This window comes from Dipodomys merriami, unplaced genomic scaffold, assembly GCF_024711535.1.
Source record: "Dipodomys merriami isolate MVZ:Mamm:240054 unplaced genomic scaffold, mDipMer1.0.p SCAF_192, whole genome shotgun sequence".
Taxonomy (NCBI): Eukaryota; Metazoa; Chordata; class Mammalia; order Rodentia; family Heteromyidae; genus Dipodomys; species Dipodomys merriami.
Window position 1 is genome coordinate 72 of NW_027203293.1, and position 72,089 is coordinate 72,160.

General features: G+C 40.2%; 1 protein-coding gene across 1 annotated transcript; it reads left to right on the forward strand.

Moving 5' to 3' along the window:
* Positions 1-1,074: 1,074 nt before the first annotated feature.
* Positions 1,075-27,096, forward strand: LOC138831319 (zinc finger CCCH domain-containing protein 13-like; the record flags this gene model as incomplete). The annotated part of the gene is made up of 10 exons (XM_070028430.1): positions 1,075-1,312; positions 4,657-4,740; positions 5,087-5,648; positions 8,931-9,034; positions 9,607-10,809; positions 11,376-11,888; positions 14,916-15,065; positions 16,387-16,587; positions 20,719-20,882; positions 23,694-27,096. Coding segments are annotated over 10 exons (3,390 nt in total), but the record flags the coding sequence as incomplete, so codon positions are not given.
* Between the last annotated feature and the right edge of the window lie 44,993 nt (positions 27,097-72,089).

The following is a 72,089-nucleotide window of genomic DNA, read 5'->3' on the forward strand; positions in this document are numbered from 1 at the left end:
CTCTCTCTCTCTCTCCCTCTCTCTCTCTCTCTCTCTCTCCCTCTCTCTCTCCCTCCCTCTCCCTCTCTCTCTCCCTCTCTCCCTCTCTCTCTCTCCCTCTCCCTCTCTCTCCCTCCCTCTCCCTCTCCCTCTCCCTCTCTCTCTCTCTCTCTCTCTCTCTCTCCCTCTCTCTCCCTCCCTCCCTCTCCCTCTCCCTCTCCCTCTCTCTCTCTCTCTCTCTCTCTCTCTCCCTCCCTCTCTCTCTCTCTCTCTCTCTCTCTCTCTCTCTCCCTCTCTCTCCCTCCCTCCTCTCCTCTCCCCTCTCCCTCTCTCTCTCTCTCTCACTCTCTCTCTCCTCCCTCTCTCTCTCTCCCTCTCTCTCTCTCTCTCTCTCTCTCTCTCCCTCTCTCTCTCTCCCTCTCTCTCTCTCTCTCTCTCTCTCTCTCTCTCTCTCTCTCTCTCTCTCTCTCTCCTCTCTCTCTCTCTCTCTCTCTCCTCTCTCTCTCTCTCTGTGTCTGGTCATTGTCCTCTAGCATTTTTTGCTCAAAGCTGTTACTCTACCACTACTTCCTGCTTTTTTGTTAGTTAATTGGAGATAAGAGTCTCCCAGATTTTCCTGCTCAGGATGGCTACAAATTGAGATCCTCAAATTTCAGCCTCCTCCTTAGCTAGGATTACAGGCATGAACTATTAGCATGTGACTTACCTTGGTTTTATAATGAAATAGTTCACTATAAACTGTAATTAAAGCAGTAGATCATATCCATATTTTTCATTTTTTACTTTCTACTGTGAATAAATATTTTGTTACATTGTTTTGAGGGTTAGGTATTGCTTTATGTTGCCATTATGTGACTTTTTAATTTTCTTCATAGTTTTAGGGCTTGAACTCTGAGCCTCATGATTGCGAAGAAGGTACTACCACTTGAGTCATACTCCCAGGCTTTGACCTTATAGTTAGGAAAACTTGTTAGACAAGTTAGACAAATTTGCATATTCTGATCTAATACTTAATATTCTTTTTAGCAGTGATTACCACATTTGGGAATAAAAAAAATAAAGTGCTGTTTTGGGAGGAAAGAGTATGACTAGTGAAACTTGTTGAAGAAAGTATTATATTTGTTAAATGTTTGTGTGAATATCCTTTGTTTAGGAAGTCGAGGCACAAGAGGTTCTCAGATTGATAGTCACAGTAGTAGTAGCAACTATCATGACAGCTGGGAAACTCGAAGTAGCTATCCTGAAAGAGACAGATACCCAGAAAGAGACAACAGAGATTCTTCCTTTGAGAGAAGACATGGAGAGAGAGACCGTCGGGACAACAGAGAAAGAGGTTTGTCAACAGAATTTTATGAACTTCAGCCAAGTGAATTGTTTTTTTAACAGATATCGATGTACTTTGTAATGCCAAATATCATTTAAGATATTTAAAGCTATTGTGTCTATTGTGTTTATTCATATAGTCTTAGTCCATGTGGTGTATGAGTGATTATGTAAAATAGTTAGCTACCAATAGATAAAGCCGCAGAGTTCAAAACTGGGATGCCCTACTGTTCTCCCGTTGTAACCAAATAGGTCAAAACTCCTTAAAAAGCTGTGAGTAGTTTAATAGTTTAAAATCAAGAATTTTCTAAAGACTGCCAGAAAGGAGCCAGAGGAAAATGGTAATAGGTCTGGGGATTGTTGAGTGTAATGTTGTGTTATTTTGTTCTGAGAATATATAGTATTTGCTTTAGCTTATTTTGTACTCATATGTCTTAAGCTAAAGATATTTAGTTAATCTGTTATATGATCTCTTAATTTTTTTTTTTGGTTGGTCATGGGGCTTGAACTGAGGGCCTGGGTGCTGCCTCTGAGCGTCTTTGCTCAAGACTAGCGCTCTACCATTTTGAGCCACAGCTCCACTCCTGTTTTTTTTAGGGGATTAATTCGAGATGAATCTAACAGTCTTTGCTGCGTGGGCTAGCTTTGAACAGCAATCCTCAGATCTTAGCCTCCTGAATAGCTAGGATTATGGTGCCATCAGTAGTGCCTGTGGTCTTAAAGGAATTTTGAAGCAAGATTACAAGAAAACATTTAAGGGTTATATGTACTTTATATAGCAAGCTTTTATTGTCTGTATTTAGGTCTTTAAAAATCTAAAAATCTTAGGAAGGTCTCATTGTGTTTGGCTGATTTCTTAACACAAGATTTATTATAGTGCTGAGTTTGAAATATTTTTTCAGTTGATGAATATTGGTATGTTAATGTGGGTGAATCAAAGAAGTAATATTATTTCTTGAAATAAATAGTAATAAGAAGGGAACAAACTCTTTTAAGACACTATCTACTTTTGAGAGAATAGACAAGCCCAGACGGTTTGGTTGGAATGAGTTTGTGAAAGGTAAGCCTAAGGTGTATTAGGAGTTTCTCAGTTATAGGCAGGACTAGACTTTTTATGTTCCATATTTCTTAAATTATTTCTTCCCTTGTATTTTAACAACTTCTCTTTTATACTGTGTCCTGATACTTTTTTAAAATTTTCATATCCTAGCTCAGGTTTCCTCATCTTGGGCCTGAACTCAGCAGTAGGATTGATTTCAATCTTGTGTTTAGTTCAACCACACACTTCTACTGGGTGACAAGAATGCTGATAATATTGTTACATACATTGTTTTACTTAGTCTTTACAATAGTCCTAGAAACTTTACAGTATTTCTAAAGTTACATAATCGATATTTCACAATCTTGGAGGTTTTACTAAGAGACATTTTAATACTACAGAGAAGTTCCAGAACTGGAATCTAAACTCAGGTCTTTTGAATACCAGTCCGTTCTTGTCTTTGTATAATTCAGTGGTGAAGATTCTCCTTCTCACCCCCAAAAGGACTCATTGAGACTGTCAAAGAAACCAATATGGACTGAAACTAAAAGAATAAAAAAGAAAAAGAAATAAGAGAATCTGTTTTAGAGTGTTAACAAAAAATTTGAGGAAACATTATTTAGGTGCAAATGGGAGAAAGAAACTAGCTTTACTGAGGAAACTAGCATTTTAAGGATAAAAGTGATTTCATGGGCAGGAAAGAATAGGTACACATTTCTTGAGATAGGAAATAGCTTTCTATGACTCCGGATAGGAAAGAAGACTGCTGTGTCTAGGAGGATGGCATGCAGTAGAGAGACTGACAAACGTTGAGGGTAGAGACATGACCAAATATTTAAATCTGACTTCATAGTCTAGCCACAGAATAGACAGTTCAAGTATAGCAGTTGCTATATAAAGTTGTATGAGAAGACAGAGAAGCAAACATAATTCTGAGGAAGTTCAAGAAAGCTGCTTTAACTAAAAGACTTAACTTCTTTAGGTTTGAAAGATACATGCTTGCTAGAAGGAACAATGGAGGAAGCATTTTGCAGGTAAAGGTACAACATAAGCAGACATGTAGGACTAAAAGAACTATATGCTTTATTTAGAGTAGTATGTATTGTGTTATGAGGCTGTAGTGGTGATGTGCCATAATTGGTATGAAGAAAAGAAGACAAGGAAAAGTCTGATGAGAGGCTCATTAAGAACTTGCCAGCTTTCATGAGTGGGTATGTTGTTGATCAAGATAAGACAGCATTTGAATAGAGGCACATCTTTGAAGAACACATTCCAGGGGAATGATAGTAAGGAAGATAGTTTGGAGGTGTTAGTGTGGCATGCTCATATTCTTTTTATTTTCCTTGGGAAATAAAAGTCATTGTCTTCTTGGTTGAGAAAATTAAGGTTTTATATGTGACAGTATTTTATTGTCTGGTATTCATATATTCAGAAGTTTTAGTGTGAATTGCTATGAGATAGAGTATTGATTGGCATGGATATATAGCATTCTGGGATTCCATTTACTGTAGAACCATTTTTAAATTAAGTTGGTTTCTGCAAAAGTAAAAGTCTTTAAGAAAAACTAACATTTAGGCATAATTTCCATAGTGAGTTCTGGACCATAATTTCTGTACTTTTAAGAACTAAGAAAGGAAAAGATTGGTTAGATTTTAAATTCTCAAAACTTTTCTGTCTGGAAATAAAACCTCTACATAGTAAATATTGAGTATATCTTTCATCTGTGCTAAGGAAGGGAACTTCAAGTTACTTTATTATATACTTCCCTAGAAATATTCTAAAATTATTCTTCATAAAAATAAATGGATGTTAAGTATTCCACTTAACAAACTAAAATACAATTTCTTTGTCAATTAACCAATGTACATTATAGAGTGAAAATATAAGCAGCATAGTAGCATAGATCATACTAGAGTAGTTGCTATCAAAAATGGCTGCCTCTTAGAAAAGTTCATGGATTTTACACACTTTTTTCTTTATCTTAGCTTGATTTCTTGCACATCCAGGCATCTGGTCTTTTTCTCTGTGTTGGTGTGATTCTTATATAGACTGAAAAAAAAAGTTGCTGTTATTAATAGTTATTCATTATAACTTTATTACTAATACAGATACTTTTTACATTTGACTGTTCCACAGTTGTTAGACAACAGTGCCCTTAATTCTAATGTATGATAAGAGACTGATCATTGCAGTCACACTTTTGACGTATGTTTTGTTCCATATTTTTCACATATAATCACTGCACTTTAATGTGTATATGATTTGGCCTGAAATTAGAGGTGTGACTTACGAGGGAAATTTTTTTTTTCCTTCAGCTCCTATGTTCTACACCTCCTGCTGCCCCTATCCTTTGCCACCAGTGTTCTCAGGTCCTGCTGGGGGGACAGAGAAGATCAGAGGTGAAGGGTAGAGATGGCAGAAAGTGGGGTTGGAGCAGTGGGCTGGAGTAGGGTAGGGAGCATGCAGAGAAAGATCAAAGGTGGATCAGTGGGAGGGGGGAAGGGGGTTGATGGGGAGCAGAACACATGATAGTTAAGAGGGCAAAAGGAAATTGACTTTAAGCAAGCATTTTTTAAAGGTCTAGGGGTGATTATTACTTGATTATTACATTAAAATTAAATATAGATGCTGATTTATAATTTGTTGCCAATGTGACCCTGTATTCAGATAAATTTTTAAGATTTGCCATTTACCTATAGGTTATCTGCCAAATTAATCACTGACAAAACTTGATTTTCATTATAGATCAAAGACCAAGCTCACCAATACGCCATCAGGGGAGAAATGACGAGCTTGAGCGTGATGAAAGAAGAGAGGAACGAAGAGTAGACAGAGTGGACGATAGAAGAGACGACAGGGCTAGGGACAGAGATAGGGAGAGAGAGCGGGACAGAGAGCGGGAGAGAGAGAGGGAGCGTGAACGGGATCGGGAAAGAGAAAAGGAAAGAGAGCTAGAAAGGGAGCGGGCCAGAGAACGGGAGAGAGAAAGAGAAAGGGAAAAAGAGCGGGACCGTGAACGAGAGAGGGATCGTGACCATGATCGAGAGAGAGAAAGAGAGAGGGAACGAGATAGGGAAAAAGAAAGGGAGCGAGAGAGAGAAGAAAGGGAGAGGGAGAGAGAGCGAGAACGGGAGAGAGAGAGAGAACGAGAGCGGGAACGAGAAAGAGCGAGAGAAAGGGATAAGGAACGAGAACGTCAAAGGGAGTGGGAAGACAAAGACAAGGGACGGGATGACCGCAGGGATAAGCGAGAAGATATCCGAGAAGATAGGAATCCCAGAGATGGACATGATGAGAGAAAATCAAAGTAAGAATGATTCCCAGTCATTTTTTAAAAGTTATATTTGAGTAAGCATTCAAAAGCACTGCATGTATAAAGGGTTTTTCATTGCCTAGAAAAAATAATTTTAAAATTTTGTTGCTGAATCCAGGAGCTACAAATCATCAACAAGTTATTTTCTGTTGCCATAACAAAAATAACAAAGTCTAGGTAATATACAAAGAAAAAAGGTTGGGCAGAGGTGGTAATTAAACCTTGGTCATTCTGCATGCTAGGCATAACACTCTACCATGTGAAGTTTGCCCCTAATCCCTTTTTTGGGGTGGGGGGGGCGGTGTTGGTCATGGGGCTTGAATTCTGGGCCTGCAGCTCTTCAGCTCAAGGCTAGCTAGCGCTCTACCACTTGAGCCACAGCGCAGCACCACTTCCAGTTCTTTTTCTGGTAGTTTATTGAAGATAAGAGTCTCACAGACTTTACTGCCCGGCTGGCTTTGAACTGTGATCCTCAGATCTCAGCCTCCTGAGTGGCTAGGATTACAGTCATGAGCCACTGGCACCCTGCTAAAATTTGTTTCTGAGGCGCTACCTTATGTGAGCTAGCCTCCAACTTGGGATCCTTCTTCTCCCATCTTCCAAGTAGCTGGGATCACAGACATAAGCCACCACACCCAGCTTACTAGATATTTTCTATGACAGATGAGCTTTCTTGACTGTTGCAGTCAAGAAAGTAATCAAATGTAAAAGTGTGTGTGTGCCATCACATCCCCTTTAAACTAGTTGATATTGACTAGTCATTAAGTGTTACTGCTCTGTGGTTCCCATGTTTCCTATGCCTTTATATATGGTGTTACCACAGCAAGCACTCAGTGTTTTAGAAACTGAGAGAATCCTTAAAGTCAAAACATAGCTTGAAGAAAGTAAGAGTGTAGAAGTTACCTCTGTGGAGGTACAGTAGGTTATTAGGGCCAAAGGTAAGTTATTATGTAATACGTCTGATAGAATTTCTCTCTTTCTTAAGCCAAAATGACTGCTTTGCTGAACTATATGAGTTAGATTAGCTTTTGTTTGTTCTGATGTGATTATATCTTGATTTTTGAAAGAAAGAATTAGGGAAGGTATCGGTCTCCTATTTCCCTTGTATTAGTTCCAGTCTCAGAAAGGGTTGCTCCAAATGGTGAAATGGACTATCCAAGGTTCTACCTGTCAGCCTAGCAGTCCTCTTTGCTATGCTTTCCTAAGCCAGGTTTTTCACTACTGTTATGGATTATGGTTAGGAACAAACCATGTAGCACACAAGTGGAGCCTTCTTCCATTATGCATTGGACGCTCTGTAACCTCTGTCTTATTTCCTGCTTTCCTTACCCCACGTTTAAGAAAAGCTTTATTTTTTAGTATAAACCTCATATAGACACTTAATTCATGTAGGCAAACATGTCCTTCCTCTGCCCACTTGAAATCTGTACTTTTTAAAAAAATTCTGAAATCGTTATATCACATGTTTTATCTAGTTCAATGAGTTATTTTCTTTATGTTTCTAATTTCTGCTTGTAATAGTGAAAGTTTTTCTGGCTAGCAGACTCAAGAATTGACCCTAGAAACTTAGGAATCAGACAACTGTAACAAAAAGCAATTTAAATTAGATTAATAGTGTGATGTTTACATTAATTGGATTGTTGTCTCAGTGCTTTGAGTTATCCAGAAAACCACTGTTTTTCAAACCACCGCTGTGTAGAAGATTTGCTGAACTGCCATAGTATTTTTTTATTGTAGTTTTGTTTCTTTAGATATTTCCTTTGAAGAATTTTAATTTTTTATGTTTTTTATGTTTTTTAATTTTTTTATGACATATTCTAGTGTATCATTTATTTCTTGCTGTGTTTACAAACTACCCCAAAAGTTAGTTAAAAATAACCACCATCAACCTGACATTCCAGGTGGCTTAGATGACTCAAAGTGGGCTTTCTTACAGTTCTAGTAATTTTAATGCTTTATTTCTCCACCACATGACCTTGTCCTGTTGTGGCCCAAAGTCTGCTTCTTTTTTTTTTTTTGGTCTGGTCGTGGGGCCTGAACTCTGGGCCTGGGCACTGTCCCTCAGCTCTTCAGCTCAAGGCTAGTGCTCCACCACTTGAGCCACAGCGCCACTTCCAGCTTTTTTCTTTTTGCTTATGTGGTGCTGAGGAATCGAACCCAGGGCCTCATGCATGCAAGGCAAGCACTCTACCACTGAGCCACCTTCCCAGCCCCCAAAGTCTGCTTTTGCATGTAGTAGTAGAACATATCTTGAGAGCAAAAGCAGAAGCAGCAAGGCCTTTCATTTCTCTCCAGATTTGTATAGTGTCACATTCATTAAATTCTCTCATCATATAAGGGGAGTCACTAAGCCAGCATAAATTAGAACATTGAAGAAATAGGCCACCTTACAATGGGAAGAGCTGTGCATAAGGAATTAAATAGACTGGCACCTGTGAGTAGTCATATTACTCCTGGGCCAGCTTTTCTACATGGTTACTCATCTGCAGATGGAGATGTGTACCATAGCATATTTCACAGCTTTTGACATGGTATTTATAAATACTTAAAATAGTGGTCAAGATTGAAGGAAAATACAAGAAAATACTAGAGTAATAAATATAAGTACCCAAAAGATATAAAGCATTCTTCATTTACAGTTCATCTAAAGAACAAGAAATTCAGTCAACATATGAATCATTTTATTAATTTTTCACTCAGCAAGTAACTTGGTTCTAGTTCTAGGAGGGGGAAGGAAAACTATCTACAGCCTTCCAGGCACTGGGTGTATGACGTAATTAATGTATTCCATACTGCAGTTTTATCAGAATGACTTTCATCTTCTCCTCCAGTTTTAGAGGTGAAAGCTAAAGTTCTGTGACTTTAAGGAACTTATTTAAAAGTTGTATAATAAGTAATGTGGCTGTAAGTAGAACTCACAACTGTTGGATTCCAAAAATAATGCCATATTTTCTCTTAGCCTCTGACACATTTGTTTATCATAAGAGTATAAAACTGAAGAATGTTTATATCAGAAGGCACATTAATATATTGATTTTTCTGCTACTTGTTTTCTCCTTGCAGTATTTAAATCTGGCAATTTCAACTTGAATAACTATGCACATATAATGAAATACATGTTACCTTGTATTTTAAAATCCACATCCCTAGCAAATTTTTATAAAGGACACTGCATGTCTTTTGTGTGATACAGCTGACAGTACAGTTACTGTAAAGAAATGCTAGTGAAAAACAACCATCAACATTTTGTAAATTGCATTTACTTGCCCAATTTAGGAAGCGCTATAGAAATGAAGGAAGTGCCAGCCCTCGGCAGTCACCTAAGCGCAGGCGTGAACATTCTCCTGACAGCGACACCTACAACAGTGGAGATGACAAAAGTAAGCACAGTCCCTCTTCTGTGTCTGTAGTTACACTGTTTAGTAACTGTGAGACTATGCAACTGGTAATTTACGATTTTTAATAGTTTCCTTGCTATACTGTTGCCATACATTTTCTATATGGCTAAAATATGTTACAAATGCATTTTAAGCTAGGTACTGATGGTACATACCTGTAATCCTTGCTACTCATGGGGCTGAAATCTGAGAATTACTGATTGAAGCCAGCCTAGCCTGTACAGACAGGTCCAAGAAATTCTTATCCCCAGTTAACCAACAAAAACAAGAGGTGGAGCTGTGGTTCAAGTGGTAGAGTTCCAGTCTTGAGTGAAAAAATAAATAAATAAAACAAGCAAAAGCATAAGGCCTTGTAACAAGCCCCAATGCTCAGCACAAAAAAAAGTCATTTTTATTACAATGCATTGTCTTTTCCCATTATTTGTAGTTAAAGCTATATTTTTATTTTTACTGAAATAATTAAAAAGGGAGAGACTATCGTAGTATTATTTCAGTGTCATGTGTTCTGTTGCTAATTTGGTAAAGATATGGTTACTTTTTATTTTTTGGTATAGATGAAAAGCACAGACTCTTGAGCCAGGTTGTACGACCTCAAGAATCTCGTTCTCTCAGCCCATCACACCTCACAGAAGATAGGCAGGGTAGATGGAAAGAAGAGGACCGTAAGCCAGAAAGAAAGGAGAGTTCGAGGCGCTATGATGAGCAAGAATTGAAAGAGAAAATTTCTTCTGTAGATAGACAGAGAGAACAGACAGAAGTCATGGAGAACTCAAGAGCACGTGCCCAGGACCTGGTAGGCCACCACCAGTCTGAAGATCGTGAGCTATCTGATCGAGCCCATGATGAAAGTAAGAAAAAAGCAAAACTTCAGAAGAAACCTATTAAGAAAAAGAAAGAGGATGATGTTGGAATAGAGAGGGGTAGTATCGAGACAACATCTGAAGATGGTCAAGTCTTCTCACCTAAAAAAGGACAGAAGAAGAAAAATATTGAGAAAAAACGCAAAAGATCCAAAGGTGATTCTGATATTTCGGATGAAGAAGCCACCCAGCAAAGTAAGAAGAAAAGAGGTCCACGGACTCCCCCTATGACAACCAAAGAGGACCTGGTTGAAATTTCTAGTGATAAGGATGGCCCGCTAGAGGACCCTCTGAAGAAGGAGGATACTGCCTTTAGTGACTGGTCTGATGAGGATGTGCCAGACCGGACAGAAGTGATGGAATCAGAACATGCAGTCACCACTACCACTTCAGCTAGTATCCCTTCCCCTCTGTCTTCCCTTCTCCCTCCTCCACCTCCTGTGGCCACTGCCACTGCTGCAGCTGCGGTGCTCACCTCCACCACTGTTACTGCTGCCACCTCTGCCACCCCCACGCCCACCTCTGCCACCCCCTCCACCGTCAATACTACTTTTGCCAGTGAAGACTCACATAGAAAGTGCCACAGAACACGTGTGGAAAAAGTAGAGGCCCCTCATGTGACTATAGAGGACACACCACACCGCAAACTGGTAGACCAAAAGAGGAGCAGCAGCTTGGGCAGCAACCGGAGTAACCGGAGTCACACCTCTGGCCGTCTGCGCTCCCCATCAAATGATTCTGCCCATCGAAGTGGGGACGACCAAGGTAGTCGAAAGAGGGTGCTGCATAGTGGCTCAAGAGATAGAGAAAAAACAAAGAGCCTGGAAGTCACGGGGGAGAGAAAATCTAGGATTGATCAGTTGAAACGTGGAGAACCCAGTCGAAGTACTTCTTCAGGTAATAAGTTGAATTATGTGTTTCCTATGTTATATATTTCACCCAGATGATAATTCTAAATGCCAGATTGATTATAAACTACCTTAAGTTTTATGAGACTTACAATGACATGTCTTGTTTAAAAGGGGTTATGAATTCATGTCCTATATCTGTGCCTGCCATTTTAACCTTCCCGAATTCAATACTAACTTGACAAGAGAAAATAAGGAAGAGATTTTTTTAAATTAACTAGTTAGTTCTACTAATGCCTAATACATTTATATGTTTACAAAGATATTTTGGGCCTGTAGTAGAACTAGACAAGACTTATAAAATTTGCTTTAACATTTTGAGAGCCATAACATTTTTCTCAAAGTTATACATAGTTAGAAGTAGAGAAATGGAGGGGAGGGGAGGAAAGGAGAGGAAATGTAGAATATGCACATATGCAGGGTAATATATGAAGAGATTGTTGAAACTATATGTAAAACACAAAATAAATTGTAACTTGTAAAGAACCCTAAAAACAAAGCATTCTGTTCCTATTTTATTATATGTTAACTTTGGGTGTGGCATATTTATTTTAGATCGTCAAGATTCAAGAAGCCATAGTTCAAGAAGAAGTTCTCCTGAGTCAGATCGGCAAGTCCATTCAAGATCTGGGTCATTTGACAGCAGAGACAGGCTTCAAGAACGGGATCGATATGAGCATGATAGAGAGCGGGAGAGAGAGAGGAGAGATACACGGCAGAGAGAATGGGACCGAGAAGCTGATAAAGATTGGTCAAGGAACCGAGATCGGGAGAGACTGCGGGAACGGGAGAGAGAACGGGACAAAAGGAGAGACTTGGACAGGGAAAGAGAAAGATTAATTCCTGATTCTATGGAAAGGGACCGAGACAGAGATAGGACTTTTGAGAATTCTCAAATAGAGTCTGTGAAACGCAGTGAAGCAAAACTGGAGAGTGAACATGAAAGAGACCTAGATGGTGGTTCCAGAGACTCTGTATCCTTGGATAAAGAAAGAATGGATAAAGATCTGGGGTCTGCACCAGGTTTCGATGATACTACTAAAGTTGAGCGAACAGAGAGTGTGGAAGGTGAGTACGTACCTTGTTATACAACTCTCTCCTTGTCCAGTTTCATGAGGAGCAAATACCTGTTTTGAAAGGCTATCCACTAATAGCAAATTGACAGTGTTCTTTCACAAAGGACATAGATTCATAAGGAAGAGGCTTATGATATTAAAAAAAAAGTGTTCCTTCAGCAGTACTTTCAGTGCAAAATTTGGTTCAGATAGGTCTAATGAAATATGAAAAGTACTGATGAAATAAAAGGTAGGAGAGTAGCAAGAAATAGAAGAATGCAATAGTTTTCTTAATGCCTTACCATTGAAATAAAAGATTGCTTAGTAGCAAAGACCATGGGTGTTAAATAATAATCATCACATCTTTTTTCTCACGTCTTTTTAAAAAATAAAGTCAGATAGATATGCTGGCAGTAACTGTAATCCTGACAGTGGGTAGGCTGAGGCAGGAGAATCTTGAGTTTGAGGCCAGCCTAAACTAGTGTCACTGTCTCAAAAGTAAAATCTTAAGTAAAAACTTCTTAGTTCAATGCAGTCTAATATTATTAGCTTCTGTTCAGTGATTTCTCTTTTGTAGGGCAATTAGAACAAACACAGAATAATACCATCCCTGAATCCATTTAATAGCAGATTGATTGAAATCCTGCTGATACTCCCCACTCTTTGAAAAAGAACACAGAGAGGCCCACTTCAGCCCTCAGGCCAGTCAGGGCCAGTCTGCTCTGTGGAGCCGCTCCCCCATTGCCTCTGCTTTCCATCCTTTATTCCCACTGGGCCAGACTGACTCTAGTTACCAGAGAACTATTACAATGATTAATTATGTTCAGTTATGCCCCCAAGGTTTCTTTTCCTTTAGAACCATGGCTCATGAGTTCATGCTATTTGTACTCAAATTGAGATAAAAATGTAATATGAAAGAAGCTGAGGTAGAATTGCCTTTCATCAAGTCAAATAGACATATATACACATACACACACCATTGGAGTATCTATCAAGAGATATAAGGGTCTGCTTTTTAATACAGTGGATTATTTGTCATCTGACAAATAAAAATACTGTTTATGTGCAACTGACCTGGCCTTTTCATTTTCTTGCCATCTTTATTCCTTTCATTTTTTTTCTTCCTTTTCATTTTTATCTCTTTCTTATTAATAAACTTTAGGTCCCAGTACATGTGTTGCTTGCTCTTGTGAAGCCTTCTCTGCTAAAGTCACTCCTTCAACTTCCCATAGCGTCCCCATACTGTATTAGGATTTTCTATTATTTTTCTACTCATTTTTAGGAACCATAGCTTTTCATCTTTTAGTCATCCAGGCTCCATAGTAAGGGTACCATCAGTGGTTGATAAATGAAGATGTGTTCTGTGATTATGTGTGTCCCCCACATCCTATTCCTTGGTGAATTATAGCCAAGATTAATAGGAAGAGTACCCTGAAAACCTTCCTGGAACTGGGAAGTCCCTCACTGTGACTGTGAAGTTCTTCTACCAGCACTTACAACATTGTTGGGACATAACCTCTCTAATTTGAACCTCCAAGATTTTTTTTTTTAATTTGCCACATAATAGTATTTGGCCTATAGTATAAATGTCCACCATTTTGAAAGTGGATCCTTATATCTCCTAGTCATGTGACTAGATAGCCTGGATGCCATCTGTTATATAGATTTTCCCATTTGACTTAACAAAGACATTACTACCTCAGCCTCTCACATTACATTTTCAGCTCAATGTAAAGAAAATCACTAGCCATGGTTACAATAGATGTAATGGAATGTAATTAGACTAATTATAATACTCTTGTTATTGGAGTCAGTGTTTCTTACCCCTAAGTGCATCCTTGGTTATTTGTGACTACAGATGGTATGGCCTAGAGATATAGAGATTAATCACCTGTTGTACCATTGAAGTATTTTATACACATGGAATAGGAAAATAGGTTGGATAAATTAAAAATCATTAAAATCCTATGATGTCCATTCATGTTTAGGATTATATTTGTATAGCAATAATATTAAAACCAATTACCTTAGAAGTTAATTTATAGGGGTATAAAGAGACTACTACAAGAATTTAATGAAAGAGAAAATTATTAGAATGATGACAAATATACCACAGCCATATATTGTTTTATCCTCCGATTTATACTATTACAATTTCAAAAAGTTTATAGACTTCATAATATAGATAGCTCATAATTAGAAATACTAGGCATATTCTATAGTTTGGGCATTAGATTGACAAAATTTAGTTAGGTAATAAGAAAAGTTGATTAAGAGGCAAAACAATATTAGAATCAAAAATCCTCTTTATTTTCTGCTGCTCCTGGAGCTGGGCTTTTCCCTGAACTTTTTGCTCAAGGCTAGCACTCTACCACTTGAGCCACAACTCCACTTTTGGCTTTTTTGGTAGTTAATTAAAGATAAGAGTCTCATGGAGTTTCCTGTTTGGGCTGGCTTTGAACATTGATCCTTTGAATGTGGATCCTCCGATCTCAGCCTCCTGAATAGCTAAGATTAAAAGGTAAGCCACTGGCACCCAGCTAAAAGTACTTTTTAAGTGTATTATAACATTTTTCTAACAATTGAATTCATCATTTAAAAGAAAATATGCCAGTGGAGAAGAGGAATTGGGAGGTAGGGGGAAAAGTAATGACATTTTTACATTTTACCTTATTCATAGGAAGTTCTTCATAAACTTAAGATTTAAGTTTAAAATACACTCAGAATAGATTTACAAGATTTGTATGTTTCAGTAAAGAAATTGTTGAAGCCTTGGAAGTTAGATTTTTCTGAATGTTAAAGTTTTATTGTCAACTATTAAAGTGTACTTTATCAACAAATATATTAAAAAAGAAATTTAGCAAATTAAATATGTTTTGAGGGTTTTTTCCTTAGAATGATCACATTTGACTAAATGTAATTTTCTGATGAAAATAATCATTTTTACATTGTTGTAATGTGCACAGCTTCTCTCTTTTGGTTTGACGTAGGCATCCATTGTAATGCTTTCTTTGACATGAAGTTAATGTCTCTTTAGCAGGAGATGACGATTCCAAGTTAGATGATGCACATTCATTAGGATCTGGTGCTGGAGAAGGGTATGAGCCAATCAGTGATGATGAACTAGATGAAATTCTGGCCGGTGATGCAGAAAAGAGAGAAGACCAGCAGGATGAGGAGAAGATGCCAGGTAATGGTTTCTAATGGTGGTTGAACATTCAGAATACCTGTAGCCTTTGTTCCCTCTTATGCTGTCAGTGTTGATATAGCATATGACCTGGAATCTGACCAAATACTGATTTCCTACTAGTGTTTGACATGTATGTAGATAGTAAGTAGGTGCAGTGCTTCACAACTGTGGTGCTACAAGCTAGCTTGCTTTTTTTTTTTTTTGAGCTGATTCTGTAGGGCTTGTCCTTGGGCCTGATCACTGTCCTGAGCTTATGTGCCACAAGCCAACTTTTTAAATAGCTATTCAGAAATTATGGTAGCTTATATCTAATTTCAACACTATTTCCCCTAATTCTGTAAATTCAGAAATTGTATTTGCTTCTGGTCACTTCTAGTACCACCCTTTGACATTTTACTGATTTAGTCTGATTGTTCAGGCATATTTTCTTTTTAGTGAGGATCTTTGCTTGGTCTGGATATGTAAAATATTACTAATTTTAAAAAAAATTCTCTTAGTTTTTACATTTTCTTCTAATGTACAAGTTATGTGTGATTTTTTTTCTTTGTCCTTTTCTGGTAGTAGGAATTTGTGAATAGAAATACATATTTAAGTATTCATTCTCAATGGATTATTTGCTCATGGTATCAAATTCTTAAAGGAAAATCATAATGAGTTACTTGTTTATATATATGTGTGCAGATATGCAAACCAGATAGTCTCCTAACCCTTAGGTTAGGATTAAAGTCGAATTCTGGTACCAAGTTTCAAAACATCACATTTAATTTTTGTGAAATAATGGAGACCTTCTGAGAGTCTTTCATGTAAGTTAAATGAGTTATTTTATAGGTATGGGTTAGCTTACCTGTTTTCCTTTAGTGGGAAGATTTTTTTATTTGTAAAGGTTTTTAGCTTCTAAATATTAGTTTTTATGGGAAAGCTTTTATGGTTTAATTGGGTTTTAATTAGCACAAAGTCACTCTGGGTAATAAAATCATGGGAGATTGGCTCCAGGATTCTTAGAGATAGCAAAGTATATATAAATATGAAGTGACTTACTATCAGAATATAGTGTATGCACAACCCTCAGAATACTTCACTTACTTATAATCCCCATTACACTATAAATTCTATGGAAAGAGTTGTCAAACTATATTATTTAGTAGAAAATGATGAGAAAAAAAAACTATACATGTTCACTACAAACTTCTTTTATTTTTAATCTGTGGTTGGTCAGATCCATGGACAGAGAATCCCTGAAACTGGAGGAACAACTATATTTGTCTAGAGATGAGACTACTATTTTTTGATGCAAAATATAATCCTATTTCACTTTTGACAGATCCCTTAGATGTGATAGATGTCGATTGGTCTGGTCTTATGCCAAAGCATCCAAAAGAACCACGAGAGCCTGGGGCTGCACTCTTAAAATTCACACCTGGAGCTGTTTTGCTGAGAGTTGGGATTTCTAAAAAGTTGGCAGGTTCTGAGCTGTTTACTAAAGTCAAAGAAACATGTCAGAGAGTTCTAGAGAAACCTAAAGGTAATTCCATTTTACGTTCTGTATTTTAAGAAGAGTTCTGTTTGGTTGTTATATAGTACTTTATACTATAGGAAGTGCTTTTTGAAGACTTTCATATTTATCATTTCTTACCCATGATCAGAATTTCTTAAGTTTATCTTGAGGAAGTTCTAATTGCACAGACAAGTTGCAAAAATGGTAAAATGGACTTTATATTGCAATTACTTTTTTTTTTTTTTTTTTTGCCAGTCTTGGGGCTTGAATTCTGCACCTGGGTGCGGTCCCTGGGCTCCTTTTGCTCAAAGCTAGTGCTCTACCACTTGAGCCAAGGCCTCACGTCAGCTTTATTTTTCTGTGATTAATTGGAGATAAAGAGTCTCACGGACTTTCCTGCCCAGGCTAGGTTTGAACCATGATCATCAGATCTCAGTCTCCTGAGTAGCTAGGATTATAGGCATGAACCACTGGTGCTCACCTACAGTTACTTTTGGAGCTGAGCGCAGGTACAGCTTTTCATAATAAAGCATGTGCTTTGTATGCACAGAACTCTGGGATCCACTCTAATACAAATAAAAAGGATAGAAAGATTCTGTTTAACACACAGGTCCAAATGTTAAAATACACAATGGTTTGCTCATTGCTAAACAAAGCAGAACTTAAGAAAATTAGGTATCTTGGTAGCCCTTTCATGTGGAAGTGGAGAATTCTTCCCAAATGTAGAAGTGTAGGTTGAGCTTTAATAATGTTCTTCAGGTTGGTCCATAGGGCCAAATGGTCAGGGTTCCAATAGGCATACCATACTACCTATTATCTGATCTCTTCATATGATCATCTGTAGTTGGGATGATTATACTTCTCACTTCCTGAAGTGTTGTAAGGAAGAGCATGACCAATAACTCACTTGAACACTAGAACAGCAGAGCAAATATTAACTGCTACTATTGAGTCTGAAAATACTTTATCACATTGGCTTTTCATCTTACTGTCTTCACTTCATTTGATTTTTGTTGTTTATCTTAGCTGTCATCTCCAATACTTTTATTAACAAGGAAAGGCCAAGTACATGGTAAAAACAAGGAAAGGAAGGTAAAAAGTAAAGACTACATTAATTTTATGTCATGTCCCTGAAAGTATAAAAGTTTATAGTTAAATGCAAATTAGGTTTGTTCAGGCATGGTGGCACATGCTATAATCCCAGGCTAAATTAGGAAAACACTGAGCCATCCCACTCTACAGAATGGAAACAAAAATAGATTTTTTACTAATGTAAAATTATTAATATAAAATCGAAAAATATATGACTTATGAATCCATATCCTTTCACCTGTCAACATAAGCAGCAAAATTTCAATGGGTCCAATAAACTATATATATGAAATATCTAAACAGAATAAGTGTGTGAACATTAAGTAACCCGAATAATGGCCAAAGACTTAGGTGCTTGCCCCATTCTTTCTACTTTGGTTTTATCAGTACACCTAAGGAAGTAATTCTCATGGACCTCAGTTTTATCTGTAAATTGAGGGAATGAAACCCTAAAGATGTTAACCAGCTCTAAAGCTATTTGGTTCTGCGACTTTTGCTAATGGCATTTCAAATTACAATCTGCTGTGATTTTGCTTATTATGAAATAAAATTTGACACTTGCTTAATGATGACATAAGTCTTAAGACATGAGGCAATCTAAGTAAAAAAAAGGATCTGTTGCTTAACAAACCTTTCCTATTTAAGGCTGTGGTGGCTGTATTAAAGAACTGATAAATGATGCTGAATATGAATCATCTAGAATAGTACTTTGTTTTGTTTATTTCCATATCCAATGTCTAATTATCTATTCATACAAATTATGCCATTGCCTACATCAGTGCCTGACAGATGGTAGATATTCAGTAAATGTGCATTGTTGATAACTGGTTTGTATTTCATTGATCTATGCTGGTGGCCCAATACTAATGACAGTATACCTTCATACCGTATGTAATTTTATTTTAAATTAAAAAAGCCAACTAAGCTTAAAATAAAACCATATGTATAGTAGGATTTAAATTGCTCTTCTCTAGGTTTTATTCATTGAACTACAGATATGTTCTTTTGAACTAAACTTTCCTGATTATAGTATATCCATTGTTTTACTTAATCTTATTTATTTATTTATTTATTTTATTTATTTATTTTTGTTGGTCGTGGGGCCTGAACTCTGGGCCTGGGCACTGTCCCTCAGCTCTTTAGCTCAAGGCTAGCGCTCTACCACTTGAGCCATAGCACTACTTCCAGCCTTTTCTGTTTATGTGGGAATGAAGAATCGAACCCAAGGCCTCATGTATGCAAGGCAAACACTACCAATGAGCCACCTTCCCAGCCCCTGTTTTACTTAATCTTAAGTATGTAATTAGTCTGTCTTTTGAGTAATTTGTTGCTGGTAAGCTCAAAACCATAAAAAGAATGTAAATTTATCGAGGCACTGGTAGCTTACGCCTGTAATACTAGCTAATCAAGAGGCTAAGATCTGAGGATCACAGTTCAAAGCCAGCCTAGGCAGGAAAGTCTGTGAAATTTCTATCTTCAATTAACCACCAGAAAACTGGAAGTGGTGCTGTGGTTCAAGTGGTAGTGTGCTCACCTTGAGCTGACGAGCTTAGGGACAGTGCCAGACCCAAAGTTCAAGCCCCACAACCAGGAGTGGGAGGACAGAATGAAAATTTAGTCATGTGCTCTCAGGAGTTTTAAAGGCTTCCTGAAAAAAGTAGTATTTTGTGTCCTGCTGCTATAAATACAGAAAGCCAGGATGCCAATAAAAAGAATATTTTCATAACAGTTTTCAAGGGCCAATGTTCAGTGTAAATTCTATGTACTGTATATATATTTTCAGTTATGTCTGTACTTAATGATGGTGCTCTCAAACAGTAGTGAATCACCTGAGGAGCAGCTGCCTTTTTTAAGGTATCCCAGTCCAACCGTGATGATTCTTATTCTGTAGGTGGGATGCATTCCTAAAAGTTCCTCAGATGATTCAAATGGCTTCAGAGTTTGGGGACTACTTTGGAATTACAGTTTATATTTACACTTGTTATATACCTATTGACTAGATGAATTGCATGAAACTAGTTTCTTGTTAAGTACCTATTCTCATTAATTATGCTTTATAGTCCAGAAAATTCAAATGAATTATGTAATGTAGCCTTGTTTCCTCTTAATCAAAAGTGTTTATTTTTAGATAGATGCTATTCACTAGTTTTATTGCTAACAGTAATCTGTTTGATCTCAGTGTATGAATAGAGACAGTGTTTGTGGCCTGTATTACTCTATAACTTGTAGTTATTTATTTGGATTACTGACTGGTACTGTGTTATTTTTACTTTCTTGGTATATTTTTTAACCCAGTTTACTTCAATTAATCAAATCTTTTCTCAGTTCATCTATTTTTTGCAACCTTGTAAATGTTTTTTCTAACTTAAAGATTGCCCAACAACTTAATCACTTTTCTATCTAACCAATTTGTAGAGGGCACTGTCTTGAGTTTTATTACATTATATTATATTTACCTATATGACATCATGTCTTTTTTGTTGTTGGTGGTGGTAGTTGTGGGTCTTGAACTCTGAGCCTGGGTGCTATCCCTGAGCTCTTTAGCTCAAGGCAAGCACTCTACCACTTGAGCCACAGCACCACTTCTAGTTTTCTGGTGCTTAATTGGACATTCCTGCCCAGCTGGCTTTGAACCACGATACTCAGATCTCAGCCTTCTGAGCAGCTAGGATTATAGGCATGAGCCACTGTCGCCGGGTGACATCATGTCTTTCTATATAATAAAGTTCTAAAATTTAGAACTTGTAGTAATAGATGGTAAAGAACATACTGAATTTAATTTCAGTAATTCTTCTGAAACTTCTCAGTAATCAATGTCTACATTCTATCTCCAAAGTCTGCTTTTCTTATATCTTAAAACTAAAGTTGCTATCAGAATATTTATTTAAAGCTAGCAACATAACTATATGTTGACAGCCTTTCACAGAGAATGTCACCTTAAATATAAAATAATTTTCACCAATATTGCTAACTTCAATAAAGGATAAAATCATGAAATATTCATTTGAGTTGTTGATAACACTTTCCATTTTAAGAAAACTTAAAATATGCTTTTTGTATTGAAAGATGCAGAGAATCTTTTTGAACATGAACTGGGGGCTCTCAATATGGCTGCATTACTACGGAAAGAAGAAAGAGCAAGTCTTCTCAGCAATCTTGGACCCTGTTGTAAAGCCCTGTGCTTCAGGCGGGATTCTGCAATCCGAAAGCAGCTTGTTAAGAATGAGAAGGTACTGTTGCTTCCTTGAGGAAAAATGCAAAGTGCAGAAACCAAATGGCACTTATTTTTACATTTGATTGCTTGAAAAAGAGAAGTTATAGTCTGACCCACTTTTTTGAATTTGGTTTCTAGTCTTTTGGACATGTAAAGAAAGAATTATATTAAAATTTATAATACATTTTTTTTCACTTCAGCATTGATGAATGGGTATTTTGAATGACAATTATTCAAAATTTCATGCAAAAAGTTTTAAATGTTCATTCTGTGAAAGCTTTTACATTTGTGAAAAAGCTTTTTTAGATAAGTAAACACTGGAAATTTATCTACATTGAAGACCAAGAAAAAACAATTTCAGATAGAGTGGTGAGGATGGTTATAGGAATAGTGTTCATGCACCAAGGTGGAGGAGAGGTAAATTAATTAAAGGGAATATACATAAGCAGCTACTGGAGAATAGACAATTGACAACTAAGAGAAATATAAATTAGTGTAGCTTTGAAAAATATCTTTTAAGAAATTGAAAACATCTTAGGCTGTTAAAGTTAGAAAACAGAGTTTAATTTTAGAATGTGGCAAGCATGCATAGTGTGACAAAAGAAAGTTGGTTTTAAAAAATTAGAAAAAGGGACTGGGAAGGTGGCTCAATGGAAGAGCGCTTGCCTTGCATGCATGAGGCCCTGGTTCTATTCCTCAGCACCACATAAGCAGAAAAAGCCAGAAGTGGCACTGTGGCTCAAGTGGTAGAGTGCTAGCCTTGTGCCGAAGAGCTGAGGGACAGCGCCCAGGCCCAGAGTTCAGGCCCCACAACCGGATCCAAAAAAAAAAAAAAAAAATTGTAATAACCAAGAGCACCCCTTACAATGTTCAGAACTTTCTAACCTTTTAGTATAAGACATGCATGCATGTGCATGTGTGTGCACCTGTATACACACATACAACATCAAAGAAATTAACGATACAGACAGCACAGTGTGAAGCACGTTATTAGAAGTTTTAATGGCACATTATAAATATGCTATAAAAAGAATTTTCAAATTTCAGATTACTCTGTTAAAAATATCAGCACAAACCAGGTATGGTATTACATGTTTGCATAGGGTGAGAGATATACAGTGAGTGAGTGAGTAGAAAAGGAAATAACTAAAGAAGAATTTTATATGCTAGATAGCCTTGTGAAAAATGTTAAGAAAAACAAAAGCATTTAACTTGTGTATGTTAAGTATATAAAAACTACCATGTATTTCAGAGAATTTAGGTAGAGGATACGAAAAGAACACAGCCATCATAAATTATTTTAAATATCATTTAAAAACAATATGTAGATTTTATAGCAATAATAGTAGAAATGGATTAAATTAAAAATAGAGCACATTAGTAAAACCTAAAGTTGATTCTTCAAAGAAATGAATAAAATTGATAATCTAGCCACGATTGACCAAAAAAAAGAAAAACATCAGTGATCATTATTGGGAATGAAAGTAGAGGTATTACTGTGTATTCTACACATTTTAGAAGTATAAGGGGTCAGATGATATGGTTCAGTGGTACAGTTCAGTTTCTAGTGGTGAAAAAAAATATCAAAATCAATAAAGGGATACTGTGAATAAATTTGTACACATAATAATTCGATAACTTAGAGGAAATGGGTTGAATGTGTTAAAGCTTTAGAGCCCTTTAAAGTCACAGACTATCAGAAGTATAAAAGTAATAATGTAAAACCTAAAAGGTTTGGGTTTTTTTGATCAGTCATGGGGTTGAACTCTGGGCCTGGGCACTGTCCCTCAGTTCTTTAGCTCAAGGCTAGCACTCTACCACTTGAGCCACAGAGCCACTTCCTGTTTTCTGTGTGGTTTATTGAAGACAAGTCTTACGGACTTTCCTGCCTGGGCTGGCTTTGAACTGGAATCATCAGATCTCAGACTCCTGAGTAGCTAGGATTACGTATGAGCCAGGAGTGCCAGCCCCCTAAAAGGTTCTATATCTTTTTTTTTTTTTTTTTTTGGGGGTCAGTCCTAGGGCTTGAACTCAAAGCCTGGGTGCTGTCCCTAAGCTCTTTTGCTGAAACCTGGTGCTCTACCACTTAAAACCATAGCTCTGCTTCCAGTTTTCTGGTGGTTAATTGGAGGTAAGAGTCTCACAGTTTCCTGCCCAGACTGGCTTTGAGCTGCTATCCTCAAATCTTAGCCTCCTGAGTAGTTAGGCTTACAGGCATGAGCCGCCAGCACCTAGCGCTATATCTACTTTTTAAAGTTGGATTTTTAGTTTGAAATTTTATGAAAGAGGAACCTTCAGTTCTAGAGTTGTTCCATTAGCAAAGTTACCAAACACTGAAAGTAGAAATAACACCAGTTCTACACAACAGAAGTGTTTCCAACTCAGTTCATGAGTCTGGCATTACAAACATATCATGCGAGAACATTATAGATCATCATCTTTTATGAAGATGGACATAAAAGTCCTCAAAAGTATTAAGAAATCAAATCTAGCAATTTATAAAAGTGAATGTATAAATATATAGCAATATATAAATATATAACCAAATATGAGAATGAGAAAGTACCTCAGTATACTGAACTTACTTGAAGTAACATACTTATTGACTGATTAAAGAAGAAAAAAAAATACATGATTATATCAGTCAACACAGTAAAAGCACAAAATAAGCTAATATTTATCATGTATCTGACAATTATAAGAATTCTCATCAAGTTATCATTAGAAGTGTTTTATAGCTTTGATAATTTTAGTGACAGTCCACTTGTTTTATCCATTGTCAACTAATAATACATCTTTTCTTGCTCATTTTTGTTTCTCCAAATAGGGTACAGTAAAGCAAGCTTATACAAATGCTCCAGTGGTAGACAATGAATTACTGCGGTTGAGTCTTCGGTTATTTAAGCGGAAGACTACTTGTCACGTCCCTGGACAAGAAAAGGCTGAAGATAATAAACTGGCACAGTCCAATATCCCACAGGAACTGTGTGTATCTTAAAGACCGAAGTTCAGTATGATGTTTGTGGTATTGTCCTCCTTGTACAGTGCATTTTTTTTCAGAGCTCTTTGATTTGAAAAAGATTATTAGTGACAAAGGCAGAAAAGTCTTATCAGCCATGCTAAGGGTGAAGAACTTTGATCTGTAGAGACACTAGTTTTGACCAACTTAAGATTTACAATGATTTTTATACAGCAATTAATACATGCAAAATAATGTGGAAGCATCTAAATTTAGTAGTTTAGTCTGTACCTTCTGTGAAAGCTGAAGATTTTGGAAATTGGTTGTCACCGCTCTTCCAGCTTGTGAATATTTTTTATGAAATGGAACCACTGATTTATATTCTGGATCATCCTTACAGAAACTGATTTTATTCAGAAGCAAGGTGTTCATCAAAGTAACTGCACACATTGTACAGCACCATATTATATGGAACATTTGGAAGGGAATGTTCGTCTAGCATAGTGTATTTAGGCAAATCCCCATCAGGAGAAATCCAGATTTTTTTCTCCTTTTAAAAGTTCTAAAAACATGGATCTTCGATTTTTTTTTTTTTAATGTGTGTACATTCTTACAGTGTATATTGGATATCTTTGGATTCTGAATGGGTTTTTTGTCTGGTTGTTCATCAGAGACTATGTACTATTTTTATTTTTAATAAATGTACCTCCCTTTTTCTTGTTCTTGATTTACTTTACCTTTAGTAACCATATTCCTGATATTCTAAAACACGCATTATCATCACTAGTTTCATACTTCAGATGTTTTCCTGCTGTATTCTTACTGGACAGCTTGATGGAACAGTGTAATACAAGTTGAGAGATACTTGAAGTACAGCTCAGTGATTCCTAAAACAAACCAAGACTTAGCAAACCTATTTAGTATTTAAATGCTACCTTTACATTTTTCACTGCTGTATTGCCTTTCGTTATATTCAACTGCCTCCATGTTATACTATGGAATTGTTTTAAAGTTGCAGAATATTTTATTTGTTCTTTGTACCCATTTAACTTATGAAGTAGATTCTTTAAGAGGATTTGAAATTGACTACAAGCTGTACAACTTGTAAGCCAAATAGTAATAATAGGAGTAGGAGAAGTAAAGGAAACCAGTCAAAATTTTTAATTTGATCATGGCCTTTCACAGGTTTTTGTTAAAACTGTAAGCCTATGTTACCAATCTTTAATTTTAAATTTTCCTCTCTTAAAGGTTACATAATGACACTGGTATAAAATTTGTGTTCATTTCAAGAAACATTTATTATACAGCAAATTTGTACATGATATCTAGTAAAGGAAATAATTTATTTTCTAATGACTTTGAAAGCATGTATAAGAAAATTGCAAGTAGGAGAAAAAAAGTAATTAAATTTTCCTGTTGTCCTTTTCCTAAATATTTTGAATAAAAAAGAAAGAAAATTATGATCTTGGAAACTGAATGCCCTTTAAGAAACCATTTCTGATTATAGAGGAGAATACTGTTTTCTGTAGCATAAAGATATAAAATCTGGAAAACATTAAATATAAAACAGAGTCTTAGAACATGTAATACCCATAATGGTTCCTCTTGTCCACTGACTTTGGAGAATTTTTCCAAATTATTTATACCATGTAGTTAAATCTGTTGCTTTTTTTTTTTTTTTTTTTTTGCTGGTAGTGGGTCCTGAACTTAGCCTGAGCGCTGTCCCTCAGCTCTTCAGCTCAAGGCTACCACTTGAGCCACAGTGCCACTTCTGGCTTTTCCTGTTTATGTGATGCTGAGGAATCGAACCCAGGGCCTCATGCATGCAAGGCAAGCACTCTACCACTGAGCTACCTTCCTAGCCTCTGTTGCATTTTTTTTTATTTTAATTTTTTTTGTTTATTGTTTGTTTTTTTTCATTGTTCACTTGGCCTAAGTATTCAGAGCTTCATGTTCCCAGGGATAATTAAGTCTCGGTTATGTTATTTTTCTTTTTATTATTTAAGTAGTTATACAAAGGAGGTGCCAGTTAGCAAACCAGTTTTTGAATACAATATATCTTGATCACTGTCACCCCTTTCAACATTCTCACCTATCCCTCCTCTACCCACTTACCTTACTCTTATTAATTTTATAGGATATATATTGGATTCTCTCCTTTTATTTTTTTATTTTTAGATGACATTGGGGCTTGAACTCTGGGGCTTACTAATTATTTAGACACTCTTATTCCGGATACACATCTTCAGCCCTGTGTTTGTCATTTTTTCTGGTTACTTTTAGCTGGAGTCTACTCCTTGGGTGAGTCACATATGTCAGGCTTCCTGCCATTGCTGGGATGACAGTTTCTGGCACCACTGTATGTGGGGCGAGGGGACAAAGTAGAAGGTACTTTGTTTATACTGGTGGGCTACACAGTGGATGATTCCCAAAGACTGAGCTCTGATTAGAGCTGAGATCAGCCTGATACACCTGGAAAGGGGCAGGAGGAGTGGGTAATGTGGAAAGTGCTGAGACATTCAGTGTTTAGAAGAACAAAATGGGACTTTGGGCCCCTTGGAAAAGAGGAACTAATACCCTTTCCTTCAAGAGAGAGTTGTAAAATAGTTGGCCACACACAGGCATTTACAATCTCTTAAGAAACAAAAGTTACAAATTGATTACAAAAATACAGTTCTAGGAGCCTGTTTAGTAGCATTAGTCTTGTTAGCAACTTAGCACAGTCTGTGGTAAACCACAAAATTGTTAGTGATAGACAAAGCTGCTAGTGTGGCAAACTTGAGTAAGGGAGAGTATTCTTTTGCTTTTTACTGAAAGTGAGAAACAGACTAATGAGAAACAGGTAAATTCCAGAAATTCATAAATTTAACCCAGTCACCACCATGTCAAGATTCCCATTGAGAAAAAATGCATTTTGTGCCTGGGCTAGCCTTGTAATCTCCCAAATAGTCAGTATCCAAATAGCTAGGATAGTTGTGAGCTACCAGCACCCAGCTTCACTGCTTTGGTTTTAAACCTCAATATTGCCCTATATTAAAGTTCTAAAGCAAATCTTTAGATTGAGTTTTTCATTAAAACTTAAGCCATAAAGTCTCCATCAAATCAGTATGTCTGAAAATTGCCTAGTCTATAAAGTATTTGCTAGTACACTTGAAGGTCTTTTGTCTCATAAGTTTGCCTATTCATTATAATTGTAAAACTGGATTGAAGTTGTAAATAGAGAAGGAGCACAAGTATTTCTGCAATCCAAAATAAATGAATGTTGACACAATTAGATAGCAGTCAAATGTTTGATTTATTTTTGCAGACCTCATTGTTTAGTAAAGTACTGTTAAGAACAAATGTTTATTTCACAGAAATTTGTAAGTATGTCTAAGTAGTAATTTAATAATATGTTAGAAAGTCTGACCTGTAACTTCTCTTTACTCTGAGCAGGTTATCTGATACAGGTTTACTTTGATACAGGTTATCTTCTCTATCTTCCTCATGACTTGGTTAGAATTTTGTGGTTTTTCCTTGTCAACTTGAACATTTATGGCATCAGCAAAATATCCTACTTTGTTCCTTACAGTTGTTTTTTCAGGTGTTTTTGTTTTTTGCTGGTCCTGGAACTTGAACTCAGGGCCTAGGCACTATCCCTTGAGTCTCTTTGTGCTCAAGGCTAGTGCTCTACCGCTTGAGCCACAGCACTGCTTCTGGTTTTCTGAGTAGTTTATTGGAGATAAGCGTCTCATGGACTTTCTTACCCAGGCTTTGAACTGTACTCCTCAGATCTCAGCCTTCTGAGTAGCTAGGATTACAGACATGAGTCATCAGTGCCCAGCCTGTTCCTTACCATTTTAAGTAAAGATAAAGTATAAAGTAACAGTTGTTAATGATGCTTTTAAATCTCAGAGTAAAGAGCTACCAACTAAACTGTAGCTTGCAATTTTAAGATGTTCATGAGGCTAGAGATAGAGTACTTGTTTAACATATATAAGGGTCTGGATTCAAGTCAGCATAGGAAAAAAGGGTGGATCTGTGTTTATGTGTATGCATATTTACCTACTTACATATGTATTCATATACATAGCTGTAATTTTTTTCTGTGTATGTGTATACATTAAAAAGGTATATGAACCTCTCCCATTCTACAAAGTATTTCCTTCTGTTGATTTTCTGACAGAAGTGATCTAGCTCTTTTAAGATACTGTTCAAATTTAAACTTGGATTTGCCTTAATTTTCCCTTTCAAAAGTCTTTAATAAATTTCCATTATTCAGTAGTTTCATTAATCTTTCCATTTGACTAAGTATTTTGAAAGCTTAAAAGTTTTTGGTGCCAAGCGCTGGTGGCTTATGCCTATAATCCTAGCTACTGAGGAGGCCAGCCTGGGCAGGAAAGGCTGTGAGACTGTTATCTCCAGTTAACCACCAGAAAACAGGAAGTGGTGCTGTGGCTCAAAGTGGTAGATCTCCTTGAACAAAAAGAGCTCAGGAATAGTGCCCATACCCTGAGTTCTAGCCCCACAACTGACCAAAAAAAAACAACAAACAAGTTTGGTAAGTAACTTTCTACATGACTTTCTAGACACAATTTACCACTGAATTGAGATTATCTCTTTAAGTTTAAATTTTCTATCATGTTGTCTTGATACACATTTTTGTGGACTCCATCACTTTGAACAGCTTAGGCATAGATAGGAAGTGAACAGATGCTGAAATTGCATCTGTGAACAGATCTGAAATTGCAGTGCTTGTGATGGCATGGAGGTTGTCAGTAGGGAACTATTTTCAAGCACTGATGGTCTTGTGAATGAGCTGAGATTGAGAAAGTGAAATCAGTTAACTATCAGGTAAGAGCATTTCAAGCAGTTTGCTTGGAATGTGCAAAAACCTGAGCTGTAGTAGAGAGCTTTGATACATTGCAAGTATTGTTACACATTAGATGTGAGTGATGCTAAAGAGAAGATCTAGAACCAGTACTGGAAATGTTCGGTAAGTACCCTGCCTAATACGATAGCAAGGAACTTTGTGTGACTGGTACTAACACTTAAATTATGACAGAAATTGAGTTTTTAATTTTAAATAGCTACCATTTAGGCCATTGTAGCTCTAAATCTTGGCCAGGACTTAGGGAATTTAAAAATATTTCTGAAAGTTAGCACATGAATTCTTTTTAAGTTTTAATGTTTTATTTCCTATTTATGATGAGGTACTGATTTACTTACTTAGAATAAACACAAATTACTAAATATATCAGGTAGTATTGAGATAGAACAAAAATGATAGGCAAATAAGTTCAGAATGTGCAGGCTGCATATGAAGTTGGCATTTTATTTAAAAGCAACTAGTAGAAACAAAAAATATGGAACAGATAGGACAAATTTAAAATATATAGTTGTAAACAAATAACTACATGAAAATAGATTCAGCATTCCAATTAAAGACAGATTGTTAAAATCTTTATCTTTCCAGGAAACGAGTTACATTTTGCTTACAAGGGAAAGGAAAAGATGGGGAAAATATTTAAACATCAAGAAAACACTATTTTACTGTTCCTGTATTTTTATATTTATTGCGGTGGAACTAAGTGGCAGTTTTCTGATTCCTTCATTTCTTGTCAGAATGCTGCTTTAAGCAAAATCTACCCATTTCTTTTCCCACCATTTACATCACTATGAAGTCATGGATTGCTATTTTATATTCTGAATCCCAATTCATTACTATCATTAGTTGGTTTCTCAAAATATCCAGGTTAATTTATCTTTGTTAATTTACATCATGTGTATGTTTGCCAATATTCTTTTTTTTTTTTTTTTGGTAGGTCATGGGGCTTGAACTCTGGGCCTGGGCGCTGTCCCTTAGCTCTTCAGCTCAAGGCTAGCACTCTACCACTTGAGCCACAGGGCCACTTCCGGTTTTCTGAGTGGTTTATTGGAGATACTTTTCCTGCTGGGGCGGTCTTTAAACTGCGATCCTCAGATCTCAGCCTCCTGAGTAGCTAGGATTACAGCCGTGAACCACCGGTGCCCGGCCCAATATTAATTCTTAATGCTCCTTCAGAATCTATTTCTCTTGTGTTTGTTGGTTCTTTTTTGTATTTTCTACCCTTGTACCTGCTTCTCATTTATTAATGCCAATATCATGTTTGCAAAATTCTAGAAAAATGAGATTAAAATGCCATTGTGCTTTCCATGGATAGATTTATGTTTGGAGTCACTGATTCTGAGAACATCTTGATCAAGTTTGAAGAACTGGGGTTATCTGGGGTACCCAGGTAGATGGAGCCTGGACTGTGATTTATCCTTGCATACTTCTGGTCCCCATCAGCCTTTGAACATGCAAAAAGCTCCTGTTCTTGGATCTGGGCTCTTGTTTCTTTCTTTCTCTCTCAAGATGTCTCAATATCTGGGAGGCTCCTAAGTTCCCTTGCCAGATTTTAAAATGGCACTTAGGCAAAGTTGACCCAAATGCTAGTTTCACTTCTGGATTTCCATAGCTAGCATCTTGGCATAGGAATTCTCCCTTACCTTACTACTAGCTTTACAGTATCCAAGCATGATGTTTTAAGTAAGTGATCTGTCTGTTGTCTTAAGTTACCAGTAGGAGACTTGGTCTCGTTTATCTACTCATTACCAAAAAAAAAAAAAACAACTAAATTTTTTTCTCTATTTTCATTTCACTTGGTTTTTATTCCTTTATTTTAGTATTTATGTCTCATTGGAAAAATTTGTGGATCCTTCATTTTTCCCTTGGAATGACATTCAAACACACCACCTAGTCAATGAAAACCCTTTATACTTCCCCAAATCCAATGCTTTTGTTACCTGAGTACCTTCTTAAGTACTCAATGATAACTACTTTTGTGTGTCCTGGCATAGCAGCACTTTATGCCTGTTGGGTGCTGCTTCCTCTGCCTTGAATACCACTGCCTGCTCATCATCTTCCCAGGACCTCTTTTCCCTGTTAAGTTTGTATTTGTTAGATAAATCCAGTGCCACTTCTTAGGTGGAACTTCTTATTCCAAACTAACCATTCTCTCCCTAGTTTTTGTGTATAGCACACCTAACAGTACATTATATATTTTTGCAATCTGCTTCATATAGATAGTTGTATGTCAGCTTTTCTCAAAACTATTTTTTGAGACATTAAAATGTAGTTTGAGCAGTCAGCATCTCATGAACTGGATAGCTCCATAAAGTCCCATCTAGGAAGTGGTTCTGTACTACACTAACAGGTAGAGAAAGGTTCACAGAACCAATATAGAAGTTTGACAAAGAATGTATTTGACCAATGTTGGAGCTTATGCCTTATCCTTGTGAAATGTTCAAAACAATATAGTAATTGCCTAGATGGCCACTTCTGACTAAGCTTAAGTTTCTTTGTTTAAATTTTGAATTCAGTTTGGAGTTATAAGTAAGAATCCAGGGTGCTGACATCACCTGACTTCAGAATCCATGTGTATGTTTGTGTGGGTATGTTTCTGGGAATCAAGCTCAGAGCTTTATGCAAGCACTCTACCCCAATAGTGTTGTTTTTAATGCAAGCACTCTACCCCTATAAGATCTTTTTCTTTTCTTTCCTTTTTCTGAAGGGTTTTAGAGATAGCACCCAGAGTCTAGTGCATGCTATGCAATTGCTCTACCACTTAGCTATATTCTCAGGCCACCCAGGAATCATTTTTAATTGACATGAAGTACTCATTCCCACTCTTTGAGAAGAGTGAATAGCTTTTTATTTGACCATTATGAATGTTCAAACGTGTATTAAATCAAGTGGCAGATTAAGTAAACATGCCCACTATATCATGCAGTTTATAGCAGATTTCTACCTTTAGGGAAAGGGGAGAGAGGCTGTGACAGAATCATCATTGGGCAGGTTCTAGTTGCGCCACTTTAGACTTTCATGCTTTATGTGTGGCTTTTTCCTCCATATGAAGACATAAATGTAAATCTTAGACAGTTCTAAGATTTCATTAATTTTTACTCCTGTTCTCAGATTTCAGCTTCAAGTTGTTATTCTGTGTCAATTCAATTTCTTAAAGCCTTGATTAACAACAACGAGTTGTTTTAAAATTAAAACTAGTACAGTTTTTCCTTTTGTGGCTTTAGTCATCTCCGTTTTTATCTTTGTTCTTGCTCTCTTGGGCACCCCATGGATAGAAGCCTGTTCTCTTTTTGTATTGCTGTCTTCAGTGCAGTACTTAAGGATTCATTTCAACTGTCATCAAGGGCAATTGGAGGCAGCTATAAGCTTTGCTAAAATTGTTCCTGTGGTTAACCAGCTGCCTGAAACATTCACTACCACAGATTCCACTGAAGGAAGTTACCTAGCAAACCTGCTTTCTACCACTCATGAACAGGATTAGAGAATATTACCTACTTAATTTTTGTGTTGTGCCAATAGGGATATTAAATGAGTTCAACATTGAATTTGATTGTTCATAGAGAATGTGAATTCCCTAAAGCACAAAAGGGGTAAGGTTTCCTATTAAAATTAGTCATTGGCTGGGAGCTGGTGGCTCAAGCCTGTAATCCTAACCAGGAGGCTGACATCTAAGGATTGGGGTTCAAAGCCAGCATGGGCAGTAAAGTCCATGAAGCTTGTGTCCAATAAACTACTCAGAAAAAGCTGTAAGTGGTGCAATGGCTCAAATGGTAGAGTGCTAGCCTTGAGCACAAAGAGGCTCAGGGACAGCCCCAACCCTGCATTCAAGCCCCAGAACTGGAAAAAAAATTAGTCATTGGACCAAAAAAATTGTTATTTTGAAGTTTAAAAAGGCTAACTGATAATTGCAAAATAACATCTTTAGTGACTTTATGTGAAATATTATAACCATCTCTCCAGAAGCTCTTTGCCAGTTCCTTTAGAAAAGAATCTTATAAATCCTATGTTACAAATTTTTAAATAGACTATTTTCACATAAGACTCCTCAGGGTATGATATAAACCTGTAGCACTTATCTTTAGCAAGCATATTTTGGCAAGGATGGAAAATATCACATGCCTGTAGTATTGTTATCCAATCAAGAGCCCTTATGTTTAAAAAAAAATCCACCCAAACTTTGTAAGATTCTACTCAAAGATCATGTTAGGAAGGAGGGGGAGGGAGAGAGAGAAGAGAGTTCCATTTACCTGCACTGCTATCCTTGGGTTTCATGGAGAGGCCTCAATTAGTCAAGCATTCCTGTGAGTAGTAACTAGTTTATCTGAACAGTGTATCCCAGGACCTTTTTGCTGTTTCCATTCTCCTGTGAATTGGACCAAACATTTATAGAAACACAAAATGACTAGGTTGTGTCAGGATGGGGTCCCCCTGACCAGTCTGGACTAGATATACAGGAAGATTTCATGATTTCATAAAAAACAAATAGTGGATTTACAGCTATTTGACAAATGAAGTCTGGCCTGTCCCATTGCTCATACACATTGTCTAATTGCTGGCCACTCTTGCCATGTTTGCTTCTCTTGTTCTTGTTCTAAAAACCATCTATGTGGAAATGTGTTTCTTTCCTCTTTATTTCATTTTGTGGGAAAACAAAATGTTCTCCAGTTATGACACATAGGATGGTAGGAGGAATTTCTTTGGTCTTGAATGTATTTTGTATACATAAATTGAAAGTTACTTCAATTATGAATTTTTTTTATTCCTGTTGATGCATAATGTTGAGTAAGCCTTTTTGTAATCATGGGAGCCATTTTAATCATGAGAATTGAAATAAACCTGCTGAGCATAAGTAATAACTGACCTTAATGTCTCTAGCAATAGATTCATAAAATACATTAAAACACAAGTTTGAATAATGAATCCTCTGAAATCCAAGTGCATACATATTGACATGGTAGATGTGCTGGTTTTAGACTTACTCATTTGGAAATAGTTTTAAACACTGGAAGTTGTAAGTGAAAAATAGGTAATAATAATAATAATAATAATGAAACCAAAGAGACTTCAGCCTTGTCCTATCCACAAGGAGACTGAATTTATACTTTTAATAAAAATCCCAAATGCCAATGGCTTTATGGATAACACTAAGACAATTGATAAGCTACTTATTTTTGTAGCTTAGATACTATTGTCCTGTGTATGATGTGCTTTGTCTTAGAGGTACATCCTGTCTTAACACTATTACCACCAGAGAAAGCTAAACAGTGAAGGATACTGCTCAGGAAACAGGGAATGTCTATTCAGCTTCTCAGTAACTCGCAGATCCAACAGAAATCATGGCTATTGTGAACAGTGCTGCAATGAACATGGAGGTGCATGTACCTTTGTATCCTGGTTCCTATTGCTCAGGGTAAATGCTGGGTCATAGGGGAGGTCTATATTTAGCTTTCTGAAGTACCTCCAGACTGTTTTCCAAAGTTGTATTAGTGTACATTCCCATCAGCAATGCAATAGGGTTCCTCTTTCTCCGCATCCCCTCTGGCATTTGTTGTTGGCTGGATTTAGGATGTGGGCCATTCTGACTGGGATAAGAGTTGTTTTTATTTGCATCTCCTTTACAACCAGAGATGATGAACATTGCGTAATGTGTTTCTTTGCTATTTTTATCTCTTCTTCTGAGAAGTCTCTCTTTAGCTCCCTTACCCTTTAATAACTGGTTTGTTAGATTTGAGAGGGATTAGTTTCTTGAGTTCCCTGTATATAATGGATATTAACCACTTGTCTGATATATTGCTGGTAAATATTTTTTCCCAATTAGTTGGCTGTCTTTCTAATTTTGCAGCTATTTCTTTAGCTGTGCAGAAACTTTTTATTTTAAGGTAGTCTCACTTGTTGAGTCTTTCCAATTAGTTGTGACCCTGGGACTTTGTTCAGAAAGTTCCTGCCTATGCCTATAAGTTCAGTCCTGCAGTAGTTTCAGAGTTTCAGGTTTGATGTTAAGGTCTTTAATGTATTTTGAGTTGCTGTTGGTGCATGGTGACAGGCTAGGGTCCACTTTTAGTTTTCTGCTGTGGCCACCCGGTTTCCCAGCACCAGTAGTTGAAGAGGCTGTGCTTCTTCCACTGTATGTCTTTGGCTTCTTTTTCAAATATCAGCTGACTGTAGGTATGTGATTTTATTTCAGGATCTTCTACTCTGTTCCACTGGTCTTCGGGTCTGTTTTTGTGCCAATACCAAGCAGTCTTTGTTATTATGGCTCTATAGTAGAGCTTGAAATCTGGTATCGTGAACCCTCCTGTGTTGTTACTTTTGCTTAGAATTGCTTTGGCTATTCTATGTCTTTTTTTATTCCATATGAATTTTCGGATTGTTTTCTCTATTTCAGTAAAGAATGTCATTTGGATTTTAATGGGTATCGCATTGAATTTGTGTATCATTGTTGGCAGTATGGCCATTTTCACTATATTAATTCTGTCTATCCAAGAACATTTCCTGGTGTCCTCTATGATTTTCTTCTCTAGGCTTTTATAGTTTTCACTAAATAGTTCCTTTACATCTTTGGTTAGATTAATTCCTAGATATTTTTTTCCCAAGGTTGTTGTGAATAGTGTTTCCTTGTTTCCCTTTCTGCTAATGCATTGTTGGTGTACAGAAAGGCAACTGATTTTTGTGGGTTAATTTTGTGTCCTGCTACTATGCCCAAGTGGTTTATAAGCTCTAGGAGTTTGGGAGTGGAGTTTTGGGGATTGTTAAGGTATAATATCATGTCATCTGCAAATAGGGATAGTTTAATTTCTTCCTTCCCTATGCAGATCCCTTTAATGTCCTTTTCTTGCCTTATTGCTCTGGCTAAGGATGCCAGAACTATATTGAAGAGGAGTGGAGAGAGTGGGCATCCTTGCCTTGTTCCTGATTTTAGGAGAATTGGTTGTAGTTTAGTATAATATTGGTTATTGGTCTGTCATATATGGCTTCTATTGTTTTAAGGAATGTTTCTTCTATTCCTATTTCTCCAGAGCTTTTAACATGAATGGATGTTGTATTTTATCAAAAGCCTTTTCTACATCAGTGGAGATAATCATGTGGTTCTTGACCTTGGATCTGTTGATGTGATGGATTACATTCATTGATTTATGTATGTTAAAATATCCCTGCATCTCTGGGATGAAGCCTATTGATTGTAATGTGTGATTTTTTTTTGATAGGTTTCTGGATTCTGTTAGCTAAAATTTTATTGAGGAGCTTTGCATCTGTGTTCATCAAAGAGAGTGGTCTGTAGTTCTCTTTTTTTTTGTTGAATCTTTGCCTGGTTTGGGGATGAGTATGATATTGGCTTCATAGAATGAGTTTGGGATTGTTCTCTATGTTTCTATTTCTCTGAAGAGCTTGAGGTGTATGGGTATTAGTTCCTCTTTAAAGGCCGTACAGAATTCCGTAGTTAATCCATCTGGTCCAGGGCTTTTTTTTGTTGGAAGACTTCTGATTGCTTCCTCTATCTCATTGTAAGGTATTGGCTTATTTAATTGATTTATTTATTTTTGCTTCAGTTTGGGCAATTTGTATTTCCCTAAAACTTTATCCATTTCCGCTAGGTTTTCCTTACTTAGTGAGTATAGATTTTGGAAATAGTTCTTTATAATTGTTTGGATGTCTTGGATGTTTGTTGTAATTTTTCCCATGGCATCCCTGATCTTATTGATTTGGGTCTCCTCTCTTCTTTTTGTAGTTAATCTTCCAGAGACCCATCAATTTTATTAATTTTTTTAAAAAACAGCTTTTTGTTTATTAATTTTGTTTATAGTTTTCTTAGTCTCTATCTCATTAATTTCAGCTGTTATTTTGGTTATCTCACTCTGTCTAGTAACTTTGGGTTCATTTTTTTCTTGTTTTTCTAGCAGTTTTAGTTGGTCTGTCTCTATTTTCTTGATGTGTGCACTGAGAGTGATAACTTTGCCCCTCAGGACTGCTTTTGCCATGTCCCGTGGGTTTCTTTGTGATGTATATTCATTTTCATTGAATTGTAGGAACTTTTTAATTTCTTCTTTAATTTCTTCTATGACCCATGTGTTGCTCAGAAGTGTGCTGTTCAATTTCCATGTATTTGAGTAGTTTCTGTGGTATGCTTTGTTATTGAGAACTAGCTTGGTTTCACTATGATCAGACAGAATATAAGGGATTATGTCAATTCTCTTATATTTGCTTAAATTCTTTGTATGAACTATGATATGATCTATTTGGGAGAAGGTTCCATGGGCTGCTGATAAGAATGTGTACTGGGTTGTTGTTGGGTGGAAAATTCTGTAGATGTCAATTAAGTCCACTTGAGATTTGGCATCAGTTCCCAGCTACAATGTGACCAGTAGTCCAGGTGTTAGTGGGAGGGGTCTGGGTCAAGCTTTGGGGGTTACTGCCAGTGCTGGTCTCCCGTGGTGGTTGGGGGTGTCCCCTGTGGGGTACTCACATATTAAAAATGTGTTAAAAAACAAGAATAAACAATAAGATGTGGCATTTTTTTCCAATATAAAACTAGATGTCCTTGGAATTACTTTCAGTAATTCTGCATTTTAATTAGCAACGATCTGCCACAGCACCACTGAAAAGCCCCCAACCAGTTCCCACATTTTAATGGTTTGTAAGAGAATGTAATTATCATGCCACTCTCCTGTATTTCCACTATTAAGTATATATCTATATATTTAATAAGTTAAATATGTTTAATGCATATATGTTCAATATATTTAAATATATTCCATGTTTGTATATTTACATAAATGAGTTAAATATGTGTATATATGTATATTTATTTAATGCTTGTTCTTATGCCCATGTCTTACCTGTCATTTTGCTCAAAGCTTGTTCTAAGTGGACTTCTCAGGAAGGGCTCATGGGAACAGTAGTTTCTAAATTCTAATGTCCTAATAACAATCTGTGGCACTTGTCCTTGAAGGTGAGTTTGTCTGGATACGAGTCTTTGCTCATATTTCCACTCTTTTGGTGCTTTAATTTTATTACCCTGCACTTTCTGGCATAAAAAAAAATGTTGTTCAAAGTCTGATATTAGTCTTGGGTTCTTTCCTTTAAAAGAGATTTGGTGGCCACAGATGAATGGATCCAAAAATTGTGGTATCTATACACAATGGAATATTATGCAGCCATTAGAAATGACAAAATAATGGCATTTGCAGGGAAATGGATGGAGCTAGAAGGAATCATGTTGAGCGAGGTAAGCCAAGAACGAAGAGACAAACAGTACATGGTCTCCCTGGTAAGTGGATGATGAATCCAAAATGTTAGGTGATATGACAAAACTAACAGGACTTAAGAAACAAAGAACTCCCACTCATCTGGTTGAACCACTACTAAATATCCCCATGCTGCTGATCACATATATGGTATATAACATATGAGCACCGTTATATATTACAGACTGTGATAGACAATTTGCTCCAGGAAAGTTAGAATGAACTTGTGACTTTAAATGAGCATCATTATTCCACAATACTGTGAATTTCCGGAAATTAAGTAATCACTTAATCACAATCAAAAAAAAAAAAAAAAGAGAACCTTGGGGAAGGGAGGGAGGGAGGGGATGGTAGGGGGAAAACAATGGAGGGGGTAACAATGTTCAAGAGGAAGTGGAAGTGTACTCATTACCTCACTCATGTAACTGTAACCCTCTGTATAGTATCTTTACAATAAAAAAAAGTTAAAAAATAATAATAAAAAAAATAATAATAATAAAAATAATAAAACAAAAAAAAAAAAAAGAGATTTGGTGGAAGGTCTGGTGAGCACATGGTTTTGGAAGTTTGCAAAGCTGGGGCCCCACCCTCGCCCCTCTGGATTGGCGCTCTGCTAGCTATGCTATTGCTCCTTTCATTTCTCAGATGTAAAACCAATAATCACATAAGATAACCATGAAGTAGGGGATATGTATGAAGGATCCAACCTTTCAAGTTAAGGCATCTGTAACAGCAGTGAAATAATACATTTTTTGTAGAGATAAAACAAAATTTAGGGCTGGGAAGGTGGCTCAGTGTAGAGTGCTTGCCTTGCATGCATGAGGCCCTGGGTTCGATTCCTCAGCACCACATAAGCAGAAAAAGCCAGAAGTGACACTGTGGGCTCAAGTGGTAGAGCGCTAGCCTTGACCTGAAGAGCTGAGGGACAGTGCCCAGGCCCCAGAGTTCAGGCCCCACGACCAACAAAAAAAAAAAAAAAAGCAAAAAAAAAATTTAAATTGAAGTTCTAGGAGCCAGAGAAAAATAAAACTCATTAGTGACTCATACTTCAATAACTGTGAATAAAATGCTTTTATAGCAAGTAGCTGGTGGCTCATGGCTGAGAGGCTGAGATCTGAAGGTCCATGGTTCAAAGCTAGCCTGGGTAGGAATGTTTCTTACACTCTTGTCTCCAGTTAACCAGCAAAAAGCCTTAGAAGCAGAATTGTACTTCAAGTGGGGGAGTGTGAGCCTTGAGCAAAAAAGCTGAGACAGCACTTAGACCCTGAGTTCAAGCCCCAGTACTAACACATAAAATTAATTACTAATTAAAATGCTAAATTACTGAAAGTAATTCCAAGGGCATCTAGTTGAATATTGGAGACAAATGTCAAATCTCACTGTTTATCCTTGTTTTTGGCACATTTTTTTCTTTGCTATTTTTAACTCCTGTCCATTTCACACTAAGAAAAGACATCACAGTTGGCCCAGCTCTTGAATTCTTTAAATAATGCTTGCTGATCAAATGATCAATATTTAACCAGCCTTATCAGCTCTTTGCACAGACCCATTAACTAATGAAGGTATCCTGTTAGCAAGACTGAGTGGCTGGACAGCCACATGAAGCGTGTTTGCTAGATTCTATCACCCTCCTGTGATTTTATGCCATTTATCTAATTTGCCAATCAAAGCACTCCACTGGATGTTCCCTGAGGAGACATTTTTATAATTCAGAACAGCAATAATCTCAAAATGGCTTTTCCAGGTTTGCCTGGGGATGAGGACACACTTCTGGGAGCTGACATGTCACCCACAGCTCAGCATACCATCCAAGCTTGTGCATGGGATAGACTGATGTCCAGGGCTGGCCTGTTGTAATGCCGAGAATGAAAGAGTAAGAAATTTCTGGGGTTTTGTTGCTGTTTTGTTTCATTTTCTTGTGGTGTCCTGGAGAATGCTCTTCCTTTGTATATAAATCTCAGAATTGGAGCTGATGATGAAGTTACAGTGGAAAACCAAGAGGAGTGGAGGAACAATCTCCAGCCTCCTCTATGAAAGACACTGCATGTTAGGAAAACCTTAAGATTCCGCCATTTAGTCATATTCTCTAGACGCCAGCACTGCCTGACATAAGTGGGTGCCATTGAAATTGTACAATCCCCAAGATGCTAGTGAGGGGCTCCAAGACCCCCCCAAAGTCCCCACTTTATCCCCACACAGCCATCTTCCTGCAGCTCCATCTTCCTATTCTCACTGCTATCTGTGGGCATGCTCATCCTTATGTGTCCAAGTCCTGAATGTAGTGGCCTGCCACTTTCTATTTCTGGGACCAGGAGTCTCTACAACCATTGAAGTTTAATCTTTCCACCTGCAATTTGGCTTCTATCTTTCTGTCTCCAAGGAAATCTCACACTGCTTCTTCTCTTCTCTCTTTCTCTTGGCTCCTCAACCCTTTACCACCTCCTACATCTCCCCCTCAATAGATGAACTGGTGTGACCCTTTCACTGAGCAAGAAAAGACTAGGAGGGGACATGGCAAGATCTCCACCAGCACCTGCCAGCTGCCATTGCTGCTTTCCCAGAACCACAGTTACCAGACTACTTTCCACATCCAACTCCAACAGTGTTACTCTCTGCACATTCCCTCTTATACCTTCCCCTTGTCATCCTACGTCCCCTGCTCTGCCCTGCCCTGCTTCAAGTTCCAAAGCCACCTTCCCAGGGTGTCCACTGAACATCCCCTAGGCTGCAGCTTTCTTGGGGCAGCCTCTCTCTGAGCAATATGTGTCCACCTCTCCCCATTGCCCCTTGTCTGACATCCCTTCCCTGGCGCTTCTTATTCTTCAAGGATTCTGCACATCCAAGAAGCCTTCTGGGATCACAACTTGTTCCCAATTTTTTTCCATGTCAATTTTCTGTGCTGTTGGCACATCGGTGACATTTCTGACATGTTTTCCTTCGACGTGTGAGAATGAGCAGTGAAGAGTGGTGGGGCCTGTTTGAGGGGAAAAGACACAGTTTTCCATCAGTTAGCAGATAGATCTTGGTAGTGTGCCACAGCTCACAACGGCTGCCACCCCATCTTTGGGTAAAGTGCAGATAGGAGGGGATGAGTGAGAGGTGGGTGCACACGGGAGCCAATAGGAATGGATGCTACACTAGGGCTGTCATTATTGGAGATGCAAGAGATATTCCAGGTCTTCAGAAATCCTTGTTCTACTCGAGGTGGATTGGACAGCCAAGAGGACACAGCTCTGCTTCCATAATCTGGAAAGTTCTGGCACAACTGGATACAGGAGCTCCAGCACTCTAGCTCAGTGTTTTCTCCATCTTTCTACTCATGCTTCTATCTGTGGGCATGCTTGTCCAAGTCCTGAATGCAGGTTCTCTCCAGGTTGCAGGAGAGATGTCTTCAGAAACCTGAGCCAGCCCAATAGAAAGGAAACAATCACATGCAGTGAGAATTTTCACTGACCAACTGAGAGGAGGAACATTCCTGGTATCTTAGTTCTTGCCTGATTCTATTTAGGTCTCATTTTTATGGGGGAGGGGATTGCTGGCTAGTACGGGGGCTTGAATATGGAACCCTAGCACTCTCACTTTGCTGGTGTGCTACCACTTGAGCCACACTGCCACATCTGGCTTTTTGCTAGTTAGTTGGAGAAAAGAATCTCATGGACTTTTCTGCCTGGGCTGTCTTTGAACCATGATCCTCTGATCTCAACCTGCTCAATAGCTAGGATTACAGGTATCAGACACCAGCTCCTGGCAGGACTCATTCTTTCAGAAGGCTCTCTCACATGCCAAATAAGTTTTGTTGTGCATATGTCTACATGCGTGTGTATATGTGTGTGTGTGTGCAGCATTAATCAGGACACAGACATAGTGTAAGATACTTTAGACTGAATTGTCAGTCTTGAAACAGATCCCAGAAAACAGCTAGGAAAAAGACTGGGCCTTCACTTGGCTGCCTCACCACCCTCCTGCCATTAAGGAACTTTTCTGGCATATAAGGGACAAATCCTGGAAGGTGCTGTCCTCACTGTCCCTCCCTGAGCCTGAGCTGGTTATAAAACCGGAATGCAAACACCAAAGCAAGACCACAATCTGCTGTCCCACTGGCTCCAACTGGAAAGATGAAGGTGACCTCATCATACTACTGAAGGCAGGAGGGAAACCCAAGGCCCATGTGGTCAGGAGCTGTTCCTCCCAGCCATATCCCAGGCACCCACTGGTTTAGGAGGATCTGTGAAGCCAAGAATGACTGGGTCCTGGATCTCTGTGATAACTGTGGGTCTACTAATGCCCTTGCTCTCCTGTGGGACCTTCTTAGGCAGTGGGCCTGATTCCAATAACAATGCAAAGGATGGCACAATCTCTGGAGCTTTATCCTGGGCCCTGCAGGCTGCTGTGGGCTCTATTTTCTTCTTTTCTTGCTTTCTGAAAGAAGGAAAGTTAAAAGCCCTGGAGATCTCCCTTTTGTGAAGGAAACTGTATTTTCAAACAAGGGCTGATAATGTAACCATGTTTCCCCACAAAAACTCGCTGAAATCTCAGCTCTCAACCAGGGTACACTTCAGCAATTGATTAGGAGAAGAAAGCTCAGGGGGCCTTCCATGGGATGGGTTGCACTTACGTCCTGAGGACTAGGGGGAGGACTGATGGGGGGTGACCCCTGGTCACACTGTCTGCTCTAGGATCAGCTGGCTGCTGCGGGGTGTGCCCAGAGGGTGACATCCAAAGAGTCTCTTGTTTCTGCCGATCTCCCTCCCTTCATTTCCTTGAATCAGTCAAGAGTCAAGTAACAACAATGCTCTGTTGCCTGCATACACTAGGACTTGGGCTCATCTCAGCCATGAGATTTTGCTATGTCTCTGGCCTATGTTGGAAACTAATTTGTTTCCCAGAACTTTTGATTGCAAAACGCCTCCCATTTGCTGGAGAACAGCACTGGGAGGCTCCTGAAGTCATCATGACATCATAAATCCCAACAATCATATTAATCAGGTCTCAGAGAGAAGGCAATCCATGGGGGGAGGGATGGCGGCTTACTATGACAGCGCTGAGCTTGGGCACAGCATTTTTTTTTTTATATCATGAACTTATCCTAAAGCTTCAGTACGACATCTCTCTTTACTTCCTACTCATGCCAATGGGGGCTCAGTGACCTGGGCACCCAGTTCTCTACTTGAACCTGGGTTGCCTGACTCCAGAGTCTGTGTGCTGCCTCCTGCTGGACATTAGCTCCTGATGAGTGACTTTAGGTCATCAGATGGGAAAGGAAGGTGCAAAATACAGAGAGGGAGTTCCCCCAAGCTAGGCTTTGGAGTTTCCCCCATTTTCCCATTTCCCCCTTCCAGTTCTTATTTTGTGTGTACCAGCCAAGGGCGAGCAGGTGGGGTCTCCTCTCTTTGGCTCAAGTTTCAGCTACTGCAGAGAAACCTCTTCACAGCCTTTCACTGTGCCCCAAGGTGCCCATGTCTGTGCTCTCCTGGGTCCTTTTCGATGACTCTGAGTGTCATCGTTCCCCGCCCCCCCCCCCACCCCACCGACTTCCAGCGACCTTCAGATCTGATCTATTAAATGTCTCTACAGGGTATTCCCATTGACATTGAGCGTGCCATCAAATAGAGCTCAGCAATAAAAGGGGGAGAATTAATAGGCATTTAAATTTCCGAAATTAATGACGAGAGGTCAGAGTCTTCAGAACATCTGTTTCCAGCATTTCCAAGGGACCTTTAATTTTGCAGCCAGTAGTCAGCCATGTGGTTTCCAGCAGTTAATAGTGGCTTTGCATAGCTCTGTGTGTCTGCTGGACAGTGTCTTAGTCCCAAACTCTCTGAAGAGTGAGATCTGTGGGTAGACGTCTATGGACTAGTAGTTTAGAAACCCCAGGTTTGCATTTCCCCGTGTGTTAAGAGCTCTAGACTCTGTAGATGGGTTGCATGCATGAAAACAGAGACATGAAACCTGTGGAAATTGTTTTAGGAAAGTGGAAAGAATGGAAGGGGAAATGACTGACAGAGAGAGGAGACTGATTGGAATACTGATTGGAAGGGTTGCAGTGATTCTCCCCCACCACTGCATATAACTAAAGTATGCTAAGTTTCGGGGGGAGGGAGATTGGTCATGGGGCTTCAACTCTGGGCCTAAGCACTGTCCCTCAACTCTTCAGCTCAAGGCCAGTGCTCTACCACTTGAGCCACAGTGCCACTTCCAGTTTTCTGGTGGTTAATTGGAGATAAGTGTCTCATGGACTTTCCTCCCTGGGCTGCCTTTGAATGCCGATCCTCAAATCTCAGCCTCCCGAAGCACCTAGTGTATGCTTATTTTTTTATGTGGGTACTACAGCTTGAATTTGAGGTCTGAGCATTGTTCCTTAGTTGTTTTGTTTTGTTTTAATTAAGGCTTATACACCACCACTTGAGCCACAGCTCTACTTCCAGCTTTTTTTTTTTGGGGGGGGGGTCCGGTCATGGGGCCTGAACTCTGGGCCTGGGTGCTGTCCCTCAGCTCTTCAGCTCAAGGCTAGCGCTCTACCACTTGAGCCACAGCGCCACTTCCGGCTTTTTTCTTTTTGCTTATGTGGTGCTGAGGAATCGAACCCAGGGCCTAAGGCATGCAAGGCAAGCGCTCTACCACTGAGCCACCTTTCCAGCCCCTACTTCCAGCTTTTTGATGGCTAATTGGTGTTAAGAATCTCATGGACTTCCCTGGCCAGGCTGCTTTGAATGGTGATCCTCAGATGTCAGCTTCCTGAATAGCTAGGATTGCAGGCATGAGCCACTGGCACCTGGCTAATGTATGTTTCTCCTTTCAAAAAAGTTGTAGACATTGAGAGTTCAAAAGAGTAGTCCTTGTACTGAAGAAGGGGATCTGCTACTTTCTAGAGCTGCATTGTCCAATATGGCAGCCACTGGCCATGGATGACCGCTAAGCAACTGAAATTCAACCCATCTGAGCTGAAAGGTGCTGGACTTGCAAACATTACCCTAGATTTCAAAGACTTACTAGGTAAGGAAGTGTAAACATCTCATTAGCCAGAAGTCAGTGGCTCATACCTGTTATACTAGCTACTCAGGAGGCTGAGATCTGAGGATCACAGTTCAAAGCCAGCCTGGGCAAGAAACTCTGTGACTCTTTTCTCCAATAAACAACTCAGAAAACTGGAAGTGGTGCTGTGGCTTAAGTGGTAGAGCGTTGGCCTTGAGCTGAATGGCTGAGGGATAGTACCCAAGCCCAGAGTTCAAGCCCCATGACCGACACCCAAAAAAAATCTTATTAATAATTTCTGTATTGATGAAGTTAGTGAAACAGTATTTTGGATATATTGAGTTATATAAAAATGTTATCAAAATTAATTTGTTTCTCTTTTTGCAATAAAGGAGATTTATTATGCTGCAGCTATGGAAGATAGCACCTCAGTACATCTTCAGTGGTATAGACATTGGCTTCAGGTTAGAGAGAATGGAGTAGGAAGGGCAAGGAATGAAAAGGGTATTTATTAAAAGCAATCTCATCTTGCAGGTCAGCAGCTGGAGAATTTTAAATTGCACACCTGATTCACATGCTTGTATAAGACACCCTTGCTTTCAATTTTCATTAGCTTGGTAGTTCTCTGGTGAGGAGAGTGGGTGGATTTCCTAGGGTGTCTTCTGGAAGCTTTGGTGAACTCTTTGGTGTCACAGTGTTGGAGTTGGGGACTACTGATATGTAAACTGTTGGGTGAGTGTAACATGGGAAGTCCCATAACTACCAGAGCAAAACAGTCAGACACAAGAAAAGAATTATCCCAGGCCAGGTGTCATGGTTCATACTTGTGATTCCAACTATTCAGGAAGCAGAGATAGGAAAGTCACAGTCTGAGGCTGGCTCAGGAAAAGTTGACATGAGTCTCTATCTGAAAAGTAAAATAAGGGTAAAGACATTGAGAATGTGGCTTAAGAGCTAGAGTGCTTGTTTTGTTTAGGACGGTGAGGCCCCGAATTCAGTCCCTGCTCCACCAAAATTATCCTTTGATCTTTATCATTTTGAATGTCAACACGATGCCAGCATTTGAGTATGAATCAGAGTCTAAGGGTAGGAGAAGACTAGTGCCCAACAAAAGACAGGCATTCAAAGAGAGAGCACAAAATTCTTCTCCCTTTTTGTTCTATTAATGCCTTCAGAAGATAGGAGAAAAATTAGTTTTAATTATCGGAGCCCAGACCAAATCCTCCCTTTCTTTTTTCCTTTCCTCCTTCCCTCATTCCCCTTTATTTTCCTTCCTTCCTTGCTTGCATCTTTCCTTCCTTCCTTCTTTCCGTCTTTCCTTCCTTCCATTCTTTTTTCCCTCTTTCCTTCCTTCTTGGAATCCAGCAATTGCTTAATCAAGGAAGGACGTACGTCTTGTTTTATCTTGAACAACGTTGTTCCCCACTTAGAAATTCAAAGCACTGTTGCTAGTGCTGCTCAGTGTTTGAATTGCCAACATAACACAGGACCATGGCATTTCCCATAATGCCAGCAGGAGATTCAATCCTCTATCACCTTTACTACAGCTTGCACTGTATCTGCACTTGAGTCCTTGTACATGGAAATGAATGCCATTTTACAGAAAGTTCTTTTCCTTTGTTTCCCTTTTATAAAACATTTGGGATTTTATATCAGTTTTTTTAAACTTACATGTGTACATAAACGATACTGCTAAAGAGTAAGGTTTAACAAAGCATTTTTTTTACAGACATGCCTTATTGCACTTGGTAGAATACAAACCATTGCTGGAACACATGCATGATTTCTCTGGACTCCGGAATGGGAAGGCAGTGCCCAGGTCTGCCCTACAGTGGCCCTTCTTCCAAACAGCTCTGTGCTTCTTGTCCTTGGCACTCACTCATTACCCACCCATTGCCACACACATACATTTATCATCTTCTCTCTTGTAAGGAAGAGCAGGGGTCCTTCCTGTGGGATCCAAGCATGTACAAGCTATGCATTGGACATACTCTCCACCACAGAGCCCAGCACAGGTCAAGCAGGTGTTCTACTTTGTGAGTGAATGTATTAATTCATGGAGATAAAGGGGACTTGGATCCAGAAGACAATAAAAGTTAATGGGACTGAGTGCCACTGGAGGAGGGGATGTGGTTGACAATTCCAGGGGACCCAAGAAGTTGGGCTTTGGTAATAATAGTGAGCCTGGAATGGTGTACAATTATGTAAGTTCTGGTCAAGTTTGAAGGCCTTAGAAGCAGAAGAGAAGATGGTATGACTTTAGTCTGAATCGGAGTCCAGAGGCAAAAGATCCAAGTACAATCACACACACACACACACACACACACACACACACACACACACACACACACACACACACACACACACACACACAGAGAGACAGATACAGAGACAGAAAGAGACACAGAGAGAGAGGTATCTTACTTGTACTGTTTTGTTCTGTTGAAACCTTCCTTTGGGGAGCACTGTTTTGCAGAGGCTGGATTTGTCTCTAGCAAACGTTCTTGTTGCCCTAGTATTGATTCCTAACCTGAGACCACTATGCTCACCCCCAACCCCAAACAGCTTTTGGAGATTAGGATTACCTGGTGGGAGTGCTAGAAGTCAACCCATTCTGGTGGATAACTGGAAGGGCAACTGTTCCTTTTACTCTTCCTCTCCCTGATTCTTCTCTACAAAGTTCTTTGAAGTGTGTGCAGCACATCTGGAGCTTCACATCTGGCCTGTATGATGTGGAGGAACAGAGCATTCTTCTTCAGTAGAAGGTCTGGATGCACATACATGAAGTGTTCATGTATGAATCATATAATAACACAGTGCACATGGGTTTAGACAAAGACTTGAGTGTTTTCCTGCTGGACTCAGAAACAGTTTAACTATTTTTAAGCCTTAGTCTCTTAACCTTAAGGTGAGAATAAAACTTAAAAATATATCCACTGAGTTGTTGTGAGGGTCAGATAAAATATGATGTAAAACATAAGCCCTGATACTCAACTTGTACAGTCTGTTAAGTACTAGATAAATATTAAATGAAAAGCAATGTTAAACAAGACGATAGGAGGTTAAAGAGAAAAAGACTTTTGTCTTCACTGTATTCAGAGCCTGACCTGTGTGTGACTCATTTCATTCTGTCCTGGCTCCTCTTCCTTCATCCCTTCACATCTCCTGTCCATTCCTCTCACTGACTGTGAGTCTCAATAACCTAATTTACACAGATGTATCACACTAGGTGGTTGCTAGCCTCCAAGATGGCTTCAGTGATCCCTGCCACCTTTTTTTTTATTTTTGGGTTCCGGTTGTGGGTACTGGGCGCTGTCCCTCAGCTCTTCAGCTCAAGGCTAGTGCTCTACCACTTGAGCCACAGCGCCACTTCCAGCTTTTTTCTTTTTGCGTATGTGGTGCTGAGGAATCGAACCCAGGGCCTCATGCATGCAAGGCAAGCACTCTACCACTGAGCCACCTTCCCAGCCCCCCCTGCCACCTTACACTCATGCCCAGAGCTGCTTGCTACCACACTGGAGAGGTTGAAAGCACTAGAACATGAGGATACTGCCCTCTCCCTGCCACTCTTCCCCAGGTGCCCCAACCCTATGGGTGTTGGTGGTTCCTGTCTGTAAGTCTAGCTACTCAGAAAACTAAGATCTGAGGATGGAAGTTTGAAGCAAGCCTACACAGAAAAGCACATGATCCCCTTACCTCTAACTAACCGCCTAAAAAGCCGGAAGTGGAGCTGTGGCTTAAATGGCAGAATGATAATCTTGCATGAAAAAGCTTAGGAACAGTGCACAAGCCTTGAGTCTCTCTCTCTCTCTCTCTCTCTCTCTCTCTCTCTCTCTCTCTCTCTCTCTCTCTCTCTCTCTCTCACACACACACACACACACACACACACACACACATATACACACACAAAGCAAACCACTTCTAAACAAATACTAAATCCTCAGCACCAGAGAATATTACGATTTAGATATGAAATTGAAGATGTAGCTATGAAATACTTTGTTATGATGGCAGAAAGATTCAATACATTGTTCAGAAAATTATTTAGTTTTAAAAAGTGGTTTTGAAGGTAAAAACTGGATCTGCAGCCAAGAAAGTATGTACATTTTTTGGTGGATTTTCACAGCTTCCCACCAGGAGTAGAAATCAGGCCTCATGGTGGAGATGATCCAAGAACACAGAAAATCGAATTCCCCCAAATTGGAACGGCTGAAGTGCATTGGACTGTTCAGCCCTGTGGAGAGTAAAAGGAAATTAATCTTTTGGAGCTGATCCAAAGGAGAACATCATACATTAGATATTCATTTAAGATGCAGGAATCTGAGCATTCCATTGTACCCAGATGTAAGGTGTCTTGGATGTTCTTCAACAAAGTAGGAAAGGGATGTAACTTTTTTTTTTTAAGAAACAGTGTACTAAAGCTCTTCTTAGCAAGGTATTCTCTGCCATGTTGGCCATTCATTCCAACAAACCAGCTTGGCCAATTATGGAAGCCAAGTGGGAAATGGATGATCATTTGTCTTCAGAAAGCAAAAGACAGCTATTTCTATGTTTTCATTCTGAGTCCTTGAAATTCTCTCAAGCATCCTTGAGCCCTGGGCACTGGTGACTAATGTGTGTAATCCTAGGTACTCCGATGGCTGAGATCTGAGGACTATGGTTCAAAGACAGCTCAGACAGGAAAGTGCAAGAAACTTTTTTCTCTGATTAACCAGCAAAAAGTCATAAGCAGAGCTATGGCTTAAGTGGTTGAGTGACAGCTTTGAGTGAAAAAGTTAAGGAACAGCCCCCAGATTTCAAGCCCCAGTATGAGCACCAAAAGCAAACAAAGTCCTTGAGGATGAAGTCAATGTGTGTTGAGCACAACTGAGAAAGGAAAAGTAAGAATTTGCAAAAGCTGTTATGGATCTAAGGGATTTTGATGACCCTAAAGAAATGTTTCAGGGAAAGTTAGCATGAATCATCTACACAACTTCTGCAGGCAAGGTCAAGAGTTGTGTGTATCACTTCTTTCTGCCACAGCCATTTGACTTTACCAAAGATCTACAAGAAGAACTTGATGGTGACCTTCAGGGTCAGCACACAGAAGACCCTCTCTCTGAGGAATATGTGGAAAGAGAGATCACATTTCAAGCAAGAAAAGAGCAGCCTCCAAAGAAAAAGCAGAGCAGTGGAGTTGGGCCAGGAAAGGAGAGGTGCTATGCTATATATGAGGAGACAATGAAGACTCTGCCTAAGGAGGCCTTGTAGAAGGGTTATATCAATTTTTGCTCTGAATGATTGTGTGTGTGTGCATGTGTGTGCGCGCGCACACACACACACACACACACACACACACACACACACCCCAATACTAGGGCTTGAACTTAAGGCCTGGACACCCTTCCTTAGCTTTTGTACTCATGGTTAGTGCTCTACCCCTTAAACCACAGCTCAACTTCTGGTTTTAATCATGGTTAATTGTAAATAAGAGTCACATGAACTTTCCTGCCTGGGCTGGCTTTGATCCTCAAATCTCAGCCTTCTGAATAGCTAAGAATTATAGAGATAAGCCACCCACACTTAGCTAGAAAGATTTTTTCAAAGAAGACCAGTAATAAGTTCCTCAGAGGGAAGAGGCTGGAAAGAGCAGCAACTGCGTTGCAAAAGACACACGAGTTCTAGGTCCTTTCAGAACTCCAGGACAAGCAGTGGACCAAGTTGTTGTTGTACCACAACTTCTTCAGGGGAGCTTCTAGAGATGGCAGAAGCCGGGAGAGGATTGTCCAAGTGATGCTGAAAAGTGTAACACCTACATTGGGTCCTTTGTCCTCCTGGTCTTGAAGAATGAGTCCACCGAACAGAGAGAAGAATAAAACAGCAAAGATGTATATAATGAAAAGATAAGCAGAGCTCCCACTAGATGTGAAAGGTCCCAAAGGGAGACACTACCTGGGGTGCATTATGCAGGGGTTCATAAGGTGTCTCTAGGAGAAAGCTACATGACTCTCATGCTCATTGTACAGCCTATGGGCCATGTCAGTTTCCAGATCCAATAAGAGAGTCCCCACAGCTCTCCAGGAGCTGTTTTGTCCCTCTGATTGGATGGATGCCCCTGACAGTGCACACCCCTGGGAGCCAATCATGCTTTTGTTCATGTATAAGTTTTCTAGGGGACAATGAGTCATGATATCATGCTCAGGAGCATATCTTGTCCAATTTAATCTTCACAACAGACAGAATTCTCTATTCTTTACCAATTATGAAGAATTTCAGAGAAGTTATCTCAATTCTGCTTGTGTGCCATCAAGTGCCTGTGTTATGTGGACTCAACGTCAGATCTTTCTGATTCCCTAGTGCTTGTTCTTTTCCCACTCACCAGTTGCCTTTAGAACTGTCTTTTGTGGACACCAACAGGAGAGATTGGAAAAGCCTGGAAAGGCCTGGGACTCTTGCTCACTACTGCAGTGGCTGGCTGGTATTACAGGGTGGTACCAACTGAATGGACTGGTCCAGTGCTCCCCAAAGCCAGCATGTGGCAGTTTTTCCCAACTACGATTGTAAATAGCTGATACTCAAACTCGGATCATTAGGCAGCCTAGACTGGCTCCGACTTGATCCCCACATCTTCCCTCATGTTTATCTCAGAAACATGAGTACAATGCAGGGAGGCTGCCATGGGAGAGCATCAAGTCCATCTCCCTGGTTCCCAGCACATCCCCAGGCTGCCCAGAGAGCAGGGCCTTCACATGGCAGTTCCAGTCTGTTCCAGGCATGGTCTCCAAGTGTCTCTGGGGCCCTGAGTGTGGCCTTGTCGCCTCCTGGTCCCTTCTGTTTAGATGGTGCTTGACAGTTTATGCTCATAGACATTTCTTGCTGCTTCTGCTAAATTGGGAGTTTGCAAACTCTTGCCAGTGGGCTGAATCCTGCTAGTAGCCTATTTTTGCTATTGGAACTCATCCAGCTCATCCTTTCCCGACTTGTCTGCTTTCCCTGCCTTAGCACCATTGAGTGGCTGCTATGGAGTCTATCAATAACCCTCACAGCCTAGAACATTTGTTCTTGGCACTTTACAGAAAACATTTGCTGGTGTGCTTTAAACAGCAACATAAGAACATGTAATTATTCTCATTATTTTCATTCAGAGGTAGAAAGACAAATTTGACTTAAAAAAAAAAAAGCCAAGTGGGTCAGCAACCACTTAAACATGCCCTTAAGAACACAGAGCTGGTTGGCAGGGCCAAAGCAAAATCCAAATGTTCCTACTCAAATGCAAGAATGTGTATTGGAAAAAGGAAGAGTAGGAGGAGGTAAGAGGAGGTAGGAGACGGTGGAAGGAGGCAGGAGAAGGTGGGAGAAGATAGGTGATTGGCAGTAGAAAGGGAGGGCTTCTCTGAAAGCCCTTTAGGTCCGCTATGTCTTGGAGAACAAAATGGCTGTTACCGGCAGTCAACCCAAGAGAAGACCAGCACCAAACTCAGGTTTCAGGTTTAAAATACCAAAGGCTCTATGATATTGTATTCACTTTTTATCCCCTAATTCCAAAAACAATCAGAGTCTTCCCAACCACTAGGTGTGCAGGATGTAAAGGTGGACAGGGACTTATGGGAAGGAAGCAGGAGTCTTGGAGTGGAGCCAAGGGACATCTTTCCTTACCCCACACCCTCTCAGTCCCCTACCATACACAGAACTGGATTGGCTGAGACAGCCAGGGTAATAGCACCCTTTCCAGTACCACCTAGAACCAAGGACATTTCTCACTGGTTAGTCTCAGGTTCTAATCCTGATGCACCTCATATATATACATATATATATATATATATACATGTATACATATATATATATATATATATATATGTGTGTATGAGAGCAGCGCTTGAGTGAGAAGACCAACCAGGAAGGGAGAAGGGGGAGGAGTCAACTTTGGAGATGGGGCATAGCAGCAGCACTAGCAGTGGGGCCACAGGGTCACAAAGCTCAAGTGGCCAGGTGCATGACTGCATCTGTAAATGCTCCTCCTCGATGGTGCATGGTGCAATGTACAACCCGTGCAGCATTCATGGCTGCTCTGAGAAGGGCCAATTAACTCAGCGTTTCCAGAAATGGATTTTGGAAATATAGGGTTAAGTCCAACACAACAAACATATATACCTATACATACACTCATGTATATATGCATATATATTCATACACACAAGTATTTGTATGTAAGAAAGAAGGAAAGAAGCAGGATCAAACTAAAATAGTAAAGAGAGAACCACAGCTCAAAACTTTTATGTTGATCTACATTATTAATGACCAAGGCCTTCCCTGCCTTGGAGACAGAGATCTAATAGAGGTTTTAAGAAGTCATTTTGCATGAGAAGGTCAAAGGGGAGGAGCAAGAAATAGGCTGATTTGGGACCCGGGCACTCCCTGGCGCCTGTGTTTCTCCTCTCCTCTCCACCAGAAGGAAGAGCGCTCCCAGCTAGCCCTGCTAGTGGCACATCAATATTTTTCCATCAATTTTCTTCCAATCCCCTTAAAAACAAGATGTTATCAGTGGGAGCCAATTTCATGAAGTCTAAGGAAATGAAGTGCTGGGCTTTCTGGGAAATGTGGTAGGCTCCCAATCTCCCAGAGGACTTGGGGACACACTGATGGCTGGGCACCACCCCCCAAGCTTCAGATTCAGTAGTTCTTTGGATGGGATTCAGGAGTTGGCACTTATGACAAATTCCCAGACGACCCTGATGCTGCAAACTCAGGATCCACACTGAGAACTTGTATATGGGAGAATGGTAAGTTTAACAATGGGGGCCTTGGATTCGGACTGCCAGCATCTTTGCCTTTGCTCCCTCTGTGACCTGGAGCACATTACTTGAATTAGTCTGAGTTTGCACTGCTGCAATGAAATACCCCAGGCAGCTGACACACAGAGAGATGCAGTAGCGAGTCAAGAGTCAGAGGGAAGAGAGAGAAAACATGGAGATCCCATAATCCTCTTTGAGTTCCCCGTCCGCATTGGCTTTAAAACCTCCCACTGGGCCCATCTCTTAAAAGTTTTCCTACCTGGGGCTGGGAAGGTGGCTCAGTGGTAGAGTGTTTGCCTTGAATGCATGAGGCCCTGGGTTCGATTCCTCAGGGCCACATAAGCAGAAAAGGCTGGAAATGGTGCTGTGGCTCAAGTGGTAGAGCGCTAGCCTTGCGCTGAAGAGCTGAGGGACAGCGCCCAGGCCCAGAGTTCAGGCCCCATGATCGACCAAAAAAAAAAAAATTCCCTACCTCCCAAGAGTGTCACCCTAGTGACCATGGTTCTCTGGGGAGATCCAACATTCACACCATAGCATTATTCAAATTCTTTACACCCACCATCACTGATTTTGGTATTTTTTTTAAAAGTGAGATTAAATGTGTTCATGACACACATACAGCACAATGCATAAAATGCAGTCAGAAGTCCCTGGCCTTCAGACCCCTGAGCTGAAGAGCAGGAGCCTGATGAGGAGTAGCACAGTAAGAAGAGGGGATGGTAAGACTGGCAGGTGGGGCCAGCTGGTAGACAGGAACTCTCCAGCCCCAGATATGTCTGGGGGCTGCCTGACCATCCTGTCTGCCCACTGGGGACCAGGAGGAAGAAGAGGTGGCCGGTCTTAAGCACTCTCCATTTGGTCAGTACTTCCACAAGCACCATCCCATTTGATCTTCTCAACAACCTGTAAGAAGAACCTTAAGGTGGATAAGGACTCCTGGACCTGCAGATCAGCAGTTCAGCCATGGTCAGGAAGTACAGACAGGGTCAGCTCCAGGCAGCAGCTCCCATCAGGTCCCCTTCCTAGCCTCTTGCTGGCCAACCTCCTGTCCAGGTTCCTTACTGATCTTCTGAAGTCTGGGGTCAGGCTCATGTTCCAAATGAGGCCAGTAGCATAACTGAGGATGACATTCCACCTCTCACAGGGTCTTGGGACTTCCTAGAATGGTAGCTTCTACATCAAAAAAAAAAACCCTCAAGGATCAAGTATAGGGTGGACTTCTTCCAGTGGGCTTAGTGAGTGGTCCTCGGTGCTTGAGGACTAGTATATGGTGGTGGCTCAGAAAGGAAGAGTGGGAAAGAAAGAGGGCTGGGTGCTAGTCAACTGATGACCCCTTTGGGGGTCATGTAATTGATTTGTAGTAGAACACAAGATCATATTCTGTTTTTAATTGTGGGAATGTCTCAGGTACACTGGCTCATGCCTGTAATCCCAACTGCATAGGAGGTGAAGATGAGGAGGATTGGGATTGGAGTCTGGACAAAAAGCTAGTAAGACCTCCATATCAATTAATAAACTGGGCATGGTTGAATGTATCTATGGTCCCAATTATACAAGAAGCCCATTCAAAGTCATATTGTGGTCTGAGGCCGGGCCCAGGCAAAAAATGAGAGACCCTACATGACAAATAATTTTGGCAGACAAGGGTTGACAGAGCACTTACTTAGCAAGTATAAGGTCCAGTCCAACTGGAGAAGGAGAGGAGGAAGAGGAGGAGGAGGAGGAGGAGCAAGAGGAGGAGGAGGAGGAGCAAGAGGAGGAGGAGGAGGAGGAGGAGGAGGAGGAGGAGGAGGAGGAGGAGGAGGAGGAGGAGGAGGAGGAGGAGGAGGAGGAGGAGGAGGAGGAGGAGGAGGAGGAGGAGGAGGAGGAGGAGGAGGAAGAAGAAGAAGAAGAAGAAGAAGAAGAAGAAGAAGAAGAAGAAGAAGAAGAAGAAGAAGAAGAAGAAGAAGAAGAAGAAGAAGAAGAAGAAGAAGAAGAATTTCAAACCTAGTGTCAAGGAATGAGATATGGCACAATGGGTGTCATTTAGCACCTTTCATATCACATCATGAAATGCCTTCAAACTCTTCTTACACGTAAGGGAGACTGTGTAAAAAAATCTCTATCCTAAAGACATTTACAATCCCAAAAGGCCCATTTAGTGGCTGAAGATTATCTAGTGCTGATAAAAGGAGAAATGTGGTTAAATCAGAAAAACAGACAAGCCGGGATATGTGGGGGACATATTAATTTTCAGGCTGTTTCCGTCACTCCCGAGGAGCTTATGAGGTTTGTGATATGTTTGTGTGCATGTAGCTGTCACCTAGCTGTAATTTACAATGTTTCCTGGGTTGACAAGGGGCAAAAATAGATTCCTGATGACAGCCTTTGTTCCTATGGGCACTTCAAGTCCCTCTGATGATGTCCCTTGGGTTGAAATTGGATTGGAAAGAACACAGGAGAAAAAAAAAAAAGCACACCTTTCCTTAACAGAACAATGATGAAAACACACAGGGCAGGAGGCTGCTGCCGACAGGGAACTTCCTCTGACACCTACCTGCTGTTGGTGTGTCAAGCAAAAGCAGGGATAGGGGAGTTGGTCTGGGCACAGCGAACTCAGCTGAGTGACCAGGGCTACCTTGGCCAGTTTGTGGCAGAAGCAGTCAAACATCCCAGGACAAGAAGTTACTGAAGAGCAAATAGCAGTCAATTCCTGACCTCTTACAGCTTCTCATTTTAATGATGTGGCCTTCCAAGACCTGAAAGCATCTAAGCCATCAGCACACTGAAATGTTAGGTGTTGGCTTTGGCTTCTCTAGCCCCATAGCTGCCATCCTTGCTGAGCCCACCTTGCCTAACTTTGTGGATAAGCCTCAACAAAGCCATGTACACATATAGGTGTACATGTTCTCTCTCTATTAGCCCCAGCACTCCACCCCACAAGTAGTCTGGGATTATAAACACAAGTCACACTCCTGGCCCAAGATCAATATTTCTAACATGTTCCCATGCTGGTTTGGGAACCCCTATATCATGTGGTCACACAGTCTCCTTCCAAGGCCTTACAGAGAAGCTACGGATGTGTTTATACCATCACATATATTTTTATAAAATAAAAAAATAAGACATATGACGATTATTTTCTTAAAGGTGATTTCTTGCATGTGTGTATGCTATGGGTTTTGCATACCCTGGATCTGACTAGACCACAGTATCCTCCTTCAGCCATATTTTTCTTGCTTTTTATCTCAGATCAGATCTGTCTCCTATTACAAAGTCCAGCCAATGAGGCAAAGCTGCCCCCAACCCAGCAGGCTAGGATTTTCTAAAGTACTTAAGTCTGGGCACATAAATCCACCATACAATCTGTCTGCAGGCTTCAGATAAACAGAGGATTCGCATAGCTTAATGTATTAAAGTGATCTCCGGGGCTATCAAGACACCCTGGTGGGAGGCTGATTTGATATCTGAAGGGATGTCATTCACACTCTTTGTAGAGAGATTGCTACCCAGACCTGGGAAGTCAGCCTCTGGCTTGCATTAGTAGCAATAAGGAAGCCCCTTTATTTAGTATTGGAAGGGGTCTTGCTGTCAGATGGTGAGAGCCAGAGAAGAGTGGGTGTCCTCCCCTGCCCCTCCCCTTACTCCAAGTCTTCCATCAGCAAGAACTGTGGGGACCCTTCAGCAAGGGTTTAAGAGCCAGGAGAGAAGAAAGTGAGGAAGGAAAATCTCTGCAGGTCTGTCCAATTGGAGTACAGTTGGGCCACAGATAAAATTTTGTAGCTGCACCAAGTCAAATTCATCTTAACAATCTATTTGCATTACACTAATATACTCAAATTATCACATCAATGTTATAATCAATACAAAAACAATGAGATATTTGACTTCACTTTTCATGGTTTTTAATTTTCCTTTTGATCATACTGGGGTTTGAACTCACAGCCTTATCACTTGTTAAGCAGATGCTTTACCACTTGAGCCACACCCCTAGCCCTTGCAGTAAGCCTTTAAAGGTCAATGTATCTTTATATGTACAGTTTACACTTTAGAATTTACATCCCAATCCAGGCACTAAACTATCAACAGTGAAATGTAGTCTGAACAAGAGAACACAGTTCTGTTTGATGAAAACTTGCTCAGTTTTAAGATTTGTATAAAAAGTTAAATGAAAGCTTCAGAGGCTCCATTGAATTAGCTATATTTTACATATAGCTCAAAGATTAAACAAACTGTTAGCCCGGACCTGGGGACATCAGATTCCACAAAGCAATGGAAAGGTCTTTGTGGTAAGAATAGAGCAGCTATCTGCAGACACTACAGGACAGACAAGGGAGGAATCTGGAATTTGTAAAAAAAGAAAGCAAAAAGAGAAAATCCAAGGTGGGTGGCATTCTTCATACCATCTCTGTCCCAGGAATAATGGCTGCTCCACTATGTCCACTGCTTACCTGTGCAGTACACAATGTGTGTGATAAGTTGTTAGATTCAGTGCAGAGGGTAGAAAGTGCGCCTCTTAGTCGCTGCTGTGTCTATTGAGCCAGGCTCTGTGCCTGATAAGAGGGCTTTCAGAATTGGAAGGAAGACTAAGTAAAAAAAAATGCCCTAATTCCTTTCAAGGACAAGGTAAGGTGGGGTGTCAGAGATTCTGTCTATCCATGAGAAAATCAGCCCACAGGCAGAAATAATATCTGAGTGAGAGGAAAAGACCAGCCTGTGGCTTACTCCTTAGCTTCTATGGGCAGGCTGTACAGTGCCCCACATGATCTTGCACAAGTGAGAGAAGTAGGCCTTGTGTGTTAGTGGATGCAGGCCTATGGCACTTTGCCAGTGGCTCCAAATTTGTCTAAGGAAACACAGAAATGGCCCTTCTTCCACACTGGCTGCCTTCCCAGCTTCTATCCCATTAAAGGCACTGCTCTCCCAGAGTGGAAATTGCTCCCTCTCCTGTGACATCCTTTCTGAGGGAGGCTCCCGGGCCATCTCTTCCCCCTACCCCCCCCCCCCAGTGGCACAATCATGTCTCTGAGAGATACAAAAGCCTAGCTCAGCTGGTCCTTGGTTGGCCAGTAGAATTGCCTGACTATACCTGCTACCCATGGCTGCTGGCTGGTCTACTTGCGTGTGTACTGGTCCCTTTCTTGAAATGGCCTCTCAGCTACCTTTTAGTCAATTCCTGCTCCACTACTAGGGAGGGGGCTCTCTGATCCTTTCATTTGGGTAAATCCTAATCCATAGCATCCTGCTCTGAGCTTTTTCCCTGGACTGAGCAGGCTGTTAAGTGTTTACTTCTCTAAGTGGGACCACAGGAAGGATATGGCCCAGGGTTCCAATTTGTTCTCTCTTCACTCGTTAACATCTGACCTGGCAGGGGGTGTTTGCTATGTGTTTGATGCTCCCAGCTTGTTCCACTCAAGACAATGATTGGCAAATGGGAACAAATCCATGTGGCTTCAGGAATTGTATGGACTGTGTGGTATTCTGGGTACTTTGAGTTTTAGATCTACATAGGTAGAAGTGACTATTATACTCTTTTTTTTTTTCAGCTAATGAAACAGGCACAGAGGGGGAAATAGCTCCCTGAAAAGGACTCAGGTAGCACCCTCTGGTGTCTAACTCTATAGTTCACGAAGTCATATGGGACATGGTTGTACTTTCTCTCCTCAGTGATTACCTCCCCTCTACCCTCAGTGATTACAAAGATCTTACTCCATCATGCACAAGTTTAGGGCTTCTAACCAATAGCCTTATGTCATCCATGCATATGTGTGTGTGTGTGTGTGTGTGCGCGCGCGCGTGCACGCATGCATACTAATACAGGGGTTTAAACTCAGGGCCAGGGCACTCTTGCTTAGCTGTTCCACTCCAGGCTGGTGCTCTCCCACTTGAACCACAGCTCTACTTCTAGGTTTTTGGTGGTTAATTGGAGTGTCATAGACTTTTCTGCCCAAGCCGGCTTTGAACAGTGATCCTCAGATCTCAGTTTCTCAAGTAGCTAGAGATTACAGGTATGAGCCACCAATACCCAGCTTTCACCTGTGAGTCTTTGAAGATCTATTCCTTTTCTTCTTATCAAGCTGAGGGGCCTTTGTGGGATTTGTGCCATTCATCTTTCTACAATCTACAGTTCTTGACAAGTTGTAAGTATTTTGTAAATATTTATTGACTTGGATTATCCATCAAATTATTTGTTGATTTATTCTGTGAAACTCTAATGGTGAATTCTCTGGAGTCAGGGCAGAAAGTATTTTTTGAGCAGATGGCTCATTCCAGTACCCATCAAATTATACTTGATGGGTCATTTTCTAAGCACAGGGCCAGCCCTGAGGCCATAGATAGAACAAATTTAAATTCATGATGAATTCATTAAAAATTCTAGGACAAGAAATGTTTCAGAAGCACTAATGACATCCCCATTTAAAACAAAATTAATTCTGTATGGTTTAAATGTTATTACAGTGAAGTGCAAACCAATGTAATTGTGACGGGGCTCTGCTGCAGAAAAAGGATCCATTAAGTCTGTCATTCATCCTTGCTTAGCTATTCATTTATATTGCTTGACACCTTCTTAGGTGCACCATATAGGCAATGCAGATTACCAGACACTTGCTCAAATAATGCAAGGGATCAGGTATGCAGGCAATCAAGCTAGCAGTGCATGGCAAGGGCTCTTGCTCTAAGTGTGGTGTGTCCACCAGCATACCTTGGAAGCTTGAAAGAAATGCACATGCTCAGACCCCAGCGCCAAACCTCCCATCAGTTTAACCACAGCCCTTGGGATTAGTAGGGCCATTGAACTTGAAAAGCAAATCACTGTCCTGCAGGTGGTAACACAGGCCAGTTACATGAGGTAAGTGCTGAAGGGATGGAACCCTCTCACTTGGCCCCTGGGACCTTTGACTCTTGAAACACAAATCACCACAGTCTGCCACCTGCATCATCGCCATGTCTTACTCCACTTTTCTTTTCCATAACGTTATTACCATTTAACATATACCACACATATATTGTGCACATCATTCATTCTGTCTCCCTCTGCTAGAATTTCAGTCTGCAATGGAGGGGCTCGTGGTCCAGATTGCTCACTGATAACAACTCTATGATTTGAGCGCCTCGGGGCCAAGATGCTTCTCATGTTCCTCCAGTGCCCACCACAGTGTGTAACTTTATAAATGCAGAATGCAGACGCCTTAATAATCAGATGGAGATACTGCTGGCTGTTTCCGGGGCCCCAAAGACTGATAAACTTTGAGTCTTCCAGCTCATCTTCTGGCTTTGCCAGTCCTGGAGCTTGAACTCAGAGTCTGGGCACTGTCCTTGAGCTCCTTTTGTTCAAAGCTAGCACTCTACCACTTGAGCCACAGCACCACTTCTGGCCTTTTCTGTTTATATGGTACTGAGGAATCGAACCCAGGGCTTCATGCATGCTAAGCAAGCACTCTACCACTAAGCCACATTCCCAGCCCCTTCCAGCTCATCTTCTGAATTTGTAAAATAGCCTGAATTGGGAGGCCTTCCTGGGAAGGGAAATGAGACCCTATCATCCACACAGGCACTTCTGAGATGGATGGAGTACAGAGAGGACATGAATAGTGCTGTAGTGGGTCATCTCAGGTCATCTCAATGGGTGTGACCACACCTACGAGGCCATTGAGCTCTGTCATCCTCTGATATCCAATCATTGGAGGATGTACTAGAAAGCTGCCTCCACGTTAGCTCTTCTCATACACACTTAGGTTTTCATATTTTCTTTACAAAATAGTGTATATTTTCTCACTTGACTAAATCCTTTAGATTGTAAACTCATACTTTGGTTTATATGGTACTCGGTCATGCTATTTTCAGTGGATGTGAGGAACAGATAAACATATTCATTTCCAAAAAGGGTCAAATATCCCATTGCAAAGTAGAAGCAATGTCAAGTACAAGGAAGTAGAGGGCAAGGGTAGGGAGGAGGGCCCACAATGGTCACATACAAGTGAGCTGAGAGTCCATGTCTTCTCCCCTTGCATTTTTTTTTTTTTGCTGGTCGTGGGGGCTGAACTCGAGGTCTGGGCACTGTCCCTCAGCTCTTCAGCTCAAGACTAGCACTCTACCACTTGAGCCACAGCACCACTTCAGGCTTTTTTCTGCTTATATGGTGCTAAGGAATTGAACCCAGAGCCTCATGCATGCAAGGCAAGCACTCTACCACTGAGCCACCTTCCCAGCCTCCCTCTTGCCTTTTAAAATAAAAATAAAATAAAAAATAAAAACCAGACAAAACAAACAAATAACTCTCTTCCCAATCTACCATTCTTTCTTTCTGTCCTAAGATGATCCCAAATAAATTTTGTTGTGGGCAGCACTAGAGTTTGAACACTGAGTCTCTTAGTCGGTAGGCCTACTCTACCACGTGAACTATGGTATCAGCCCTTTTTTGCTTTGGCATTTTTCAGATAAGTTCTGTTTTTCCTGGAGGCTGGCCTCTGATCCTTGTGATCCTTATACTTGTGCCTTCTAAGTAGCTAGGATTTGCAAGCATATGCCACCACACCTAACTCCACTTGTCCTTGCAATTTCCTATGCCTCCTCTAATCTTTTAGGTCTGTAGACATGTCTTCATAATGGTTCTCAATCCTCTTGCTTATAAGGTAGCATCATTTACTAAAACTTGGATGTGCTATTTTATAGTCACAAAATATGTGACAGTACCCTAATTTACTCCCCGCATTAATATTTGTGCTTATGCGTTTGCCTCACACATCTCTTCCCTATTTGAAGAGGCATCACAATGCTCTGAAGATAATCAAAGAAGCTACTTGAGAATGACATGGCCTTTTGTGGGGAATAAACACCCCCACAGTGCTTGTGTTGAACTCCTATAATAATGAGCTCAGACAGGAACCCAGCTGAGACTTTCACGGTCAACCCACCCAGCTGGGAGAATTGCATTTTACACAAATCATTTTATGATGCTATAAATTTCACAATTTTACAGTTATAGGTCTTAATAATCATGAAAAACGTTTCTGCATGTATCTTTGGTAAACAGAATTAAAACTTCCACATCATCTTTCAAAATGCTAAGTTGTTAATAGCTTCTCTAGAGCTTTGTGGCTTGCTATGACCTCTGATGATTCACCATTGGTTAGGCATATGAAAATCACAATTTAGGCTGATAAGTCCAATTTAAATCTCCATATAGGTTTTTTTGTTTTTACAATCTCTTTATGGTCCATTTTTCTTGCTTCTTTTTTTCTTCTTTTTCAAGGTTAAAAAAGTCATTTTACAAACAACCCGAGTATAAAACAATAAAGATACCAATTAATAAACCCAGAGTATAGAAACACCACTGTATCTATTTCCACGCTGTTGCACATGCATTTGTAATGTTCAGTCACAATGTATAATCCATTTTGTTGTTTTGCTTCATAGTTGGCTCTTCAACAAATCTGCTTTTCACTAGAAGTTTTGGACTTGCTCTCTTTTATATTTGCTTACATTTTATTGTCGGTCATGTAGCTTTTTGGAGCCTACTTAAGCAAATTTCTTGGATCTGGGTGAGCATTTGACTTAAAAGTCAAATGAACAGTGCATGCTATTCTGTGGGAACACATTTTTCATTTCACGGTATTTTCTGGATCAAGTCTGCATGTTTGGGGTACTGGACATTAACTAGGAGATAAGTCCACAAGACACTTCAACACTCTGGAGTTTTGTTTATTTATTTCTTTTTCTGGTACTGGTATTTTTCTGGACACTGTCCCTTAGCTTTTTTGCCCAAGGCTAGTGCTCTACCACTTACGCAATAGCTCCACTTCCAGTCTTTTGGTGGTTAATTGAAGAATCTCATGGACTTTCTTGCCTTGGCTGGTTTGGAACCCAGGTCCTCAGATTTTAGCTTCCCGAGTAGCTAAGATTACAGGCATGAGCCACTAGCACCTTGCCAATAGACGACATAATACCCTCTCTCAAACGCTTCTAAATTTTCCTATGGTTTGCACAGAAGACATGTAAATAAGTCAGCAGGTCCGGTAAGCAGACTATATTGGTATCATTGGCCCCTGGCCACCCTTCTGGCCATGCTTCAAAGCATTCGCTTTGCTCTTGCCATCCCAGCAGCAGAGATGCTTTGAGGCCTGCGATGAAGTACGTATCTACTTGAAGAATTTTCTTACCATTTCGCCACTTCATCCTTCAAGACCCAGGCATTATGCCGAGGGCACCGTCCCTGACCACCAGGCAACATGTCATTCAACAATATGTTCACACATCGGCCCCTTTGCTACTGTTCTCTCCAAGGCATGTGGTATGCCACAATGTTACATATTCAAGTTTTGAACTCAAAATGCCTGTTCTTAGGGTGCACCTTTGATTCTAAAGTGAGACCTAGGAATCTTTCCATCTCAAGTGCTCTGATGGAGGAACCTGCTTGAGAGCTCACTGGGAGCTTGGGACAGGCTAGGACAGGATCTTGTTCGTCTTTTTAGCCTTTGTCTTTAGCAGGGTGGCATTTAGTAGACTTCCAGTTGGTGTGGAAGAAACAAGAAAAAGAGAGAGAAAAGAGGGAGAAGAGAGATAGAGAAGGATGGAGAGATATAAAAGAGAGGGGGGAAGGATGGGGGGCAGAGGGAGAAGGAAGGAAGGAGGGGAAGGAGGAAGGAAGCAAGCAAGCAAGGAAAGACAAAGGGAAGGAGGAACAGAGGGAGGCAGGGGAAAGAGCGGGAGAATGAAAACAAGAGTGATACAGGAATTCTAGGCTTATTGGAAAAATCTTATTCTCTGGGGAAAGTTGTGCAAATGAATAGAGGGAAGTTCGCAAAAAGAAGCCTCCTGGCTTCACGGTAAGGACAGGATCCATGAGATATGAACCAGAGATATGTTCAGTTGTAAAGACACATTGGCATCTGGCGGGGAAATTGTGAGCACACTCACACCATGGGACTCATCCCTGGTTTTCTATTAGCTTGAATTGTCCAGTCTGAATATGGCAAGCATACCAAGCAGCCTCTTCCCTGGGCCTGCAGTGGGTCAGTCACCAGTGGTAGTCTAACATCCAGCTTAAAAGGTGTTCTGCTTGTACAAGTCACACACAAGTCCTGAGCTTAGCCAAGCATTTCCCTCCACAAAGCAAGCTTTCAGCTTTTTCTTTAAGACACTGCAGAACACATGAACCTGGCTTGTGGTTCCATCGTCCAGCTCTTCCCCAAACACAGACCTACAACAGAAAATAGAACAAGGAAGACTTGAGAAGATTCCAGAGTAGAATGGGGAAAACTCACCCCTCTCTTGAGGGAAGTTCTCCAACTCTACAACAATAACATCATTTTCTTCTGTACTGAATACTAAGACTGGGAATGCAGTCCATGCAGAGCAGCCAGACTTGTGCAAAACAGGTATCTGGTAAGTTACTGCCACTGGTAACCCTACCATTTAGATGAGATTAGCCACATTCAGCGTGGTATGGCCACAGATGCCTTAACCCTACTTTTAGTTTAGTTTAGTTTAGTTTTTTTTTTTTGTCAGTCATGGGGCTTGACTCTGGGCCTGGGCGCTGTCCCTCAGCTCTTCAGCTGAAGGCAAGTGTTCTACCATTTCAGCCACAGTGCCACTTGCGATTTTCTGGTGGTTTATTGGAGAAGAGAATGTCACAGACTTTCCTGCCTGGGCTGGCTTTGAACCACGATCCTCAGATGTCAGCCTTCTGAGTAGCTAGGATTATAGGTGTGAGCCACTAATGCCTGGCTATTTTTGTGTGTGTGTGTGTGTGTGTTAGTCATGGGTATATGCCTAATTTTTGCAGTCATTGGAAAACAGATCTCAAAATTTTGGCAATCAAGATGCCCAGGATAAGAAGCCTGGTCAAAGCACTCTGGAATTGCTAACTCTGGAGTTTGTTTGTTCTTTTTTAAATATATGCCTAGGTTGGGGAAAGAAAATTCATTGTGCAGAGCACTGCATTTCAAGAATAAAACATGACTTAAGGAAGAGTTCTGAGCAACTATAGTGCAGTTCCTCTTGGGGCGCAGCCAGAACTACCATGCTACAGTCCTTTTCTGGAATCTATACCAGGTCCTCTTAGGTAATCAATTTAAGAGGCTTTTATGAGATGCCAGAGCACATTACTTAGAGCAGTCTCATTTATTTTGTGTTACTTTATGTTTTTATTACATAGAATTTGAGTCAAATCCATTTGGCAATGTTTTCTAGTGGAGGGAGGCAGGAAGAGCAAAGGAATTTGTCATCTAGTCCCAGTGGCCAGACCCCAAACAGCAACAGACAGTTCAGTGGTTTAGGGCCAGGAAGCATGAAACTGTTCCTTCTGTTTGGTGAGGTGGAAAGATCTTTATGATTCTCATCTTCATGCCTACAATTTTAAATAAGTTTTCTAAGGGGTAGTTCTGCTCACCATTGGTTTTCTATGATAAAATCCATCTTTAGAATAGAACTAGAATTCTTTGTTGTTATATGAAATCTGCTTCTATAACTTGATTTTAGTCATTTTCCTTCCCTTCCCTTCCCTTCCCTTCCATTTCCTTTCTCTTCCCTTCTCTACCCTTCCCTTCCCTTCCCTTTCTCTTCTGTATACCTCACATCTAGTTCTTTCTGCTGCACAGGGGATCCTGTTTGCCTAGGCATGGTCCCCCATCCCCTTTTCTACTGTATGACCTAACAGCTATAGCTTTTGCAACGAGGGGGCAGATGTGTAGTCTAGTCTCAGCAAAGGAATTTGACAAGTCTAGCCTATATGACTATAGTCATAAGCCATATGACTATAGTCCTAAGTCAGCTATTTCCTAGGTCTAGTCATGAGAGGCCAGGCAGCCATTGCAATGGTTATATCCCACAGTATCCACATTCAGCCTGGCCTATCACCTTGTGGGTAGGAAAGAGAAGGGGGAAAGCACTTGCCCTAAGTCAGAACAGCTAAAGAAACCCAGTGATCAGAAGACATGACAGCTAATTTTCCCAGATGACCTGGTTAGGACACTGAAGAGGAGTGAACCGTGTACAGGGTCTCAGATATGTGGGTGTTGTGGTCAGAAAGTGTGAGTCCCTCCAAAACTCTAATCTTTAAAAGCTAATTCCCAGTGTGATGGTTTTAGATAGTGTGGTGAACAGGTTATGAAGGTGGGCCCTCATGAATGGGGATTAGTGCCTTCTAGAAGAGGCTGGAGGGAGCCTGTTAGTCCTTTGTGCCATGGGAGGTCAATTGGAAGGTGCCAGCCATGAGGCTCTCATGAGACAGTGATTCCATTCACCACCCGTAAAAGATCAGTAATTTGATAATAACCCAGTATGTAGTGCTTTGTTATAGAAGTCCAAACAGATCAAGAACAATGGGAGTAAAAACTGAAGATATACGCAGGAAGAAAGAGAGAAGTGAAAGAAGAGAAGAAAGAGATTTGAATCTCTTGATCTCTTGATCAAGAGCTGGAGTGACAAGGCTTCTCAGACTACACACTAACATCAATGTCTTCTGAGTACAGAGCATGTGCTTCTCCTGTAGTTTACATCCTCATTCTACTCTGGATCTTCATTTCCAGGACATTTGAGATGTAGTTTTGAGGTGTAGTTTGCTGGAGACAGAGTGGTTTCTGAAACTCGTTGCAAGTAGCCCCTAGAGATGGAAATAGTCCTTTTTTTTTTTTTTTTAAGATAACCTAAGGAGTTCCTTGTTCTCAGGATTCCTCAATACTTTTTAATCATCATGATTAGCTACTCCATCGGCAACCACAGCACTTGTTATTTCTCTTTTTTTATTGTGAAAATACTGTACAGAGGGGTTACAATTACATGGGCAAGATAATGAGTACATTTCTTATCAAGCATTGTAGCCTCCTCATTTGTTTCCCCTTCCCATCCCTTCCCATCCTCCCCTGCCCCCCCATCCTTTTACCCCCCTCCCCCCAAAGTTGTAAAGTTCATTTTCGAAATAACGACTTGTACATCTCATTGTTGCAATGGGTCCACCTGTATGTTATTTCTTGTAGAAGATACAAACAATCGTCTTTGTGTGTGTCTGACAAAAAGAGTTGCTAGGATTTGATTCCCAGGTGCCATCCTGTCTCCTCCCCTTCCTCCTCCTCTTCATTCCCCTAGCTTCTCTCTCTCTCTCTCTCTCTCTCTCTCTCTCTCTCTCTCTCTCTCTCTCTTCCTCCCTTCCTCCCTCCCTCCCTCCCTCTCCCTCTCCTTCCCCCTCTCCCCCCCTTTCTCTTTTTCCCTTCAGGAATGCTCTGCTTGAGAGAATGAATCCTGGAGTGATCCTAAGAACCAACATCTATTGAAAGCTTAATTCGTGCCAGGCACGCTTGTAAGCCCATTCCGTAATTACCTCATTTAATCCCCATGACAGCCCTGCAAGGCAACACCATCCATATCTCGACTTTACAGATGGGGACTTGGAAGCAGAGTGTTTCTGTTACTTGTCCAAGATCACAGCACTGAAAGGAGGCTGTGACCCAAGTGGAGTAGCCGCTGAGATCCTCAACCTGCCTCCAGGCTCCTCCTCTGATCTGTTCTGCTCAGCTCTAAGCCTGGGGGGAATGCAATAGGGGTTGGGGAGGAGAAAGGAGGGCACAGAGTGGATCCAGATACATGGCTTGACAGGACTAGACTTAGTTCAACTGACTAGGCATGTGACATGAAGGGAGGGGCATCAGTGTTCTCATGTTCATGTTTATATTCATTCATATTCCATGAGAAGAATGAGTATCTCAAAAGTTTGTGGGGAAGATGAACTCATGACTGGAGCAGAGTAACAGTTGAGTTCAATGGAAGCAGCTCTGAGTCTATCTATTGTGTCATATTATTGTTTCTGAGTCAGGCTTACCTGGAGCCATCCAGCTTGAACAGCATGAACATCTGGGACCAGTCTAGGCTGTTGGCTTAGTGATTAGGGATTCCTGAATTTTCTTTTCCAGAGGAATGTACAAGTAAGTCTTTGGCAACAGGGAAAGGATGGCATTCTGGATCCACTGTAGTGTGATAAAGTGTTCTTAGGCTGTGGCTCACTGATAATCGTTTATTTGATTTGCACTGCAATGCCTGAGATAATAGGTGCTATTATCTTCTTTTTACTAATGGGAACTTTATGGAGGGACTTGTCTACCATCACAACTGGGAAGGGAATAAACTAGTGTTCAAGCCCAAGCATCCGACTGGTAGCAACTCGACCTCCCAGCCCAGTAAGTTGCAGTGGTAAGGGTTGGGTAGCCATGATTTTGTATCTTACATGGTACCCTCATCGTTGCTGGCTTTGTCTAAGGAGCAGACCTGCTGTCTGCTCCCTGTCCTGTAGCACTTGCAGCCAGCCATAATCTTAATAATCGTGGCCCTGCCTGTCCCACAACATCAATCCACAGCACACAAGAAGAAAACAAAATGTCAGGAGGAAGAAAAATGTCCTTTGTGTAGCCTGGAAGATTTCAATTGAGAAGTTAATCCTGCTGCAACAACAAGACAACAGAAATGTACAATTGTTATAGGACACTTAATTTGTCAAGTGATATTAATTTCACATTGTTTGCTGTTTACTTTTGTGGGAAAAAATTCATTGTTGTACTTCTCTGCCTCATGACCTGATGTCTTAAGATATCTATCATATTCCCCTTTATGTTCACTTTTATGTTTCAAAAGCACTTTTTTTCACTTTATAATTCCCTAGAGATTATATTACATTGTGCTGCCCCAATTATCACCTCTGTGGGCAGCCAAACTTTACACCTGAGTTCCAGCCCTGAAGTGACATCTGCACGGGGAGGAAAGGAGTTATCCTTGTACAGCAGGGCTGGGAGCTACTTCTCTTTCTTCTCTTTTCTTGTGATCAAAGGAAGGTGAATGTAAGGGGGAGCCTCATCTTCAGAACTCCAACCCCAGCCCTATGTCTAACATCTACTACATTTTAGTTAAGACAGCCATGCACTCTGTGTGTGTGTGTGTGTGTGTGTGTGTGTGTGTGTGTGTGTGTGTGTGTGTGTGTGTGTGTGTGCATACCAATACAGAGGCTTGAATTCATAGTCTGGGTTCTGTCCTTTAGCTTTTTTTTTGCTTAAGACTAGTGTTCTCCCATTTGAGTCACAGTTGTACTTCTTGTTTTTGCTATTAATTGGAGATAAAAGTCTCATAGACTTTTCAGCCTGGGCTGGCTTTGAACCTGGATCTTCAATATGAACCTCCTAAGTAGCTAGAATTACAGGGGTAAGTTACCAGCACTAAGCACCAAGTGTTTGTTAAACAAAATTTTAACAGTTACATTCAGCCCTGAAATAAGAATTTAATGCTATCAAATTCAAATTTATTATTATTATTATTAAAATATATTTCCATGATCAATCAGTATAAAACCACTGGAGAGATAGATTTGGCAGTCTGCTGGATGGAGATGAAAATGTCAAGGTTGGTTGTTGGATAACTCTGGGTTGAAGAGCCTGGCTTAGATGCTCAGCATCATCTATCATCTTACCTCACACACCTGTCCAACCCATCACTGCAGTGCCGGACCACACAGCTGCTCCCAAAATGCAGTGCACCAGGCAGCTTACCGTGAGGCCATGAGCAGCAAGACATATGCTGATTCCTCCAGGGGAACCAGATCTGAAGGCATCAAGAAGGCAGAGCCCAGGGTATTCAGTCTTTCATCAGAACTCATCTGATTGGTAGAAAAACTATTGATTGGCAAAGAAGGAACCAGTGAAAAGGGAGAGGGACAGTAATGTAGTTCTGGCTGAAGCTTCTGCCCTTGGAAATGTCTGTCTTGGAAGGGATAGCTCAGTGGAGAGAGGAGACAGGTCTCCAGCAGTCATGGATTCACAGAGTTCTAGTCTCTGGGTGAAACGCAGAAGGATGAGCAGTAACCTAGTGGCTTGGCAAGTTCTGATGGGTCTGAATGTCTCTACCTCCAAGCTACAAGAACCTGACCTAGAAAGTAGAAGTGTGGCTTTAAGTGGCAGAGTGCCAGACTTAAGCAAAAAACAAACAAAACTACAACAACAACAAACAAGTGAAAGTGTGAGTTTAAACCTTAGCATCAGTACACACACACACACACACACACACACACACACGCACACGCACACGCACACACACACACACACACACACACACACACACACACACACACACACACACACACACACACACACACACACACAGAGCCCAAACTCCAGAGGCCATCACGAGAGGAGAATAGATATGCAGGAAGTAACCAAGGGGACATTCATCTTTCTGTGTCTCTAAAGATCAGTTTTCTTTATCTCTTTTTTGAGGTCAATAGAGAATTGACAGCCCACCCTGTCCCTTACCCTCACCTTCAAGGCCTGGTGCACGGCAGACTCAGCAGACTTATTTGAATTCCTATCATGTTGCTTTGGCTGCTATGATCCCTGCCTGAGTCAGTCAGGCCATTCTCTCTTCCTGCTTTTTTCTTTTAGCTCTGGAGGTCCTCATTTGAGTCACCTTCTGACTTCCTGGAGTCTCTGTCTTGAGCATTCTTGAGGGATGTTTGCACAAAGCCAAGTGTTCTTGCAAGCATGGCTCTTTGTAAACAGAGTTTTATTATTAGAAGAGGATGAATTTTTAAAAGACTAATTCTGGCCTTTTCATCACCAAGTGTAAGGAAAGTCTGCATAAAATTTGCTCCTTCTGACATAGCTAGCAAGATCAGTAGAAAGCCCATGGATTGGGATAAGATCTTCACTAGCCATACAATGGACAAGGATCTCATATCTAAAATATACTTAGAACTCAAAAGAGTAAATCCCCCAACAAATTCCCCCAACAAATCCTCAAAGAAACAAGTGCCCAATAAATAAGTGGGCTAAAGACTTAAAGAGAAACTTCTCTGAAGAGGAAATAAGAATGGCCAATAGACACATGAAGAAATACTCAACTTCTCTAGCCATAAAAGAAATGCAAATCAAAACAACATTGAGATTCCACCTCACCCCAGTTAGAATGGCTATAATCAAGTAATCTAATAACAACAGATGCTGGAGGGGATGTGGCCAGAAGGGAACCTTACTACATTGTTGGTGGGAGTGTAAACTTGTTCAACCACTTTGGAAAGCAGTATGGAGGTTCCTCAAAAGGCTACACATAGAGCTCCCCTATGACCCACTTTTGGGCATTTACCCAAATGATCACAAACAACACCATACTAAAGCTACCAATACAACTATGTTTATTGCAGCATTATTTACCATAGCTAAGATATGGAACCAACCCAGATGCCCCTCAGTAGATGAACGGATCAAGAAAATGTGGTATATTTATACAATGGAATTCTATGCCTCCATCAGAAAGAATGACATCGCACCATTTGTTAGGAAATGGAAAAAATTATATTAAGTGAAGTAAGCAAGGCCCAAAGAAACACAGGTCCCTTGGCTTCCGTTATTTGCAATAACTAGTATAGGTCTAGGACAAACAGAAAAGGTCAAAAGCTTTGTAC